Source organism: Mya arenaria, chromosome 4 (assembly GCF_026914265.1).
Source record: "Mya arenaria isolate MELC-2E11 chromosome 4, ASM2691426v1".
In the NCBI taxonomy this organism is placed as follows: domain Eukaryota; kingdom Metazoa; phylum Mollusca; class Bivalvia; order Myida; family Myidae; genus Mya; species Mya arenaria.
The window spans coordinates 1,198,601-1,270,689 of NC_069125.1; the positions used below are offsets into that span (position 1 = coordinate 1,198,601).

Genomic DNA, 72,089 nt, shown 5'->3' on the forward strand with positions numbered 1-72,089 from the left:
AAAAAATGGGGATAACAACTCGGTTTTTTATGAAAACCCATATATGACACCACGGTGAGATTGTTCACACACATGTTATAGGGGAAGTAGAGGAGTTAAAAAAGAGGTAACAGGGAGGAGTGGACAATGAGGGGAATAATGTGGAGGAGTGTAAAAGGAAGGGAGGGGTAGGAGTTGAGGAGAAGAAGGGATAGTAAAATGGGAGGAGAGGTGAATGGGATGTGGGATGGTTTGGTGAGAAGAGATTCAAGAAGGGAAACAGACATAAGCATTATTCGAAAGGGAGGTTGATTAGAGAAATGGGGATAACCTTTTAGATTGTGCAGTTTCGTTATGTATACGCACGAACGATGATACTCTGAAAGCCAAGGGTAGGGCAGAAGATAAGACAGGTGTCGTACCATGCAGGACCACACGGACGAACGTTGGATCTGAAAGTTTAACTCGAAAACCGGGCCAGTTTCTGTACAAGTTCATCCAAGGATTATGATTTTGATATAATACAAAGCTTGGGCTTTAAATGGTAGAGACGACATAAAACTAAAAAGAATACCCAGTGAGTCCACCCCCCCTGACACGCCACATTGGATATCTGCGTTGACATACAAATACATCTTGCTACACGCATGTATTCATAGAAAAACTGAAACTTATTTCCATGCATTCCGTTATCACATATATATATATATCACGAATTGTTTGTGCCAGTAATACACCATAATGTCACCTTGGCGTCAAAAGTTATGTAATCAGCATTTTAACAAAATGCACTCTTTCGCATATTTGAATTTGGTTCATCATTTTACATATTATTTTTTATCCTTAGAAGATATATATCTCTTTATATCTGATTTTCGAAATTATATTTTTTTCTTGTCTAAACATTTGATACAGTTATGTCTGTATGTCATACTCCAAACATCGTTCAAAATGCAAAATCCATACACACCTTGTATCGTGGAGCTTCAGACTACTTACCATCCAAAAACTCACTCTCTTGTGGAACAATTTTTGTTGGTTTGAGATCGAGATTTAAACTCCATAAGCCACTTCCAATTCATATTAATAACAACAGAACACTTTCCCACTTGGCAATACTGCTTCTCTCTATATCCTGTGATGTTGAGTTTAACCCAGGTCCAGACTTCCCATGTGGATCCTGTGGAAACGAGGTCTTGGACTGAGATCATGCTGTTGAATGTGACAAGTGCAACACTTGGTTCCACATTACATGTCAAAATCTAGATATAAACTGGTACAGCCAACTAGTTGAGAATGATATGTCATTTGTATGGACATGTACGTGCATGCGTATCGACAAATAATAGCTTCAACTCTCTTGTTGACGAAAACATTCCCACACAAAATTCCTTACCCACATCTCCACAACAAAATAATAAATTCATACCAAAACAACCCAGATTTGTATCAAAACTTGAAATACTCTGTATAAATTGCCAGTCAGTTGTTAACAAAAAACTGGAACTTCAGAATCTTATATATAATGAAAATCCAGACATAGTTGCAGGCACTGAGTCCTGGCCAAAAAAGGACCATTATACAAGTGAGTTTTTTTCCTCCGTCCTTAGGTTATACTGCTTTTAGAAACGATAGATTGAAAGGCAAAGGTGGGTGTGTGTATCTTCTTGTTAAAAACAACTTGGTAGTCTCTGAGCAACCAAAATTACAAACAGATTGCGAAATTGTGTGGGTTAAACTTGAAATAAAGGGTTGTAAACCCATGTATATTTCATCCTACTATAGGCCACATGAGTCTGACCTTCAGAGCCTTCTTGAACTTGAAAAGTCACTGAACCTTGTCAACAAATTAAAGGGTACAGAACTTATTCTTGTGAGATTTTAACTTTCCAAAGCTTACCTGGGATTCAGAACATACGCCACACTTAAAACCAGGTTTCAGTACCACAACTGTCTATGACAAATTCCTTGACATCATAAATGATCAAAACATGACACAGGTGGTCAGTGAAAACACTAGAAATGATAACATCATGGATCTTTTTCTAACAACCAACCTTACATTTGTAGACAAAGTAAATATCATACCTGGAATTAGTGACCATGACATCATTTCAACCATTGTTAATGCCCGTCCAAACATACTCAAACAAAAGCCAAGAATTGTACCCCTATATCGAAAACTGGGATGACTTCAAACAATTCATGAACACTACCAAGTCTGATATCCTACAAGGATCAAACAGTCTATCAGTTGAGGAGATCTGGCTTAGATTCACAGATGCTATCAAAAGAGGTATTACTCAATGTATACCTGTCAAGAAAATTGGTTGTAAAAGAGCACTGCCTTGGATTACAAAAGAAATTAAGAGACTTATTCATAAAAGAGATAAACTCTATACAAAATTGAAAAAGAATCGCACTGATTCAAACATTAGTAACAAATTCAAGTAATTTAAAGCAACCATCAAAAGTAAAATAAAAACGTCTCATTTAACCTACATGTACATTGAAAACATCCTTGGTATTGCTAATAATGAGCAATCGGTTGAAAAACCAAGCAAGTTCTGCGCCAAAAAGTTATACTCATTACTAAAAAAACTCTAAACAATACTCTCAGAGTGTTTCATCGCTCAAAGATCCTATTGCAGATAGCTTGAAATCTGATAACACGGAAAAAGCAAACATTCTGAATAACCAATTTAAATCGGTATTTTCAAAAACATCCCCACTATCTCTAAAACAAGCTTGTTTGCAGAAATTGAGAACCCTTGTACCACAAAATCATTGCAGTTACCCCCAGATGAGTGATATAACCATTCACAGAAATGGCATACTGAAACTTCTTGCCAATTTAAAACCCAACAAAGCTGCAGGGCCAGACCGTATAAGCCCTCTTGTCCTTAAAGAGTTAAAAAACGAGATTGCTGATATCATAACAGTCCTCTTTCAAAAGTCACTAACCACAAACTCTATCCCTGTTGCCTGGACGAAGGCTGTTGTATGCCCACTATTTAAAAAGGGTGATTCCAGCAACCCAGCAAACTATCGACCTATCTCACTTACATGTATTTTATGTAAATCATTAGAAAACATTATTGCCTCAAATCTCTCTGCACATCTGACCGAACACAATATTCTCTATGACCTACAACATGGCTTTCGAGAAAAGCGCTCATGCGAAACTCCACTTATTGAGCTGACCGACGATCTTGTAAGAATCCACAGTTAGAATATGCAAGCACAATTTGGCACCCACACACAAAATCAAACACCAATAAAATTACAACATATACCATCATTATGTTGCTATTACGCTGCCATCTTATATTCAAACACCAATAAGATTTACCAGACTAATGGTGCACTATGTTTCAGACAAATTCAAGTAAAAACTGACTATCACAAATTTTCATTCTTTCCTCACCGGTTGTACTTTGGAACAGTTTGCCAAATCATATTGTCACTATCCCCACCCCTGACACATTCAAGGTGGCTGTGGCAACCATTAAGCTTTAGATAAGCGAGCAGTGTTTTTATCCTTTTACCAGTTCACCAATCACTTTTTATCATGTTACCTAAATTGTGTTCTCTATTATACCCTAGTTCTCACTTTTCTGACATGATTTGCCTCATCAGTGTTTTATTTTTTTCACTAACAAGCCGGCGCGCACCGTTCATATCAGTAACACTTGGAAGAGGAGTTGACATTAAACAGAGATAGATAGATATAACAAATAATTTTAACCAAAACGTCTTAAAATATATGTTTCAATAATACATTTGAAATTATATGGACAAACCCAGTAGTCTAAAGTTAAAAATAAAAAGTAATAAACTCGGTTTAGATGCGGTCAGTGAAACAAGAGTTCACTGGAACTCGATCGAGCCTACTGGGGTGCTAAAGTAGGCAACTTGGCCATAACTGTACACTTCTCCGATCATTTATCAATAAATTATTAAACTTCACCGGAGCACGCATCAACTTTAAAACAATGAAGAATAACGCAAACAATAACACATAATTCGTTAAATTAATTTCAAGTACGTACTCAAAGACCGGATACCAACATCACCTGTAAACACGTAATACAAGAAATATTGGAAAAAATATGATAAAGAAATTTGTTATATGCCTCTCCTATTAAATTCTGAAAAAAGTTAAATATGTTTGAGCAATGCATTGAACATTTTGACCTAAATAAACATCAATAAATTCGGTGCAAACTGCAACGCAAAAGTGTTGTTTTTTCTTACTTTGAATACTCACTAATTTGATGAATATTTGAGTCCTTTAAATATTATTGCTATAATTAATTAAATTCTACATTGATCATCTGTTGTAAGGTATTAATATTTTCCTGCATCTATTATACAGTTATTTTTTCTGTAAACTATTCTGCTCGTGCATTCTATTAATTGATTTGATATAAAGTTAAAATTCCACATGTTAAACATTAATAATTGTGCATTTAAAAAACAACATTGCACATTGTTTCTTAGTACAATGAAAAATATAATTATATCTGACATATTGTGTTTATCTTTTTATAGAATAGAGAAGCAGTGTCTTATAATTTGAAAGGGAATTAACCCTTGGGTAGAGTTTTGACGACATTCTCGCTTATAAATTGATGTTATCTAGCCATTTTTAAAAACGGAAGTTACCGGCAAACATGGCTGACACAGCTAAGAAAGACGCAACTGAAGAGAAAAAGGACGTAAAGAAGGGGAAAGATGATGCGAAGGATCAAGAACTGGTAGGAATAAAGTGGCAAAATAAAATTGAATATAATTTTAAAACAATTTACTTCATAAGTATTGTCACATTTTTATTTGGACGCTCAATGCAAATAGCATTGTCATTTCCAGTTTTCTATGAGTGGGTGGGGTAATTAGATATAGATGCGGCGCCGAAAACGGCACTGAAAGCGTAACAGTTAAGACCGGATCTCCTTATGATTCAAGTGAATATTTAAAAAAATCATGAAAGGATGCAAAGGATTTTTAACATTTCTGATCAAACTCTTAGAATAAAATCTAAATGTTCTTCTCATCATTTGGCTAGTCCACCTAAATGGCCGTCAAACGAGTCCTTTGACGATTTTTTTAATATGGCAGACTCGTGATGTCCACCATCCCAGCAAAAAGTAGCGCAGAGAATCCTCGCGGCCACAATTTTGAAATTATCTCCGTTATAAATTCAAATTTCTACGAAAATATTATTGCCTACTATTAAACACTTATTAAGTTATGTCAGTATGCCCAAAAAACATGTTACGTTATCATAAAACACTTACAAGTGTCGATTGTTTATCAAGTATCCCGATATCAGTAAATCTGGGACAAATCTGACTGGTTGTGTACATATATAATGGTATTTGTGACCCATAATATATTAATGTGAAAATAACAACTCTAATGACAAATTTAATCCAGTTCAGATCACTGTCTGATAAAAATTGAACAACTTTGTTATTATTTTTCAACATCAATGCATATTATTTCAGTATATCATTTCGCCCGTTGTTAAATGGTAGAGAGTTGTAGCGTTACAGGGATACGTATAAGAAATGTCAAAATAATAAAAAAAGTATCCCTGATCGCTCATTATTGTAGCTAATCATTTGGCTTGTGAGTAAGGCTTCCACCTTTATTTTTGAACCTTTCACGGCGGAAAAACAACATGACGTCATTTACTCTTGTTAGTCATTTTCACATGTAATTGACTTACACTCGTTAATGACGTCACATTGTTTTTCAGCCGTGATGGTTTACAAATTTGCAGGCCGTTTAACCAAAACCGTTACCTGATTATAAAGTGTGTGGAATATTACCAGTATGCTCTGTGTCGTGTGAAGTTAGTGATAATGGATTTGTCAGGCAAACCTTTTAAAGTGTGGCAACAATTCACTAAATTTGAAAAAAGATGGTCGTACAAAGGTTAAGTGCAACTTCAGTGGAACGGAATTGTCCTATTCGAAGAGAAATACATGGACAATCACGAGCATTTTTCTGGGTATTTGGTCATGCATATCTGTCAAATTTGTAATTTTTCGTGATTGGGGAAGAAATTACAGGACTGCAGTGATTTTTTGGCGTGATTTACTGCCTTCTAAAGAGTGTTTCCCCTTGCGAAAAAATGTCCATTTTTCCCAAAAACTTTCAATATTTTCCCAATTTGATAAATGTACATTATGTTAGTGTATAAAAAAGAAATGAATTTTTTGAAATACAAACAAAATCTTGACAGGACTAACTATTTCACAGCATAAAGTATGCATAAAAAGGTGAAAACATGTATATTTGCCATTTTATTTGCTATTTTGATCTGATTTTGTATTTTTCCTTTTCTGGACTTTTTCCCAATTTGCAAGGCACAGGCGGTAAAAATATTTCCAAAAAAATCACTGGGACTAACCTTAAACTTAGTATAAAAACTAGAGATGAATGTTTATTGATCAATCAGTTAATATCATGTATTCAAGACTTTTGTGCAAATCAGGAAAAGCGACTTACTTTGGCCCAATTTTTCCTGAGATGCATAAGAAATTTGTTGATATTTGGAGAACCAGGGGTAAAAATATCTGGAAACAAAACCTGGTTTGTATGGAACACTTACTAAGTCCATATCAGGGGATTTCTACTTGGTTCCTTGCTCCTGAATGAATTGATAAAGAATTGAATTGAAAGACATTCTTGAGCTACTGTTTACACCTTACTTATGTATTTTTTCTTTTTACTCAAAAATGAATTTTCTAGCTACAAGTCACTTGACTATATCTGCTTTTATTCTGTTTCAGTCTGAGGAAGACAAACAGTTGCAAGATGAGCTCACTATGCTTGTGGAGAGACTAACTGTAAGTATTAATGTAAAAATAATTGAAGTCTTCAATCAAGCCTTAGACCACAATTAAAACATACCTTTTTTACCTGTTAAGATTAAAAATAAAAATTTGGTTCAGGTTACCCGACCCCACTGTTTTTTATGAAAGTCAGTTGTTAATGTGTGTTTTGATATGTAGTTTAAATCCATTAAAGCGTTATACACAGGGATATAACTTCAAACCCACAAGCCCAAGATTTTGTATACACATTTAATTTACATCCAATAAAAATCACTGATTCACCCAATGTTTATTACAAGGGAATGACAGGTTCAAAACATTACAAGAAAGTTGTCAAAGGCAGCTTTGTTATGATTCTCAAAATGTTTGCTGCCATACAATTTTAAATGTCTTTCTTTACCTTTTGGAATAGCAAGGTATACAATTCACAGTCATGACAAAAATATTTTGCAAAACCAGCAGACGTACTGTACTCAAAATGAACCAAACTATGATCGATATTGGACAGCCATGGGTGGTAGTTCGCCCATTTAAGGGAGCATTTAAGCACTGGCCGAAAGGCATTCTTCATATGTTAATCAGTCTTGCAAGCCTCAACGCCGTAAAGAAATTTCCTCATAAGCCATATTGGATTTTTCTGATGCGTGATTGGCTATCGCAATTATTGTATTTCCTGGCGCCTGGTACCCATTTGCAAGAGGTATTTCTCAGCGACCGGGAGCATATTATTTGGACCCCTACAAAAAATCAGACTTGTCTTTCGGGCAAACTTCTTTTGAATTTCAGTCGCCCAGATCAGAAACAGGTCGACATTGGCGAGTGGGCCAGTGCTAAGTTATATCCCTGATATATAGAAGATAACTTAAACACTATTCTCCAATGATGACAATTACATTCTTATATAAAGCCTAAAAAAAGCCTACCTACCCTACCTGTTTTTGAAAAGAAAGTTACCTTAACCAAACAATTTTTATTTTTCGGCCTTACTAGACCAACCACATAAATACCAATATTATAGCCTCTCCAGTAGCCATGTTTAAATTTTGGTTTATCATAAAAAAATAAAGGATTCCAAAGTAAAATAAAAACCTACCTACCTGTCTGCCTTCCCCTAATATATGTTGGGTAAGGCATAAAAACAAAACTTGTGTTTACGGCAACTGGACCGTACCTGGCAAAACCCCTCTACCATGAAATTTTGTTTTACCATTTTCCAATTTTCAGTTGTTGAAAGTTTACAATGGTGACTTTAACAACTTTGTTAACTTTATCAAAGTTCACAAATAAAAAATAATCCTGTATTTTCTCCTCAGGAGCCGAACCAGCAGCTGTACAAGCCTGCCCTCGAGAGTCTTCGCACCCAAATAAGGGCCTCAACCACTTCTATGACATCTGTGCCCAAGCCCCTGAAATTTCTACGCCCTCATTATGACACTCTCAAGGGTGTTTATGAAAAAATCAGAGACCAGGAAACAAAGGTTTGTTGAGAGATTTTCTTAACCACAGTGTACAATGATTGTTTTTTGTGCAATATATATTGCTTCTAAAGGCTGTTTCCCCTTGCGAAAAAATGTCCATTATGTTTTCCAAAATTTTATATATTTTTTCCCAATTTGATTAATGTAGATTACATTAATGCATAAAAAAGCAAGGCATTTCTTGAAATATAAACACAATCTTGACAATACTTACTCTTTCACAGCATAGTGTATGCATAATTATTAAAAAAGTGAACATGTATATTTACCATTATATTAGCTATTTTGGTCTGATTTTGTATTTTTCCCAAAGTTTTTTTTCCCCAATTTGCAAGGCACAGACGGTAATTTTTTTTCCAAAAAACCCCACTGGTGAAGGTCTTTTTTTACAAAATATAAATATAAAAATATGCTTCATTTTTGCTCATATATGTGTAAAGAAATATGTTTAATGAATGGCTGCTCCAATGTATCACTATGACTTAATGCACAGGATTATATGAATCCAATCATTTTTGTCTTATATATAAACACTTATCGAAATTGAAATTTTCTTGAACAAGCCTGCATGCTACATTTTTAAATAAATGTGAGATTTTCTTTAACAAGCCTGAATTTATAAACATATAATAAAACCTGCCAAATGTGACAGCCCTGTGTTAATTTGGGCTTGTTGTTATTTTAATCACTGTATATAATGCCTGACAAAAAAATGAAAAAACAACAACAAGTGTTAAATCATTCTCTACCTTTTTATATTGAAATACAAAATTAAAACCGAATGCATTTGTAAGTCTACAAAATTTGGAAAAAGTATTTTCATGATCTCAGTTATATGTGTTTGCATGAGGTAATTGAATTTTGCAGAAAAAACATTCTTGAGAAAACTTCTAACAGATTCAACTCAATAATTCAAGTAAGACAATTACAAAATACTAGGGAGAACCTACATCATTTTCTGCATTTTCTTACATTGTAGAGGTTTTGCGCGGACATTGTGTCGGTGTTGGGGATGACATTCAGCGATAACAAGGAGAGTCTGAAGTATCGGCTGCTGGGATCTAAGGAGGAGATCGGCTCCTGGGGCCACGAATATGTCAGGTATGTCACACATTAAAGTCTAAGATATGTTTTGCTTTAGTTTTAGAACGAGAAAGAGTCCCAAACCATCGTTTTTGCAAAGTAAATGAGCACATGTATGATGTATGAAATTTTGCCTGTTGGATAAAAATGATGAAGGTGACTTCAAAATTTGGGGTAAATGTATATGCCTTTATGGCATTTTTTAAAGAAGAGGTCTCTGAATGGCCCCTCCATAAAAATGTGTGATTGCTTTGAACATAAACTTGAAATTTGGTTGAATCATAAGGTCAGCAATGCACTTATGAAATAATGGGTAATTTTTTGTTGTCTAAATGATAAGATACGTTTAGTTCCATTGACTGTATGTGTATATCCTGTCAATAGAAGATTGAATTACAGTTGAACTCTGTTGGCTCAAACTCGCTTGGCTCGATTTCCTTGTTGGCCCAGCTAGATGTAATTGACCAGTTTGTGTCTTATGAATGAAACAATGCCCACTTGGCTTGAGTTTTCCGAGGCTTAAGGTATTTTCGCCAGTCCCTGGGAGTTCGAGCCAGCGGGGTTCTTCTGTATTGTTATTTTTATGAATATTCAGGATTTGAAAGTTTCAAAGCATAATAAATGAGTTGTTTACATTATTATAATATACAACTTTTATTTCAGGCACTTGGCAGGTCAGGTAGCTGCAGAATGGCAGGATCTTGAAGCCAAAGATGTGGAGATGAAAGGACGCCTCCTCACCATGGCGAAGGAGATTGTGCCATACCACATGGCCCACAATGCCGAGGCAGAGGGCTGTGACCTGCTGATGGAGGTTGAGAGGCTGGATCTGCTCCAGGATTATGTTGACGACTCTGCTTACCAGCGAGTGTGCCTCTATCTCACCAGGTAAGGATCCTTATCACAATAACAGTCATGAACTTTGAAGGCACCGTAGAATGCTACCAGTGTACCTTTTAAGTAATAGTTCTTCAACTTTGCTTGGGGTTGGGAGGAGTATTTTCCACTTTTAAATTGGCCTTTTAATAACTGTACACCAGATTGGCACCAAAAAAGTTTTTTGTGTAACGAATCTCAGGACAATTATTTTATGAAATGTTTTACTCTTTGATATAACATAATTGTAAAAAAAATACCAAAATGTAAAAAAAAAAAAATCGAGTCGGAGACCGGGTTCGAACTGATGTTGCCAAAATTGCAGTCCAGTGTTGTATCTACTGTGCTAAGAAGGCTGTACCTTAGACAGTTGGAATATTTAAGCTATATACCTAACTTGGTAATATCACGTGATAACATCGACTAGCCAATCATGCATAAGGAATGAATTCTACTAGGAAGACATACCTAGTAATCTGTTTTAATGGAAAAATACGAAGAAACTGCGAAAAATAAATTGATATTAAACTATGTGGTACTGCAGTAAGTTAGTTTCAATGCATTGTACACATCGATACCAAGTTGATGTCAGTTTTCGACAATTTTTTTAATTAAAATTCCAGTTTAGAAACTGTTGGGGTACTTACAAGTATGAAGTCAGAAAACCTCATCAAATGCCATTGAGTAGATGATTTTCATGTTTTAGACTTTATGGATGAAATAAATTGTCATTTCAAATTATCTATGCTTTTTATGAACCATAACAATTATTTATCATATTGATAATGTCACGAGTCTGTAAGCCCTGCACTGGGAAAATGTTAGCTGGTTTGAAGTCTGAATTTAATATAGCAGAGCTTGTTACAAATTCTCTTGCCCAAAACTGTGGAAACATTTATATTTGTGGGCTTGATATTTCCTGGTTTTTCGAAAAAAAGCCAATTTCGTTGGTACTTAAATTTGTGGATGTTTAAAAAAAAAAAATGATTTTTTTGTAACTGTGATATTAAATGGTCTGCATATTCACAGCGCTCCAATTTTGTGATGTCTGTCATCTACATTACGCAGTTTATGGCACTTGCAGTAGTGAGACAGTCAAAATGTATGATTGAGATGAATGGAACTTTAGAGCATTATATGTTTAACAATATATATAATAAACTCTTTTTATTTCACCTCCCCAGCTGTGTTGCTTATGTACCTGATCCGGAGAACATCACGCTACTGAAGACGGCCGTGGATCTGTACCGTAAATTCAATCAGTACCCCCAGGCCCTGCGATACGCCCTGCAACTCAATGACCAGAAACTCATTGAGGATATCTTCTACTCTTGCAAAGACAGGTAAGGCAAAAAGAAGGTTAGGGTTATATCCTTGCAAAACACAGGGAGGGTAGGTAGTTTTTAAAAAAATAAAAATATTTTGGCTTTATCTAAGAACTCAATAGTCATCATTGAAGAAAGCTGTTAGTGATCTTCGAAATAAAGCTTTAAAGGTTTAAAAATACATATTAAAACACACACTTAACTGACTATTGAAACAGTAGGGTATCTGTTATGGACAACTGTCACGAGACATTGATTAAGATGTATACAGCTGAGGCTTGAACCCTTATTGGTTGAAAGCGTTTTTTCGTCAGATCTATAGGTAAAATGCTTATTAAATTTGAATCTTGGAAGTGTTATTAAGTGTTATTCATCATCTTGAATTATGTCTCCCCCTCTCTGGGGGAGACATATTGTTTTTGCCCTGTCCGTCAGTCCGGTAGTCCGTCAGTCCGTACGTCACACTTCGTTTCCGATCGATAACTGGAAAACCGCATGACCTAGGATCACCAAACTTGGTAGGGAGGTTGGTCGTGAGGTGTAGAGGATCCCTATTGTTTTTGGGGTCACTAGGTCAAAGGTCAAGGTCGCGGCGACCCCCAATATAAAAAACATTTCTGCTCAAAATCTTGAGAACGGTTTGACCTAGGTTCACCAAACTTGGTAGGGAGGTTGGTCATGAGGTGTAGAAGATCCCTATTGTTTTTGGGGTCACTAGGTCAAAGGTCAAGGTCGCGGCGACCCCCAATGTAAAAAACATTTCCGCTCAATATCTTGAGAACGGTTTGACCTAGGTTCACCAAACTTGGTAGGGAGGTTGGTCATGAGGTGTAGAAGATCCCTATTGTTTTTGGGGTCACTAGGTCAAAGGTCAAGGTCGCGGCGACCCCCAATGTAAAAAACATTTCCGCTCAATATCTTGAGAATGGTTTGACCTAGGTTCACCAAACTTGGTAGGGAGGTTGATCATGAGGTTTAGAAAACTCCTATATTTTGGGGGGTCACAAGGTCAAAGGTCAACGTCGCTGTGACCTCTAATGTAAAAAAATATTTCCGTGCAATATCAGGAGAATGCTTTGTTCGTTTCCGATCGATAACTGGAAAACCGCATGACCTAGGATCACCAAACTTGGTAGGGAGGTTGGTCGTGAGGTGTAGAGGATCCCTATTGTTTTTGGGGTCACTAGGTCAAAGGTCAAGGTCGCGGCGACCCCCAATATAAAAAACATTTCTGCTCAAAATCTTGAGAACGGTTTGACCTAGGTTCACCAAACTTGGTAGGGAGGTTGGTCGTGAGGTGTAGAGGATCCCTATTGTTTTTGGGGTCAAAGGTCAAGGTCGCGGCGACCCCCAATATAAAAAGCATTTCTGCTCAAAATCTTGAGAACGGTTTGACCTAGGTTCACCAAACTTGGTAGGGAGGTTGGTCATGAGGTGTAGAAGATCCCTATTGTTTTTGGGGTCACTAGGTCAAAGGTCAAGGTCGCGGCGACCCCCAATGTAAAAAACATTTCCGCTCAATATCTTGAGAACGGTTTGACCTAGGTTCACCAAACTTGGTAGGGAGGAAGTACAAATTTCATGTCCATCATTGATTATTTCTCACCTACGACCACACAATGGGGGAGACATGCGCTTTTTCAAAAAAGCAATCTCTAGTTTTTCTTACAGTTTGACACAGAAGCAGCTGGCTTTCATGCTGGGACGTCAGCAGGTGTACCTTGAGTTGAAGGACGATATTGAAGAGTATGATGAACTCACAGAGATCATCTCCAACACCCATCTCAACAACAACTTCTTAGCGCTGGCCAGGGAAGTAAGTACTGATTTCCTTAACAATGAATATTAACCTAAATGTCACGGAAGCGATTTTAAAAGCCACCGCCTATGACCTGCTTTCTAAATGGTGTAGGCGCTTGGATTTAAATGTTTGATAAACAAAGTTTATTTGTTTCTTACTTTAATTACCAGCTGTCATTTTAGTTGATTTGTAGTTAAATGATCATTAAATTTTCTTTCGTCGGGAAATTTTTACATTTTTCTTCAGATAAACCACTAAATGTAATAATGTTATTGTAATGGTTCGTTATAATTTGTAAATTGATGAAAATATGTAAAATAAACTTTTGATTTTGATAGATTCTATTGTTCACAAACTTGATACTCAAGAAGGCCTTATTTTAAATAATCTGAATATATAGATAATGTGATGTCAATTGTAAACTTCAATGTTCGAATGATTTCCAGTTGGACATTATGGAGCCAAAAGTGCCTGAAGACATTTACAAGTCCCATCTGGAACCTACAAGTTAGTTGAATTTCTCATTTAACTGTAATTTCAGGCTGAAGAAATGAAACCAATTCACTTTGAGGCATACTTGGCATCTATATACACTATTATTGTGCTGTTGTTTTTTGATTTCCTTAAATGGGTAAATTTTTAAATAGGGTTTCAACTAAGTGGTATGGAAGGGTGCTGCACCCTGTCCTGTTTTGGTACCACCCTTCTGCCCTCATGGACACCGGCATGGGCACCCTTCTAACTTCATAGAATTTATACAGACTTTTATTACCTTCTTGGCATTTAAACCTAATATTTCTACATTTAAACACAACTTACATTTTCAATCAAATTTTTATGTCCAAAATCTCACAGCCCAATACAAAGTGCCCTTTTCACCCGTAGCGCCCTGTTCTTTTTCTGCAGCACCCTGTTTTTTTAAAAAACCTACTTACCATCAAAGTAAAATACAATTTAGGATTATAATAAAGCGTAATACAAATGTTAAAAAAAACTTGACTATTTAATAATGCAGCTTGTTCTTAAATGCAAATACCTCTCATCTCTAGGAGGATCATTGGGACCATCAAATGTGGACTCAGCTCGGCAAAATCTGGCCTCTTCATTTGTTAATGGATTTGTAAATGCAGCGTTCGGTCAGGACAAACTACTAATGGAGGACGGGAACAAGTGGCTGTATAAAAACAAGGAGCATGGTTTGTACTCTTTTTCAGTGTGGTATAATTTTGGCTAAAAAGATACAATTGAAAATATATTAGACAAAATAGCATATGATGAACAACTTTGAATATGGGTCTAAAACATCTGCACGTCTTCAATCTTTTATTTCCAAGTACAAATACTTTAGATCAGACTTGATGTTTGTGTCATCTGCAAAGCATTGCAGATATGACTAGCAGCATCGGCATCACACTTACAGTCAGCTGAAGTTAGAAATGTGGAAAAACCAGCTCATTGTTTTTATCTCTCTTTAATAGGAATGATGACAGCGACAGCCTCTCTGGGCCTGGTGTTGTTGTGGGATGTTGATGGAGGACTCACACAGATTGACAAATACCTGTACTCATCAGAGGACTATATCAAGGTACGATATGGTATTTCAGGAAATGTATTTGGTGAGCTAAAGTATGATTGGAAATTAGATATGTTAAAGTTTTAGTTTGGAAGAAAACTTAAGTTATGCCAAAGATATTGTCATCAATCGCTAAGTGTTTATGATATGCACCTGAATTTTGGTACTTTTGTTCACAATGGCTAAACACTTGATACAGATGTATTCCCATTATTCTGTCGAACAAAATTCTACTTAACTTATAACTTTCCAGGCTGGTGCTCTATTGGCGTGTGGTATAGTGAACTCTGGTGTTCGTAACGAATGTGACCCAGCTCTGGCTTTACTGTCAGACTACGTGATGCACACCAGTAGCACTATGAGGATAGGGGCGATTATAGGGTATGTATTGTAGATTGCTTTTTTCTGCAAGCATTTTATATATGATATTATTTTAAGTTTATCATATAATGAGCGCTTAACTTTGCATGAAACATTTGTACATGATGTATGTTGATGAGATACGTTGATACAGGCCCATAGTAAATATTGTGTACCTGTTTCAGATTGGGCCTGGCGTATGCGGGCTCTAACAGGGATGATGTTTTACAGCTGATTCTGCCAGTCCTCGGGGACTCTAAATCTAACATGGAGGTAACATAATATTTCTTTTAAGACTTAATCTAATTGCTATTGACTGTTTTCTATAAGAATAGAAAAATATGGCAGAACAACATTATAACATTATCTGTTATGTTTTCTCTTCGTAGGTTTTGGGTATCGCAGCCCTGTCATGTGGTATGATCGCGGCCTCCAAGTGTAATGGCGATGTCACCTCCACCATCCTACAGACCATGATGGAGAGGTCAGAGACGGAGCTTAAAGACACTTTCGCCCGATTCCTCGCTCTTGGGCTCGCCCTCAACTACCTGGGTAAGCAAGGGGAAGAGCTTACTTTAGTTTTCTCTGTCCTATGTTTTGCTGTATGTCAAAGCTAAAATTTTGGCTTATGGCAGGCAACCGTGAATTATTGCCACATTGTTTTAGCTTAATTATTATTGTATAAATGGAAACAATGATTTTTTGATAAATTGAGGCTTCTGACTGATGGTAAAAAAATCCTCTACCCAACACATGAAGTGTTGTTTAACATTTTACTGAATTATAACACATCTAACAAAACATCTGAAGAATTCAGTGGTAAAGCTATCATATTAAGGTTAAACTTGCAAATATAAAAACATAATTGATAAATAGCTCTTGCTGAAAACAGTATTATTCATAGGTCTTAATCTCAGCTTAAAAACCTTACCGGGTAATCTATATTTATGTATTTTCACAACAGGTCGTCAGGAGGCAGTTGATGCCACACTAGCTGCCCTGGAAGTGGTCCAAGAGCCCCTCAAATCCATGGCTTACATGCTGGTAGATGTCTGTGCGTATGCTGGTAAGATGACTTTGATTGGCTGATGTTAAATAGAATATTAGTCAGAAGTGTGTTTCTTGAATTTTTTTTGTTGCAGAATCTTTAACCTTGACGTAACAAAAAATCAGTTTAAGATATTCACATGCAACTTAGTACGCATGTTGCCTAAGACACTGCGCATATGTGTAGCAAGGCACACAACTCTGGCTTAAATAATTGCTGAGTTATGCCCCTTTTGATATAATTAATCAACAGACAAGCTTTAGCATCAGTGTTTTGTGCCCTTGTTTAATAAATTAGTCAACGCCGAATACAGTACATTCAAAATATGAAGATGAGGTATCATACCATATCAATAAAACATATGAATTAACACAGGACTTCAATTAAGGCGACATACTGAATATAGGATTTAATGACATGATCTATTCTCCTGTATTAATATGAATAGTAGTGTTTGAAAATCGGACTCTATTTGCTATCGATAATCGAATCAAATCGGACCAAGTATTTCGATTTACTATCGAACAATAATCGAAAGTTCATAATATCATAAACGAATACAATCTGTATACATAGTGTCATCATGATCATTTAAATGGTTAAACCTGGAATCAGTACGTGCGATGCTTTATTCATGCTTTTAGCAACAGTAAGTATATTTTCATATTTTTTTTCTGTCTTTAATAACTGAACGAAACAAACAACAACACATACTTAATAATTGCAAATCAATTGCAAAATGATGCAAACCACATCAAGTAAGTTATCTTAGCATTTTATCCATGTAAAAGTATATTATATATTTGTGAACCAGCATAACATTCAATAACCTGATATATTAAACATTTCTATTAGAATATCTTAATTTCATAAAAAAAAGTTAATTAGTTAATTACAAACAATACGAAAAAAGGTTTCGAAAACTGAAGGCATCAAGCCGGGATCCCCGGTATTTGCATGTAGGACTGGACCCACTACACCATAGAGACAGGTTATTGAAGAAGGTTTTATGAAATATATAAACAATTAAAAACAATTTGAAATTTGGGAAAGTTTATAAGGTTTTAAGCGAAAGTGTTTACATTCACGGCATGTGTGTAAGAGAGTGACATCCCTTGTTAAAATGAACTCAACGAGAATTTACCGCAAAGAAAATATTACATTTACTCGACATTTGCCACCCCAAAATAATAATATGTAGTTACCGGAAGTAGCATTAGCGACATCGATTTTGGACAAGTACTATCGATTGTCGCCGACATAGCATTGTCAGCGACTATTAATCGATTGTACTCGATAATCGTTTCATCACTAATGAATAGGCTTTCTGTTATTAAGAGAACTAATTTGGAGATTGTTATACTTATCATGTATTGCTGTCTGTTTGGTCTTTGACTTTAAGATGCACTCTTACTCCCAAATAAGATGTAACACAATTAATACAATTGTTTTAATTTACTGAAAAAGGATGAATCAATATCGTTAACAATGGTTCTTATGAAGGAAACAGTGTTTAATTTGATACAACACTTGATCACTCTAAATCTTTTAGGACCCACCAGTCATTTAATATTTGTGCATTTTCAGCTATGAAATACATGGTTACAATCTTGTTATCAGTAATTAATATTTTCCATAAATGCATTATATAGTAAGTAGTTAAAAGGTTTGTCACTCGAAATTTATGTTTGTTACGTACATGTGTGTGTATTGATTTTAAATGCCAGTATGACTTTAAAATGTGCATTTCTTCTATTTCAGGAACTGGAAATGTCTTGAAGATCCAGGAACTTCTACACCTGTGTTCAGAGCACGATGAGAAAAAAGATCAGGTTTGTGTGGACACCTTGAAATCAGAGGCATATTGTATATAACTAGATCAATTTTTTGGTTTGGTCAAAGCTAGCCAAAATGTTCATTGATCTATCGACCAATGAAATAATTTAAAAATGCAAACAAGCCAAGAGATAACTTGTGGACATCTTATCAAAGTTTTATACAATTTGCGGCCGTTGAACTTAATGCTTTAAAATGGATTTTCGGTGGAAAAAACAACAGAAAGTAGTGTGGAATGTTATTCCCTATTGAACATAATCGTCATTGTAAAACCTAACCAAAAGTCAAAACCACATCACTGTTAGACAGGTCTTTGTTGTGTTGAATCCAAATCAGAGCCTATTTTTGCCACTTGAATGGGACATTTATACTCATTCTATAGTAAAAAGTGGATTTTAGCGTGAATCACAGCAGAGTTCTGCCCCTTGAATAGGCAAAAACTGTATTTACAGTATCCTCTCTCTAAATTTGGCTTAGCTTACAACAACTTATCACCAAACTTGGTGTCATAAAATTAGGATGAGTGTGACAGATGGCGCTCTTCTTTTATTATTGAATCTGAAAGTCAGACTGGTTACGATAGTGAATTATGGACTCTGAGTGTATTGCAATGTGTGTTCTGTGGATTCTGGCTATTAGAAATATTGATAATCATTACAGGACAAGAACGAGAACAAAGAGGACAAAAAGAAGAAGGAAAAAGAGAAGAAGGAAGAAGAGAAGGCTGCAGGCCCAGATCTGACCGCCCAACAGGGGGTTGCAGTGCTTGGGCTTGCTCTTATATCCATGGGCGAGGACATTGGGGCAGAAATGTGCTTCCGATCCTTCAGTCATCTGGTATGTTCTCGAACTCATTTTGTAAGTATAAAAAGGCTGTGAGCCCTGACTTTACAGCTCAACAGGGTGGGGTCAGTCCTGAAATTCGCTCTTATTAACATTTGGGCAGAGATGTCCTACTGAGGATTTAGCCATCTATTAAATACTTGATTTAGGCGTCTTAGTTCATAAGTATAAGAACTTTCTCACTCTTGTTTGATTGGATTCCCAAAGTCTTTGGGAAAATTGATAAGTGTATTTTAGCTACAGCTGTTCCAGATCATGTTCTTACGCAATTCCACATTATCAACATAGTTTTTGGACTACTCTGTAATCAATTCAATTTAAACAAAGTCTCTTCTTTTATTGTTTAGTTGCGGTATGGTGAAGTTGGTATCCGGCGAGCTGTACCACTGGCTCTAGGCCTGCTGTCTGTTTCCAACCCCAAACTTCAGATCCTCGACACACTCAGTAAATTCTCCCACGACAATGATCCAGAGGTCACACAAAACTCCATCTTCGCCATGGGATTGGTTGGAGCCGGTAGGTTCATAATTTTGTATTTACTTTCATAAAGCAGGACGTATTATAGTTCATCTATGGCTATGGCATACATTTGGCATCCAGAATGTTGTCTGATCAAAAACATTAGAAGCATTTATCCAATCATCATCAAATTTAGTCAGAATGTATATTGGCATAGTATCTTGAATTAGGGCATAACCAGCCATATCGCTCTAGTCACTGGAGTGTTATTGCACGTTATAAAAAAATATACCTAAAATCGGTCTTGTCTGATCAATTACTTTAGAAGCCTTTGTCCAGTCATCGCCAAAGTGCTATGAATTCATTCCAGGTACGAACAATGCCCGTCTGGCAGCGATGCTCCGTCAGCTAGCTGTGTATCACAGTAAGGACCCTAACAACTTGTTCATGGTTCGTATGGCCCAGGGACTTACTCACCTGGGCAAGGGGACCCTCACGCTGTGTCCCTACCACAGTGACCGCACACTGATGAGCCCTGTGGCTGTTGCTGGGCTTATGGCAGCTCTGGTCGCCTGCCTCGATGTGAAGAATTGTAAGTCAACAATTACGGTTTTTGTCATAGTTTTCCATGTCTCAGTCTTAAATTAAATTCAAGCTATCTAATGTATAAATAAGGTTTTTGTTTTATCATGTCTTAGGCTGAATTACTGAATTCTGATTTCTAATGGTCCCATACAAGTAGTATCTGGTATAATGTGAAAGGGTTACATTTGCTGATTACTAATATGTAAAATAAATGACTGTAAAATCATTATACAGTAAAACTGCGATCACTCGAGGATGCTGGGGACCGAGCCAAAACCTCGAGTGAACCGATGTTTCGAGCGACCAGAATTTCCATTTTCCAGTCTGTTATGAACTATCTTTCAGTGTATTTCATATTTGAAGTCGTCAGACCGACTGTTTACTAAGACACCGATTAGGTGTTGCGTTGTGGAAATCGCTCATATGTTCAGAGGCTGTCGTATACTAAATGTAAAATACAAAAGAAGTATCAATAAATGAACAAATAGAAATGCTTATTTTTTCAAAACTGCCATATTTCAAAGCAAAGTGACAAGAAGGAATTCTTTTCAGAGATTCCAATGTTGGATCGATATGGTAGTGATTATTCATACTTTTATTTCTCGTTTACATTTTTCACAATTAACTTCTCGTCATTAACTTCTCAAATGCTTTTATCAACTACTGTCGGTCATGCGTAAACAGTGATAAACTGTTTTTCACACGTTATCAAATTGCCTTTCAACTGTCATTGCAATTTTTACAACTTGCGAAAATTTTAACACCTAGCAATAGTTTGTTAATTTTGGAACACACGTTCAGGAAAAAGTGTGAAATTATGACCTCGAGAGAGCCATAAGGTTTTGTGCATGATTTGTGTACTTGGGACCGACTATATTGCTCGAGTCTTCGACATATTTAGGTATGCAGCGTAGGTTTATTTTATATGAAAATAGAAGGAAAAATGTTCGGGAACAAGCTCCGACCTCGAGGGAACGCCGGTTCTCGAACGACCGCTTGTTCGAACGACCGCAGTTTTACTGTAGATTAAGATAATGCATTTTGTATTGTTGCCCTTTCAATTGATAACAAAATATTATAGGCATCAAAAATACATATACTTTTAGGAAATATTAAATTCCTAAAACATATACTGCTTTCTTGTTAGTACATAACATGTAAATTGGGATACTGCAAAAAGAAAAGTCTTACATTTCAACTTGTGATGAATAAGCCGATACCGGGACTCAGTTTTCAGATAAATGGTTAAATTCTGTTGTCATTGTAGAGTTATGACCCCTGATCAATGTTCATATTTTTATAGTTATGCATCTTGGATCAATTGTCATATCAGAAAGTTCTGTCATAACATCATAGAGCCACTCCCCTTGAATCAATTTTCATATCATTGAGTTTTGCCTCTTGGATAATTTAATATCCTAGAGCTATGTCCCTTGGACCAAACTTAATATCTCCAGAGTAATGACCCTTGGAACGAAGTTCATATCATTATAGAGTCTTTTGCATCATCTCATATCATCATTCATAGAGTTTTTCTTCTTTCTAAAAAATGCAGAATACTTTTGACCAAATAAGCAACATGTACTTTTCACCTACTACAATTAATATATTTCAGTGGTGCTTGGAAAATCTCACTACTTGCTATACCACCTGGTCGCTGCCATGCAGCCAAGAATGCTTGTTACATTTGATGAAGAGATGCGGCCCTTGCCTGTTGCTGTTCGAGTTGGACAGGTTAGTTAAAAACTGATAATTTTGAAACCTTTGTCAGAAGCAATATGGCAACATATATAATGGGCCAGATAGTGGCCTTGGGTTCCAGTTTCTTTTCATTAAAAGTCCTAGAAGAGGGTTCATACCTTGGAGTAATTTTAACTGTGCAGTTCTACTTTTGAATATCTCTTAAATCTCAAAGATGCAAAATTGGTCTTGCGGTTATTGAAGGAATGTGACCCCAGGGTTGTTGTTCTCATGATCTTTTAATCCTGATTCCATGAAATCCTGTAAATTTGATTGTATTTATGTTCGTTAGGCTAAGCACATTTACTTTGAGAAAAAACAGCCATTCATTGGTATCCAATTTCTAGGCTCTTTATTGACTTAGTTCTGTCAAGTAACTTAACTGATTGTGACCATTTATTTCACAGGCGGTAGATGTGGTGGGGCAGGCGGGAAAGCCAAAGACAATTACAGGCTTCCAGACCCATACAACTCCCGTGCTTCTGGCGTACGGAGAGAGGGCCGAACTCGCTACTGATGAATGTATCCTTTACTTTGTGTGTCAAATTGTTTTCTCTTTTAATGTTGAATCTGGAATATTGATATTTTTAGCTCATCTTTTGAACAAACAAAATCTGGAATTAAAGTGTGGCAAATCATTAGGAGTTATAAAACTAAGTTACCAAAAGCTGGAACCTTTAAGCAAATGTTGATATAATTTGCTCAAATATCTTCTTTGAAGACGAAAAGGTTTTCTTAGGGTTCATAATGCTAAGGCCTAAAAAAAAAATGTTTGGTTAGGGTTACATCCTTTCCAAAAATAGGTAGGGTAGGTAGGCTTTTTTTTTTTTTTTTTTTTTTTTTTTTTAATTAGGCTTTATATAAGAATATCATTTTCTTCATTGGAGAATGGTGTTAAAGTTATCTTCTGTATAAGCATTTAAGATTTAAACTACATATTAAAAAGCAATTAAAAAAAAAACGAAAAAAAAAAATATTTTTTTTTTAGTTTTTCAATTTTTTTTTTCAAACTGACTATAAAATCGGTAGGGTCGGCGCCTATTCCGTAGGTAGGGTCGGGTAACCCGGCCTAATGTATTTTTTCTGCAATTTTGATATCATACAGTAAAAAATGATTTAATAAGAGTTTTCAGATGCATTACCGGGAAAACTAATTTTTGTTCCAAAATCATGAGGGAGTACTGTACCTTTCATATCAAATGAATATAATATGGTTGTTTTAATCATAATTCATGTGGTTTTCAAGCCTTTTCAGGTATACACTTCATGCTTTTCCTTGACCAATCTCCAGATCTGCCACAGACCTCTGTGATGGAAGGGTTTGTCATACTCAAGAAGAACCCAGACTTTGAATCAACCTAGGCGTAACCAGTCAACCATGTTTTTCATTGAACTAAGAACCAGTCAGCTACATGTGAACCAAACCAAGCAGAAATGGTTCTTGTAGAAAAGTTATGAATTATCAATTTTGAGAATCACACAAGATATGGGTTACCAAATAAGATATGTTTAATATATCAGAGTAGCCATAATATTTAAAACACATCACACTAGGGTGACCTCATTTCTATTTTTAATACATCATATTTACTAGAAGATCTATTTCTGCTATTTGTTTGCACAATGAGTCGTGTACATTTCAATTGCCTCAGTATGAGCTTTTTGTATGCATCACATTTCATCAAACTGTGAAAATATCTAAATTATCGTGTTTCAGTGACCATAATTGACGCGCATGCCCTTATAGTTACACAGCATTTTTTCAAGGGCCTTTTTCACACTGGTTCTAGGACATTGATAAAGCTTATTCTGATTAAACATGAAAAAACAGAGCTTGGTATGCTGTAAATGATCTTGGTGGTCATTTTGTGACTGTTGACCTTCTGAATATGTTATTATGAACCAGTACCGTAGTATAAGCTTACACACCACTATTTTTGTAATCGTCAGTTGTGTTAGCCTGAAAATTGACATGGGCAGCGCATCATTTCTTTGGACACTTATGGCATTTTAAACGTTTCTGTTTTTGACTCATCATTAATATTTGTAAAGTAAAAATGATAGTGCTTTTGTTTTGTGATAAAATAAGGTTATTTGAGTATCATCCGACATTATGTCTATTTACTGTATTTTTTTCAACATTAAATGTATTTAAGGCAGTTGTTAATCTTGTGTTTGGAGTTGGCTTTCAACTAGTTGCCCTAGGTTTGAGCACACCCTGTCATCATGTGGGTATCAGTATCATGGTACCCATGCTATATTCAATACATTATGACCAACCTTTGAACTGTGGTTGGTCTTTCAGGGGCGTAGCTAGGTGTACAACATACGTACTTACGTATCATCAGTTGAGATGAAATGAAAACAATATATGATCACCTAAAATTACAAAACCAATAAATGTGACGTCGTAATTGGCCAGAATATTTCTCTGTCTGGCCGTGGCAAATTTAAGACAAAACAAGCAAATTCGTTGAATTGATATCCCCCGCCTGATTGGGCTAAGTCAAGGAATGGAAATCAATTGTTGATGAAATATATATATATATATATATATATATGAGTTTGAGTTTATTGCAACTGTTTGAAATAAAAAAAATATTGTATATAATGTAACATTCAGAATTGACCAAGAAACCTAGTTTATGACGACTCCATGTTACCCAGTTCCAAACTAATCTAAGATTTTATCAAGGCAAACATTCTTATCAAATTTCATGACGGTTGGTCCAGATATATTGCAAATAACATAGCCTCTAGAGTGTCCACAAGGTTTTTTTAAGATTTGACCCAGTGACCTCATTTTTGACCCCACATGACCTATTAGTTTCAAACTATTCCAAGATTTCATTGAGGCATTCTGATTAAGTTTCATGGAAATTAGAGCAGATGTATTGCCTCTAGATTTCTGTAAGATATGACCTAGTTTTTGACCCATATAACACACTTAAAAGGCAGTCGAAATTTAACCCAAAGAACATCCTGACCATGTTTGAACTTAATCAGACCAATCACCACCATAAAATAGTTTCGGACAAGATTTTTGAAAGAATTGACCTTGTGACCTAATTTTCGATCATATGTGACCCAGTTTCAAATAAGTCCCAAGATTTCATCAAGGAACATTCTGACTAAGTTTTATGAATATTTGACCATGTATAATGCCTCGAGTAGGTTCCAAAGATTTTTCTAAGATTCGACCTACTGACCCAGTTTTTGACCCCATGTGACCCACTTTTTAATGTGGTCTATATTTCATCAAGGGGTACATGACCAATTTTGAACTTAACTTGACCAATCATTACCATGATATGGTTCTGGACAAGATTTTTCTAAGTTTTGACCTAGTGACCTAATTTTTGATCATATTTGACCCAGTTTTATTTACGACCAAGAGTTCATCATGGAAAACATTCTGATTAAGTTTCATGAATATTTGACCATGTATAATGACTCTAGTATGTTCCAAAGATTTTTCTAAGATTTGACCAAGTGACCTAGTTTTTGACCCCATGTGACCCACTTTTTTAAGTGATCCATTTTTCTTCAAGGGGTACATCATGACTAATTTTTAACATAACTTGACCAATAATTACCATGATATGGTTCTGGACAAGATTTTTCTAAGATTTGACCTAGTGACCTAATTTTCGTTTATATGTGACCCAGTTTTATTTACGACCAAGAGTTCATCAAGGAAAACATTCTGATTAAGTTTAATGAATATATTACCATGTATAATGCCTCTCGTATGTTCCAAAGATTTTTCTAAGATTTGACCTAGTGACCTAGTTTTTGACCCCAAGTGACCCACTTTTAAAGTGACGCTCTTATACAAAAACAATACATAGACAGGTATAACAAACATAAATTTTGACTGATAAACCTTTAACAACTTACCAAATAATGCATTTATGGAAAATATACTGATAATAAGATTATAACCATGTTTTTGATAGCTGGATATGCAAAAAATATTAAATGATTAGTGAATGCTAAAAGATTTAGTCTGATCTGCTATCGTCTCATAAGGTAGAAATACCGTGTTTTATGTACATTTCTTTCAAAATAACCACGGTATCCTTCATAAGAATCATTGTTTATATATTATACAGTACAAAGTGCATATTTGAAAAAAAAAATATTTTTCAATATTTTTTTACATATTCGGTATTATAATTTTTAGTAAGCAATTATACGATTTTTTTATTTTTTAAGTTTTTGAGTTTGAAAATCCGGTGCCAGTGCTTCTGACGTAGCATATATGACGTAATGTACCCCGTGGTATATACACATTGATACTGAGCAGTCAGAAGGTTAGTTCTCATCTGGACAGTGGGCCAGTGTAAAACAGACGCATAAAAAGACCACAATGGTGAACACAATCATGATGTGGGGTATGAAGGCGTCCATGGACATACAGAAGGCGGCCACCCACCACACTTTGGCGTCTATATCGTCCGGAAACGGTAATGATATGGAAACGGTCGATGATATGAACTCGCAGCGTTTTACTCCAATGCCGGCCTCCAGACCGATGCCTGTAACGTGTAAACGAAGTATAAACCTATGGTGACATATTTCTGTAACCACTTAACCACTCGCATTTCATGAAAAAATATGGCGGATATGGCACGAAATAAATGGCTTGCAAGTGGGAACTGGAACATTTTCATTAAAACTAGACACATATTTTAACACGAAACCTTTCTTGTTAATGCCCTCAATTCATAAATGGATAACTATTTGTTCACGATTCAAGTTATTCAACTTGAAAGTTGTTCAAAATTATAGTTATCTATAAATGTATTTCTAGGAGCGAAAATATTTCCGAATGAGCCCTTCTTAATCATTTAGATTTTATTGCAGGTCATCTAACTGACTTAGAATACAACCTCATTGGTTGACACATTGTCAAAGGAAAATCTGACGCAGGTATTGTGTATTTGATGAGTGGAAGTGGGCGGATCTTTAAACACGTGCGATTGTTTAACTTTTTTAATGATTAAACCTAGTACTTAATGATTGCCTATCTGCACTTTCATTGGCTGTAAATGTAGGTTGTATTCTAAAACATTTTCCTTACCCGTAGCAATGAGAGCAACAGTTGTGAGGAAGTCTATCAGCAGGTACACATGGTATCTGTAGAAGCCCTTGTCTGACAGCTCCACGGGTTTGAGTTGTATATAGAGGACCACAATTCAGAATATCGTCTCCTTAACCGCCTTCACGATACAGTAAATCCCGCTTATGCAACAGATGGCTGGGAGGGTAAGGACGGCCCACAAACCTGACAAAAAAATCATTAAAGACCACGTGACTGCAGCTGAAAACAAGATCTCAAAGAATTGCCAATCGTAACTCCGTGGCCATTTTCCATCGAAAACAACCTCGGATGTATATGGACGGTTTGTAATGTCAGAAATCTATACATTTAAATACGCTGCAAGTAGATCGCGTAGTAATTTCAATATAGCAGTTGACTTTACCCGAGGGAATCTTAATTATCTAAGCAATAATGCACTTCACTGACAGTCAATTTAAACTTAGTAATACAAAATACACGTTTAAACTACAATTAACTAACAATATTATTTAAAATTTTACGAACTACATGTACTGATGTACCGGTTGTATTCGATGGAAAATGGCCGAGGTGTTCCGAATGAAAGAAATGAGTTAAAAATAACCTGATGGAGGGCGAACACAGATGCACTAGCCCTGGGGCCGTGATTCGAACAGTCTCAAATCCAAGTCTGAACTCAGACTTGAGACTGTTCGTAATCACTGCCCCTAGGTCCTTATTCTGTAAAGTCTTGAGTCTGAGTTCCATTTCAATGTTCTTTAATGCAACTATTTTTGACAGAAGATGTGGATCACAGCTGGTATTCAATACTGGGGTTAAATCGATCTAAGAACGATGTACCTAATCGGATTGCTAGATATAAATAACGAACTTGAATGGAATCAACGGTGTATGACCATAAAATTGACTACAATGTATTGCATATTGAATACCTGCCCTGATTTTAGAACCCGTTATTTTTTTACTCTGTAAGAGCCATTTTACAATGAAAATATGCATTTCTGAGTCCGAAACTCAGACCCAAGACGTTCAGTTAAATATGGGTCCTGTTATAAATAAAAATAGATAACAACGTGAAGCCAGTGAGTTAATATCATAGTACAAAATAATTTGAACAACAATTAACATACTAGTTATGACTCAGTCATAGCATTTCTTGTTAAACACAACAAATAAAGGGTAAGTTTAAAGCATTTGCACTTTGGCTTAAGTAATATTTACTTCAGTATAACACTTTCGATTTTCCAGATACAGTCGAGTCCCTTTGGCTCGAACTCCCATGGACCAACGAAAATACCTCGAGCCTCGGAAAGTTTAAACCAAACGGGAAAGCTTACCTTCAGTATAAAAAATTCGCCCTTATCATCCATATCGATCCAACGAGGAGTTCGAGCAAAGCGAGTTCGAGCCAACGGGGTTCGACTGTATACAGAGTTTGAGCATTGTCAAAGGATTTATTGTGTCAATACTGATGGAAAAGAAGACAAGTATTATAGGCACGACAGACTTGAGAAGGACACCTTGAAGCTTATACCATGACTGTCCTCATACTTACCAATTACCCAGTGGAAGATTGTCAGTAGAATGCCATAGCCGGTGATCAATAATGCACCTTTTAAAGAAAAAATGAAATCTCCAACAATTTGCAATTATTACGTTTAAATAGACTATGTCTTTGCTTCGTATAGGTCATTATTTGGAAAACGACATTGACAGTTCCAGAAAATGCTAAATTAATCTTATGTCATACAAGTTACAGTGGTTTGTATTAAAGGGACTCGCTCATGTTTTGGCACCAAAAATAATATTCCCAGTATTGCATCTAAAATACTTACATTACGATTATTTTACTCTTTGATATCGAAATTGTAGAAAATGAAATGCACTTAAAGTATAATAGGAAAAGCCTGGTTTAATTGGTGAGCGAACCCACACCGGTAATGCCAAGAAAAAAAAACGGAAAAAAACACGAAACTTTATCCACTCGCCCACAGGGACTCATACTGAGCTGACGGAAATTTAAACCTTAATTGAAAACATTGCAAGCAGCACGTGATAATGTCAATCAACCAATTACGCAACAGCTTCCAGTTGAATGTCGTTTGTAACGCATTTCAAAATTGTGGACTTCATAGAAATATTTTAGCAGATAACAAAATTTGTTGAAGGGTTTCAGCAGTCAGTTGTTGTTTTTAATTTTAAAATCCCTAATAATTTGCCACACCCTATTTCATAATAAAAAAATCCGTAAAATGTGTAGTTTACAAACCATGAACGAGTCTCTTTAAATGTTCATTTTTAATTTTATAAGTAATTAATGTAATAAGCCATATACCGTGCGTGAACGTGTCATCTGTGTCAATAAAGGGGTGGAACAAACTGTTGGTGCAGCAACCTGAATGAAAAGGAAATGGCGGTAGAAGTACGGCTGCAACAGCATGTCATAAAACAGTATGCTGCTGCAACACTATGCCAAACGCTGTATGCTGCAACAATACGCCAAAAGCCGTATACCGCAATAATACGCGAAAAAACCGTATGCCGCAACAATACGCCAAAAGCCGTATACCGCAACTATACGCCAAACTTAGCCGTATGCCGCAACAATACGTCAAAAGCAATATGCCGCAACAATACGCCAAAAACCGTATGCCGCAACTATACGCAATAAGCCGTATGCCGCAACAATACGCCAAAAACCGTATGCCGCAACTATACGCAATAAGCCGTATGCCGCAACTATACGCAATAAGCCATATTTTTCGCAAAAATACACCAAAAGCCGTATGCCGCAACTAAACGCAATAAGCCGTATGCTGCAACAATACGCAAAAAGCCGTATACTTTATGCTCAATACATTCATAGTTTTATACTCATTTATAGCTACCAGCACCATGTACGTATTTTTCTATTGCACAATTAATTAAATGTTTTTGGATGGAATTATGAACAATGACTTCGAGCATGGTCATAAAACATTTTTTTTTGTCATTAATAACATTTATTTTCCAAAAATCAAGCCACTGTGGATCACTAAAATTTAGTTACTATCAGACATACCATGTTATGCACCACTGAGCAGCCTATATGGAGAACTAGGAAGATTTCCTTAATAAAGCGTAAAAAATATAAGAATTGTAAAACACTGGTTTAAAAATTACTATTATATATTACTAATACAGGTTTTTCGGTGTTAAAAAGCTGTTAAATAATTATAAATATTAATATGCATATGTGTACGACAACCCCAAACACTATACACGTAAATGCTGTAATAAACCATTCGGAGCTCCTCGGCCATTTTTATCGAAAACAACCTCGGATGTATATGGACGGTTTACATACTCAGAAATCGGTATATTTAAGTCCGCTGCAAGTAGATCGCGTAGTTTAATTTAGCAGTTAAACTTAATGAGACTTAACTCTTGGGAATCTTAATTATGTTTGCAATACTCCACTTCACTGGCAATCAATATAAACTTCGATCAATAAATACAAGCTAAAACACAACATTTAATAACTGGTGTACCGGTATACATCCGAGGTTGTTTTTTGACAGAAATGACCGATGAGTTCCGAATGGCAATAAACGACTCTTAAGTGTTGAATAATAGATGCAATCACACAAGAATGGTATGGAAGTGTTAGTAACAGTTCAGTTATGGATATGTTAAGAGTTTTTTAAACCGCTTACGAATATGAACGTAATTTAGTTTCTAAAAGTTTACGATCGGAGGGCCACTGTTAGCCCATTAAGAATACAAGCAGGAAGGTAGTCGTTAGTAATAAAATCTCTCGTATCGATCCTTATTTTTATTATTTATGTTGAAATGATAAGGCCAGAGAGGATGAATGTATTCGTCGATGGTATTTTCAACTACGAAACACCGAAATCAAACTTTACTTTTATGTTGATCTACCCGTTTTAAAGTTTCTTAAATTACTCATCTGATAAGAATGCATGAATGACGCAACACCATTGGTTCAGGACTGGTCACGCGGTGACCCCATATTCCTTCATATTGGGTCATTAATCTTTATATCTTACCGAAATGGCGTCTTTTTTACGATTCCAATAAAAAAGGAAATATTTCCCTTAAATTTGTCAATGTTAACAGGTCGTTGACGTGATAGATACACATGTACGTAACGTTCACTTACCATCAAGAAACGTCTTTTTTCGGCTATAAATAAGAAAAGAAAGATATTGAAAACAAATCAGGGCATCAATAGCATACGATAAATATTTCTGAATGAAATTTTCAAAACGAAAAACATGTTGTATACATTGTGTGGGACCAATAAATTTAACTCCCAGATACGTTATATTGTTTATATCAATAATTGGTGAAACGAATACTTTAAAGGGACTAGACACCAGTCTCTGAAACGGTGCGGATCGGTAATTTTGGTAGTACTACCAAAATCATCTTACGATCGCCTTAACGATCGTCTCTGAAACGCACCCCTGATGGTCCAAAAACGGCAAAAACATTATTTCCACAAAACGAACGAAAATTGTCGATGTGAGCTAGAAAGTGGCCGATAAATCATCGCTTTATATGATAAGACTAATTAAAGCATTAATAATGTGTTCTGTTTCATCTTTGTTTCCCCGTTTAAAATAGCGCACAATGGTTTTCCAGTTTAAATTATATATGTTTATGAGTAAAGATAAATATACCGACGCTATTTTTAAACTACATTAACTGGGATTATCGTGGAAGCAACCCTAGTAAATTTCGAATTGGAAAAGTGCGCAAAATCTTTTAAATATGCATTTGTCGTAAGCGGTATGATACATCGGTAAGATCCAACTCGTTGTAGGAAATGATGACAATTATATGTAAGTCTATACTCGTTCGCCCATAGAGTCATAAACAATTGCCATGAAAGTCACGAAATTGGCTAAACATACGGGGGAAACATTGTCATTCTCTAAAATACATGCGCAACAATCCGGTTAATCTATATATCCTATCAATTAACTGTATCAAATACTCTTTTTTTCAAATAAAGTGAGTTGAAGTTTACTGCTAGTGGCTTCAAGGCAAGAATATACTACGTAATTATATAGGCGCCTCGGTTTGTGTACAAAAATACAGAATTAACTGATTAAGTATTTTGCCTAGGCTCGGGTCGTGCTTGAACGCGGGGCCGGTGCTGCTGTTGTTCGTTACGTATTCCATGTTCCATCTCCACGGCACTGACCTCCATCCGTCGCTCCACGCGTTGTTCCTCCCTCCCATCGCTCTGTTAATATTGATATATATATATATAACTATCAGTACCCAATAAGTTCCAGAAATTAATGAGTAGCACTGACACCTCTACTATAATTAGATTAGCTGAATTCATAACAGCATATTGTGTTCAAATTTAAGAGATAAATTCTATTTAAGTTCCAACTTCATCTTCCTTTTTTTCTTTTCTCTTTTTTCTTCACATGTAAACTATTTTGTCATTGTTCACTGTACATATATCTTGATGTAGTGTTGTAGAGAGTAATTTCCATGTCATTGTTCATTGTACATATATCTTGTTTTAGGGTTGTAGAGAGTAATTTCCATGTCATTGTTCATTGTACATATGTCTTGTTGTAGTGTTATAGAGAGTAATTTCCATGTCATTGTTCACTGTACATATGTCTTGTTGTAGTGTTATAGAGAGTAATTTCCATGTCATTGTTCACTGTACATATGTCTTGTTGTAGTGTTGTAGAGAGTAATTTCCATGTCATTGTTCACTGTACATATGTCTTGTTGTAGTGTTATAGAGAGTAATTTCCATGTCATTGTTCATTGTACATATGTCTTGTTGTAGTGTTATAGAGAGTAATTTCCATATCATTGTTCATTGTACATATGTCTTGTTGTAGTGTTATAGAGAGTAATTTCCATGTCATTGTTCATTGTACATATGTCTTGTTGTAGTGTTATAGAGAGTAATTTCCATGTCATTGTTCATTGTACATATGTCTTGTTGTAGTGTTATAGAGAGTAATTTCCATGTCATTCTTTGTATGTTATGTGTATCCATTGTTCGTCATTCCACTTTATTATTGCATTTTGTGTGTTAACTCTGTTTACCTGTAATAGGCCATGCGTACACTAATAAAAGTTCAAAGTTCAAAGCTTTGTGAACGTGTTTCCAATTATAAGTCACGTGTTTGTTAAGTAGACAAAAAATTCATTTTATGTTTAAGCTATTTTAGTGCTGATGTTGTTTTAGAATTTACAAGGGTCTGCCCTCACCCATTGACTTCATTCTGGCTTGACCCCACCGTGTGCATTTCACGATAGTGAATGTGTATTAGTTGGAGGCATACACATAAGAAGCCACCGTTTGCAGTCATATGATTTGAACAAACCGCGTGATACAAGGAGTTCCAAGTGCGAAACCGTAACTATTTTAGAATAAACCTCTTGATATTTTAAAGCTGCACTATCACAGTTTCCGTTTTGTCTTGGAATGAGCCCAATTTTGCGTTTATGTTTAGAAACCAGTGGTATAAGAATGCTGACAAAAGATCAGATAGTAGTGTTTAACATTAATGTTCAAAAATTGAATTTCTATGCCAAAAAACTATTTTTTTAAAGCGTTAGCAAGAGTAAAACGATGTAGATAAGTTAAACGTGGTGTAGCAACATACATGTACATACTTGAGATATTAAATAATGTGTATAAAATATTTTAGTAACTTAGTATTTCACTGTGAATTCAATTTATATTGACGCTTACTAGGTTTCTTATAATTCTATATATAATGCAGTATTCTAATTGTTTCGTTGAAATTTACTTTCATACCAAGATAAGCATTCGTCTCCAGTGCCTTTTTAAAAAAATAATCTTGTTTTATTTGTCTATCTTTAGTTTTTCTTTTAAATTTTTATCCAATATATATATGTACAATACTGTGTGTTGAACATATATCGATCCCGAATGTTTGTATATAGAGGATATTTGTTTATTTCAGTGTAAGATCGTATTTTATTTCACGAGTGGCATAAAAAAAACAACATAAATTATTTTGTAATGAAAATGTAGTTTTTTTTTATGATCACGAGTGAAATTTAATACGATCTTGCACTGAAATAAACAAATTTTCTGTTTCTTTTATGCTTATTTTTGGAGTTTTATTTGTTTTTTTATTTATTTCTGAATTACCCCCTTTTTGAAAAGGGTGGGTTTTACGCCGCTACCCGTGGGGCGCCCCTCATGCATAATTATAGCTGTCAACTTTTCTATTTTCGGTTTGCTGAGAAATAGTTCTCTGCTATTTATTCTTATAGCTTAATATTCGCTCGTTTTTTATTGCAATGCTTTATGAACAGTAAACAAAGTTTTATTAGTGCACATATGTTCCAAAAAATAATGAAAACACTTTTATTTTAAGATGGGCATGAATACATATAACCAAATTACTACGCCGCTATTTAAAGAATGAAAATTTGGAAGGTCAAATGTGTTAGCAAAACAAATGTGGATACTCATTGGATTTTAAACATTCTTCTTAGTTAAAGACTGCATGTGTTTCATAGTAAATTAATATTCAGTCATCTTTCTGTCAGAGACCAGTCTGTTTCGCTTTATAACAGGTTTGTTTTCCAGATAAAGAGTGATTGCCACGCTAGTTTGTTGACACATTTTGAGGTGTGGGTGGGGTAAAAAATATCGGATCTATCTGTAAATTGTTGTGTGAATTTTCCAGGAAGCTCATTTTACGTACTACAACGGCAAACAGCTCAAAATACATTTGAACGATGATATAATTTTTTATTTATGTTCGAACAGTTGTTTTTATCTGCAATCTGTTTGGTACGAAAGCAAATGTTCGAACATTCAGCTTCAAAGATCAGGCAAATGTTTGAAAAACGGAATAACCGGTAATAAACCGTAAGTTGTTAATTTCCAATTACATATTTGTTTAAATTTATAAAACATTTCTTTAATTCTTAAACATTTTTTGACATAATTTACTGAAGTCCAGTGTTCTGTTTTGATCAAGGCAAGTACATGTAACAACAGTGGAATTTAAAAGTAGTTCTGAAAGTTGATATTTTCACTCCTTATTTTGCAGTGAAAATATCAAATTTATATTTTCACTGTTGTTATTTCACTGTTAAAACCCCATATTTCATCGTAAAGCATGAAAGAAATATATATATATCGTATTTTTATTGGTATAATCTCCTTGAACTCATGCAATGAGTGGCAACACTTTTAAAAAGAAAGCTATATCTATTATGCTGTTATAAGGTGTAGTGATGAAACTCTAATATACTGTTGAAACTGTACACTGAAAGTAATTGACTTTTTTCTTGTGATCTACTTTGTAATCATATACCCTTTTAATAGTTTCAACTTAAGCGTTTTTACATCACTTTAACAACTCCAATTATAACCACACCCGGAAGTTTTATTCGTAATTCAAGTTACCAAGGCATACGCATGAAAGATTTTGAATATTTTGAAATATTCAATTTAACCTTATAGGTTCATGCATATACAGAGTGAGGAATCACGTGACTTCAACAGGGTTTTCACATAGGTCACCACGGATCATAACGGATGTAAACAAACAAGAAAGACAGACGTTATTCCCTAGAGCGTCAATTATACAAGCGAGAAACACACAGCAGCTTTCATTGGTAAAGAAATTATACTTTGTTTGGGGCCTTTTCATTTTCATTGTTTATATTAGTAATTAATAAACCTATTTTGAATTGCACATGTCCGCAGAAGAAAAGACTATTCTATTTCGTGTGTATTGTAAATACAAGCAAACATATACGTTGTAAAAGAAATTACAGGTTTTATTTGAATTGTATAAAACAAATAAAATAAAATGTTGTAAGTAAAATAAGATAGATTGCCCAAAATGGATAAGTTGTTGAGTGCTCTTGGTCTTGATGCGAGATCAAGCATTCGGAACTCCTCGGTCATTTTCTATCGCAAACAACCTCGGATGTAAATGGACGGTTATCAATGTTAGAAATAACAAAGACTTATAATAATTATTATGTGCTACCGGTCACGATTGAAAAATCCGTACCGAAGGCATGCGCGTAAGCCGGTAACGAGGCTTGCCGAAAAACCGTCCACGCAGCGTGCCATCGGATTTTTCTCATTCGGAACTCCTCGGCAATTTTTATGGAAAACAGGCTCGGATGTTTATGGACGGTGTACAATGTCAGAAATCGGGTCTTTTAAAGTCCGCTTCAAGTAGATCGCGTAGTAATTTAATTTAGCACCGAAACTTAATGACTTAACCATTGATAATCTTAATTATGTTTGCAATAATACACTGGCAATCAATTTAAACTTAGATCTACCAATACAAGCTAAAAGACCACATTTAATTAATGACATAATTCAAAATTTTACGAACTACTTCTACTGATGTATCAGCATACATCCGAGGTTGTTTTCGATAAAAATGGCCGAGGAGCTCCGAATGGGATATTTATATCCTGATCTCGCACTCGGGACTCCTCGCCTGCGGCATCGCTGCGCTCACTCCATTTTCTGTAGATCCCCAAAATTGAACCTAACATATACAAAAGTATGTAGAAGTGGCGCGCTCTGGCTCGTTATAACTCATCTCACATGTGGGTGGCCGATGGGATTTCAAGCATAAATTAACCAGAAATACCGATTGTGCAAGAAATTTGTTAAAGCATATCAAGCAAAAATAAAGAAGCCATTGTACGTTCAATAGCTTATTAATATATACACAAATACATTTCAAATAAACAGCGGAACAAAATACCATTGTACGTTCAATAGCTTATTAATATATACACAAATACATTTCAACTTAACAGCGGAACTAAATAGTTGTAGCCTACCGTTAGCCATGTCGAAATCCTTGCTGACGCCACGTATTTGTAAAATGTAGCCATTGTTGCAATTCAAAACGAAGAACTTGAAGATGGTGTTACCATGTGGTTCTGTCGACTGCGAGATAATAATAGGAAGTGAAAAACATGGAGATACCCCGGTTGTTATAAAAACCCACAAATATATTGTATATCGCATGCGTGGGTTTTCACGGTTTTGCGTCATTGATCTTTATAACAAGCCCAAAAGCTTCAGCTTGTGAAACTTAAGAAGTTCATTCGGAGCTCCTCGGCCATTTTTATCGAAAACAACATCGGATGTATTTGGACAGTTAACATGCTCAGAAATCGGTATGTTTAAGTCGGTCAAGTAGATCGCGTTGTAATTTAATTTAGAGGTTAAACTTAATTACTTAACCCTTTGGAATCTGTATTATGTTTGCAATAATTCACTTCACTGGTCATCAATTTAAACTTAGATCAGTAAATATAAGCTTAAACATTACATTTAATTAATGATATAATTAAAAAAAAATACGAACTACTTCAACTGATGTACCGGCATACATCCGAGGAGTTCCGAATGTGAAGAAGTTTTGTTGTGTTCTCATTATATGAGCAGCATCGCGCAATTTGGGAAATTCGGGCATCACTTTTATAAACAAAAACTATTAATATCATTGTTTTCAATTTCTTCCGAATAATCATTTTTAAAAGAATTAGCATTGTCGCATAATTTCCTTCATGATTTATGTCAATCACTTTACCCATGTTAACAGAGCAACTACGAAATTCATCCCGAATTGTTTCACTACATTCACAGTTTCTGTTAAAAAGCCCCATGTGTTTAGAAAATACATATGATAGTCCTTCGTTTTATGATTAATATCATCTAAGCTTATTTGAATTATTTTAATTTTGAATATTTTATTTCAACTGATATGACGCATTTACTGTTTATTTCAACATAACATGTGTATAGTGTCAGCGCTCCTGTCTCCACGAACGGGATCGCCAGAATGGATTCTGGTTTAATATTTTAAACCACCTCAAGTCCATCATAACTGTTTTCTCTTTCAATCTATGTCTTTCATCGTATGATTGCTATTATTTTGAGCACTGTACGTATGTATTTCTTTAGACCTTGCGGACAAGGATAACCCGTGAAAGAGCAAGCACATATTTCCAACAGGGTCCTTTGTTTTTGCTGAAGGGACAGCATGCTAAAGAGACGGTGGTGGGATACAAGGAAGCCCGGGTGCGATATCCTAGCTCTTTTTCGAAGAGACCCCTTTGTTCTTTTACGGTCTCGGTATAAAGCCCTTTAAATGCCGAGCGACAGACATGGGAGCTTCCTGTATCAACTTTTAACGTCTTTTGGTATGACGCGACCAGGGATCGAACCCACGACCTCCCGCTCCGTAGGCGGACGCTTAATCACTAGGTCACGGAGACGGTTTTAAACACTGCTAAGTTAGATGACATGAATTGCAATCTGAATAGAATGGGAGGAGTGAGTGTGGCGAACGAGCCCTTCTTAATCATTAAGATTTAATTAAGGTCGTCTAACTGACTTAGAATATAACCTCATAGACTGACACATTGTCAACGCAAACTCTGACGCAGGGATTGTGTAGTGTGGAAGTGGTCGGACGCTCGAAAGTTAACATTCTTATTGATTAAGCATAAAACTTAATGATTGCCTATCTGCAATTTCATTGGCTGTAAATGTAGGTTGTATTCTAATGGTATGCGTGTGTTTGTGGTATTATTTATCTTTTTAAAGACATTACTACCACATCATATTAGACAGCAAACTTAACAAATATGTTCCTATCAACTTTTTCATTGAGATTCAATCATGATATTTAGACAAAATGCAAATTGTGTTGTCTTATTACTTTTGAGCAGTTAATTCGTCAACATGGACCCTGTGGTCATAGGTGTTCAAGGCGTTTTAAAAACCCTGAATAACTATCCGATCAAGTCAAAGACCCGGGGAGCGGTCTCAGTCGGTAGTCTCTAAACGGTGGTCCATTGTGACAGTGCTATACACGGGTACACGTTAAGTAGCTGATATCAGGGTTACATCCTGTCTTGGTCTTACGCCGATGGATAATTTTGCGGTGGTTTCGTAACATAAACGAACGACCTTTGCCCTACCCCACACATTGAAAAGATAATAAAATTGCGGAAAAAACATTGTATTCCACGTTAAGCCTATCAACATTTCATTTAATTATACACACATACATGTTACTGTATATTAAGTATGATGTTTATATTATGTTGATGTCTGAACGGCTTGATTCGTCGAAATCTATCAGTCATGGGTTGTTCCATTCATCTTAAATCCATAAATCAAATCCGGCCAGGTCTGTACTCGCCGGTCAGTCAGAATAACCAGCTGTCTAAAGACCCCTGTATTACCACCCCCTTTTCGGTCAAAAGTCCCTTGAAGCACCAGCCACTTCTCGGTCAAATGGCCCCTGATCGCTTAGCCTGAATTAAAATATTGCCGTGTGTGTCGATTGTTATTTTAACCTGATGAAGAAATGTCAGTTGCGTAGCTTCCGCTAGGCTTAAAGACCCTGGTCTGCACACATTTTTTCCTGTAAAGAATGAACAAATAACTTCCCCTAAGTTTGAGATTATTTTCCCCTTTAGATTAACTTCAAAATGCGCCATTAGCCAGACAACGTTTTAAAAATTTCAGACGAACGGGGATGCCCCCAGACCCAGAAATCTGATGCATGCACATAAAAATTGGCCGAGCTACGCCCCTGAAAGTTGAAGTTATTTCAATTATTGAAAATATATTTAACATTATATGTTTAAAACAAAAACACATAAGTAACATACATTTGCTCATATTAATAAAAACCGAACAAATCCTACCTTGCACTGAAAAACCGTATACTGTTTCGAAGTTTTTTATATAATTATAAAAAGTAAAAATTCATATTTCAGAAAAAAAATCGTGGACAGTTTTCGAGATCAAGAACTGGTCCGGGGCCTGTTTCAATAACAATCTTAGTCCATTAAAATCATAAAAGGAAATCATCTTAAGTTGGTGTCATATTTTTCACTATATTTAAGTACCAGTGACGTTTATATAATTATACAAATTTAAAGATAATTGGAGTTACGGTCAGTACAATCATTTATTTATACGTCACTTAGGTTGATAAGACACGTCATGTTATATAAGCCTGATTCAATCACTATGTATTTGTTTGAAAGAAAATATATAAACGCTTGTTCATGACAGAACATTGCCCATTAAAGCGTTATTAACTTTTAATATACTCTAGTTTGATATTTATAAATATGCTACGAAGACGGCAGAGTGTAGCGTAATACTACTGTTCACTTAAACTCTTTAAGTTAACAACCAACAACTTTTCCAATGTTCATTCTTTATTTTACAACGTTCTTTCTAGGTATAATAATATAGTTCTAAATACAGCATATCATTCAAGCTCATCTGGCCCTCGCTCCTTTACATAGAAAATGATCCAACTTAAATACTGCGCGTATGAAGTGTGACATTTTATCAACCCAGAGCGCATTTGAACCAAGTCGGCTGTCAACCACTTCCGCATTCATTGACAATCAAATATGCCCTACAATAATAACTAAACATTCAGTATAAGGACAAATATCCATTTAATTAAAAGCTTATTATATATTAAATATAACGTGAATAATATCATTTTGTTACAAGAGTTGATTAAATTTCTTCAAATGGTTTGCAATGTAAACATTTCAAATCACTTACAACATTCAGTGGATCAACGATCACTTGCTAATTAGCAGTAGCGGATAGGCCTTTTTTCATTATATTTTTTACATGCAAATACATTCAGTTTGTCGTCTGCAACATAAATCAGTGTTATTTTACTGTTTCATTTAAATGGTATGATTCCTTATTATCGTTTGTCGTCTGCAACATAACTCAGTGTTATTCTACTGTTTCATTGAAATGGTATGATTCCTTATTATCGTTTGTCGCCTGCAACATAACTCAGTGTTATTCTACTGTTTCATTGAAATGGTATAATTCCTTATTATCGTTTGTCGTCTGCAGCATAACTCAGTGTTTATTCAACTGGTTCATTGAAATTGTATGAGTCCTTATTATCGTTTGTCGTCTGCAGCATAACTCAGTGTTTATTCTACACTGGTTCATTGAAATGGTATGATTCCTCAGTATCCACTTATTTTAAATGTACTGAACATGGATTAAAAAGACGCGCAAAAATTCAAGTATTATGAAATCTCAAAGAATCACAGTCTATTCGTGATGCTATTCTTTATATATATATATATATATATATATATATATATATATATATATATATATATATATATATTATGCTGTTAATCCTCTGTTACTTTAATGTTTACAAAAAGGCATATATATATATATATAATTATATATATATATATATATACCTTTTACGACAGGACTGTATTTTCTTTACCTTTTTGATGTTATACAAAGTTTATGCTGATTTGTTCACTTACCATGTACATACACTTGACATAAATATTACAAATTGCATTTGTTTAGAAAAAAGATACATATTTATAAAACGTCATAAGCATATATGTTCTTATCCATTCTATGAAAATAGCTTTTCAAAAACAAAGCTAGAAGTTAATCATCACAACCACCACATATATGGCAGAGTAATATCACAGCTAACCGGCTGACAAAAATGGCAATATGTGGTATGAAGGCATCCATGGACATAAAGAACACCGCAAATCCCCACAGTGTTGACTTGTCCTCACAGCCTTCAAATCCTACACCCGCCTCCAGGCCAATACATACAGAAGAAATATAAATCACTCCGAAAATAAACTATGCGAACTTGACAAAATACTTTTTCTATACATCGATATCAATTAACAGATAAGTACTAACAGGTGAACAAGCGGCCAAACCTACAGTGTAGTGTGGATAAGTGAGCGATTTAGGGCCTTAATGGTGCTCTTGGAAAATCTAAGCCTCTGACATAACATGCAATTTGATTAAGTCCAAAGAGTTTGGAGTTGGGACTTAATATAACCTGCATGTTTGGTCAATGCTTTTTTCTACAATAATATTTTCTAAATCGCTCACCTATCATCAAATCACTTTGGCCAAGCTTGCATATGTACATGTATATAACCATATCCACGATGTCTAAATTGTTTTCTTACCGGTAGCAATAAGAGCAACAGTTGCAAGGAAATCTATCAGGAGGTACACGTGGTATATTTTGAAGTCCTCGGCTGACTTAGGAGGACCGTCGTGGATATAGAGGACCACAATCCAGAACACCGTCTCCTTAACCGCCTTTATAATAATAATAATAATAATATTAATAATAATAATAACAATAATGATTATGATTTATATACGAATATATCATACAATATGAGTAGACAATACATATGGATTAAATAGTAAATATAATCACTGCATATTGAGTATCCTAATACAGATTGAAATGTGTTAAACATTTGAAACTAAACACTGGACACGGTTGCCATTCTTACCTTCACGACTTAGTAAACCCCGCTGATGCAACATATGGCTGGGAGTGTATGGATATACTACTTTTTGTGCTACGTCGTTCAGGCAAATGCGTAAATTGTACAAGACCTAGTGTATATTAACATGCACGATGAAAGTGTTTTATGATATAGCAGCAGTACAAGAACAAGATCAAAGAGAAACGACGTTTAAACTCAACTGCAATCTTTACCTGTACTTAAACCGACATGTACACGTCCTATTTTGCAACCTCTCTTGAATTGAACGGAATGCTTGTACGGGTAGAAACACATATACTTACAAGCACACTCGTAACGTTTTTAATGTAGAAAAAGTTTGTAAAGCCTACGACAGTGATAATAAGAAATAAAACACAACCTTCACAACTATAGATCTCAAGAGATTGCGTTAAAAATGAATTGCTTGATGGCAAACCCAGATGCACTAATTCTTGCTAAACCCAATTTGTAATGGAATAAAATAGCCGCTACCGGTGCGGAGGGTCCAAGGTTCATTTCCCGACCACGCCACACACAAGTACGTTAAAAATGGTACCGGTCTGGAGACAATGTAGATATCACCCTTCTTGTTGAAACATGCGAAAGCAACTTACCAATTATCCAGCGGATGAGCGCCAGTAGAATTCCATATCCGGTGATCAATTTTGCTCCTGTTAGAGTAAAAACACGTTTGAAGGGAACATATTTTCTCTCCAAAAAGCAATATATGTGTTAATCAAGTTTGGAATAAGAGCTGTAAAAATAGTTAATCATCAATTTACAGTAGATTCGTTATTTTTTATTAAAACTGGCTGAATATAAGAAGGTGTTTGTTGTACCGTTCGTGAACGATTGATCAATGTTAAGAAAAGGACGGCACAGCCTGTTATCGCAGCAATCTGAAAGGAAGAAAGAAAGAAATGGCAATATTAAATCAAACATTGACGAAAGGGGCATTCGAACTAAAATGCAACTACTAAATAAATTGTAAAAAAAACCTTACCATCAAGAAACGTGTCATTTCGGCTGAAAAAATAATGAATATTTACATATTAAAGTAAACATGAATATACAATGTTATTCAGAATTTAAAGAAACAAATATAAGTTCGAATAATATAATTATTCTTAACGTGTTTATCAAGGGAGATAAATTAAATAAGTAGGCATTACATTGATTCAAATGAACAAATGATGTTATTTTTGCGGTTACATGATCGACTCCTAAAAATACCAACTCAAATCATATTTGGTCGTCTGCAGTTCAATATTTTTCAGACCATTTTCTACATACTACCGAAACAAATAAAGTAAAACCAAATTAGTATCCACCTACCCTCTCACAAACCTGTGGTAGATTACCACAGGCACCCTTTTTAACTGTTGCCATTCTCTTGACTTTACTATATAAAAGCAGTTTATCGTGATTATCATTAAGATAATTTCCCTTTACAGTTCAAAAATTCTTAAGAATGTAACTATCAAGCAGATTATGCCTAAACACAAATAGAGTGCTTAGCTTTATCCTCTTATAAGGGACTTCAGATGTGTTGAGAAATTTTGGGCAGTAGTTTAAAATTTTGAGTTTTCATTTTATGATCATTTTTTTTATCATCAAGAAACAGGTCTACTTATACATGAGGTAGTTTTCGATGGAAAATCTCCGAGGAATTCCCATTGAAACCTTTTGAATGTCAACAAATTCGACTGCAATGTTGACAAATTCAAATTATAAATAAGAAATTGTGTTCTTATAGTTTGCCAATGAATTCGCTGCGTTGCGTTTGGATTTTGACAATTATTTCTCAAAAATGCACAGAAGCCTTGGAATGGAGGAAATAAGTTTTTTTTTGAGAAAAATAAATATTGGAAGTACGATGCTATAGATGTGACAAACGTGTTATTTTTATCACGTTAAAACGGCTTACGAATCTCGTTAAAACGACTTACTATATGTTCAAATCAAAACAAAATAGTTCAAACTGTAAATTTGGTATCGTTCATATGTTAAATAATGCTGGCCTGCGATATATTCTATTAAATTCAAAATATGAGCGATAAGAAATAATATGGTACATTCAAAACATGGTGCACTGGACATCCTGTTACTGACGAAATATTGCAAGGCCTGTTTAAACAATTAATTATACACCCGGACGTAAATACACGCTTGTAAAAATGTGCCCATTTATTACTAACCCACGATTTAATGGCGCTGATGGCGCTGATGGGCTCGTCTGTGCCAAAGTGGTGCGCCGTTGACCGACTTTCTCATGTTCCTCAATACATTGCACCGTTCTTCCATCGCTCTGTGAACGATTTTCAACATGAAAGAAAATGTAATTGAAGAGGTCACTAACTGGATTTTTATTTGTAATTGAAATACATGTATAAATACTTAAATAGGTAAATTAATTTAGAATTATTTTTACAAAATTATAGATGCTTCGTTAATACGATGCACGTAAAATTACTTTTCATTATATACGTCATCAGAAATCCTAGTGATTTGAAAACAAAATGATGCATTGGCAAATCAGAACGTTGATGCATATCTATAGAAGGTTAAAATAAACAATAAAAACGAAAGTCATGTCGATTTTATTATTTGGTCTTAAAACATCTAAACAAATTCAGGGGGGTTTAACGTGTTTTGCGTTTTCCGAATTTTAAGTGAAGGAATGTGTGATACGGAATGAAATGGCGGTGTTCGAAGGGATTTTGGTGTTTTGGGAGGATATTTTCATCTGGTAAGTAAGTTTTTATCACCTTAACCACAATATACGCCTACCCGGAGGCCACACGTGTAAGCTTCTCTCAATGTTTTAACCTTTATTTCGAGAGGCCCTAACAAAACATTTATTGAATGCTAAACGATTGCTTGTTTACAAAGTGAAAATAGTTAATTGCGTGACTTGAAACTGTGTTTTTAGTCAAAGTGCACCATTCTTGTACCTATTTTAGCTATTTTTCATCGATTTTTTGCATACTTTTCCTTTTCGACGGCTAGTGCACTTTCATTGGCACTAAACGTTCGAGTTTTTATGATGGGCGAGGAAGTTTTATGCTGTTTTTGTGCGATGAAGAATCAGAATAAGCGTGTGTTTTTAAAAGTGTAATTAAGACACGAGCTAAATTTAAATTTTATAACAAAAGGCAATTTGTTATCCAATAAAAACGTACCGCGTATTTTTGTGCTGCATAACCTACCTGAAACAAAGGAAAAGTGATAAAACCTACTTACCAGGTGAAAATCCTCCCAAACCATATTTCCCTCACTTAAAATTCGGAAAACACAAAACACGTTGGACCCCTTTAAAGTTGTTTTTGCAGAACGCGAAAGCATATTGTTTTGAATTTTATCATTACACTCGACAAAAGTTCTAACGCATGACTTTGGCTTTAAGAGCTGTCGCTAAAACCAGTTGGAAATCTTGTGTTACTAGATCACGATCATCGTTGCTCAAAGTTGTTTCCTGTTTCTGAGGAAAATACAATTATAACAATATATCAATGGACATTTTCAACATTTTACTGTACAAATTTCTTCTTAGTTTCGTATAAAACTATTTTTCCATAAACTGTCTAACCAAGAAACACACCAGATTTTGAAAAATAAATCACATAAAAGTTTAAAAGTTAAAGCATCCACTCAAGCAGCCCGAAGTTCGAATATTAAAGCTTCATTGCAGTACACTAATACTCAATTTAGAAATATGCAAATTTCACCACTCAAGCAGCCCGAAGTTCGAATATTAAAGCTTCATTGCAGTACACTAATACTCAATTTAGAAATATGCAAATTTCAAAGTACTAGTAATAAGATTTACCAATTTACATTTTACAACGGATAAATATGTTTACATTTTACACTGTACATTTGTTAAAGGTATTGGCCATTACTCACACTAATGAAAGGCCCATTTGGCGAGTACTCCGATAAAATTGTCAGGGCCATTGTGTTGGTACCAAACACGTTTCGTTTATGGTTTCAAGAGATTGGTTGGATTGAAAACCAGTGTCGGAGGTTTTCTCGAAGTAGCTAATGCATGGTTTTGTGTTTAGATTTAAAAACTTGATGGAGCTTCTAGATGAAGCCATCGTTTCTTCCAACAATGATAGCACAGGTCGTTTGCCTGTTTAAACTAAATGGTGTTAAACACACGTGTTGGATCACTGTTCAACCAGTTGTTTTCAAAGTGAGCTAGTTTTCTGATGGAACGTGTCCCTGAGCAAGGTCTTAAGTGTGGTTCGTATTGACCATTGTTCGAAATATCTCAAGTTAGGAAGTTCGTTAGCTTTGCCCATTTATCTTCATTGTTTCGATAAAATCGTCAAGCATTCAATTTTGATTATGCGTTGTAGATATGGCAGATGTACATTGTTGGTACTATAATGACAAATGTAAAATAAATTGGGTAAAACCGAGGCACAGCTATTACAAATGACACGTCAACATTGACAAATGTGAGAGATATTTAGTACGATTATTAAGCAGATTATGGAAAAAAACAAGTGTGGACTTTTGACAAAGAATAGCCTCTATACGCATGAACACAATCGTGCTGATTTCTTTTATAAAATAACGAAAGTGGTGTGCAAAACAAATCCGTTTTACGTAGAGTACAAGTGAGTTCACAAGTTTACAAGTGTTGTGTGCAGTACAAGCGAGTTTACAAGTGTGGTGTGCAGTACAAGCGAGTTCACAAGTTTACAAGTGTTGTGCAGTACAAGTGAGTTCACAAGTTTACAAGTGTTGTGTGCAGTACAAGCGAGTTTAAAAGTGTGGTGTGCAGTACAAGCGAGTTTACAAGTGCTGTTTGCAGTACAAGTGCGTTCACAAGTTTACAAGTGTTGTGTGCAGTACAAGTGAGTTCACAAGTTTACAAGTGTTGTGTGCAGTACAAGTACGTTTACAAGTGTTGTGTGCAGTACAAGTTCGGTCACAAGTTTACAAGTGCTGTGTGCATTACAAGTGAGTTTACAAGTGTTGTGTGCAGTACAAGTAGGTTCACAAGTGTTGTGTGCAGTACATGCGAGTTTACAAGTGTTGTGTGCAGTACAAGTGAGTTCACAAGTTTACAAGTGTTGTGTGCAGTACAAGTGCGTTCACAAGTTTACAAGTGTTGTGTGCAGTACAAGTGCGTTTACAAGTGTTGTGAGCAGTACAAGTGCGGTCACAAGTTTACAAGTGCTGTGTGCATTACAAGTGAGTTTACAAGTGTTGTGTGCAGTACAAGTGAGTTTACAAGAGTTGTGTGCAGTACAAGTAAGTGCACAAGTGTTGTGTGCAGTACAAGCGAGTTTACAAGTGTTGTGTGCAGTACAAGTGAGTTTACAAGTGTTTTGTGCAGTACAAGCGAGTTTACTAGTGTTGTGTGCAGTACAAGCCATTTCACAAGTTTACAAGTGGTGTGTGCAGTACAAACGAGTTTACAAGTTTACAAGTGTTGTGTGCAGTACAAGTGAGTTTACAAGTGTTTTGTGCAGTAAAAGCGAGTTTACAAGTGTTGTGTGCAGTACAAGTGAGTTTACAAGTGTGGTGTGCAGTACAAGCGAGTTCACAAGTTTACAAGTGTTGTGCAGTACAAGTGAGTTCACAAGTTTACAAGTCTTGTGTGCAGTACAAGCGAGTTTACAAGTGTGGTGTGCAGTACAAGCGAGTTTACAAGTGCTGTTTGCAGTACAAGTGAGTTTACAAGTTCACAAGTGTTGTGTGCAGTACAAGCCATTTCACAAGTTTACAAGTGTTGTGTGCAGTACAAGTGAGTTTACAAGTTTACAAGTGTTGTGTGCAGTACAAGTGCGTTTACAAGTGTTGTGTGCAGTACAAGTGCGGTCACAAGTTTACAAGTGCTGTGTGCATTACAAGTGAGTTCACAAGTGTTGTGTGCAGTACAAGTGAGTTAACAAGTGTTGAGTGCAGTACAAGTGAGTTTACAAGTGTTTTGTGCATTACAAGTGAGTTCACAAGTTTACAAGTGTTGTGTGCAGTACAAGTGCGTTCACAAGTTTACAAGTGTTGTGTGCAGTACAAGTGAGTTTACAAGTGTTGTGTGCAGTACAAGTGCGGTCACAAGTTTACAAGTGCTGTGTGCATTACAAGTGAGTTTACAAGTGTTGTGTGCAGTACAAGTGAGTTTACTAGAGTTGTGTGCAGTACAAGTAAGTGCACAAGTGTTGTGTGCAGTACAAGCGAGTTTACAAGTGTTGTGTGCAGTACAAGCGAGTTTTCAAGTGTTGTGTGCAATACAAGTGAGTTTACAAGTGTTGTGTGCAGTACAAGTGAGTTTACAAGTGTTGTGTGCATTTCAAGTGCGTTTACAAGTGTGGTGTGCAGTGCAAGTGCGTTTACAAGTTTTAATACGCATGCAGTACCAGTGAATTTACGTGTGTTGTAGGTTATACATTTGCATTAACATGTGTTGTGAGTAATTTCATAAGATATTACAATATTTATGATAATACATATTTAAATTGCAATATGAATGAATGAATATATGAATAAATGAATGAATGAATGAATGAATGAATGAATGAATGAATGAATGAATGAATGAATGAATGAATGAATGAATGAATAAATAAATAAATAAATAAATAAATAAATAAATAAATAAATAAATAAATAAATAAAATAAACACAAATACACATTAATTAATCAAATAATTAATAATAAAAATTAGTGTCTTACCGTCTTCTATTCCGTACTTCAAAAACAGCCTTCCGTACTAATTAGGGGTGATCTATCGTCTTCAAAGTAATAATGATATTGAATTGTTTCAGATTAACTTGTCAGTGTTTGAGGTTACTAGGAAGAATTATTTCATATGCTGTAAACTGTTGATTATCTAAGCGACAAGCATTTTGCTTCTAGCTTAGTGCTTGATGCAAATAGCAAATTAGGTAAATGAATTTTGCTATTTGTCTTGTTCGTGGCCATTCACTTCGGAGATTTTTCTAAGTTTTCTCCCGTGTAGCCCTTTTTTTCTGAATGCGACCCTCGGAATGAAAGTTCGAAACTCTTGCACCACAAAATGTAACCTGAATTACTGAAAGGATAAAGGTCGTGGAATAATAAAAACAATACCAGTTTACATGACATTTTAAACGTTTCACGTAGAAAGCATCTCTAAACGTGTAAGGTTAAACCAATTCTGATTCAGAAATTCCATCTGCAAAACAAAGAATGATAATTGTTTCATATTTATGAGACTTAAATTTCGTTTATGGTACGCGGTTTTCAAGGTGGTTTGAATGATTATGTATGATTAATCGGTACGCGGTTTTGAAGGTGGTTTGTAGGATAAATCGGTACGCGGTTTTCAAGTGGTTTGTATGATTAATCGGTACGCGGTACGTAGGAACCAAAAAAAACAAAACAAAGTAAAATTATGTGTTATCTGGATGTTATGTTTTCGTTTCGTATTATGAACTAAGTGTTAAACCCTCATCCATGCACACTTAGTTGGGTATCGGAGATGATTTCAGTGTTCATCTGTCTGTCCTTATGTTTCCGTGTCACTGAAGTAACTTGGTCTAACTTCATTAAGGACAAATTAATTGTCAGTTTTACTGATAATAAAAATTATCACATTCAGGACAGCTAAGCTTCTCCAAAAATACATATTTCATCGTTTTATTAATAAACATACAACCATGAAATTTATACTTAAACAAAATATTTCGACTTAACAGTAATGTGATTTTTCTGCTTAATTTGCAAATCTGAAGCATTTGTTGTATCCCTCTTCCAAAAACATCTATCCCACGACGTTCAAAGAACTGATATAATCCCACAATACCTGCCAAATAAGTTATTGTTAATAAAAACCTCGATTGAGAATCAATACTTCCTTGTCATTCATGTCAATTATCTCGATTTACAATTGGTATACGGTATAATTTTATGTCTAAAATTTAATTTGGCGAGGCTCGTGTATGACATTAGGCCACACCAAATTGATGTTTCGTTCCGCGGATTTACCGCTCCTATTTTTTTGAAAATGTTAAAAAAAAAAAAAAAAATAATTTTGTGCGCCCGCACCTACATTTTGATCGCCAACCAGATTTTTTCAGGTAATAATTTGTTAAAAAGGCTGAGCAATAATCAATTATATTTTTTTACGCTAGTTTACCTGTTTTTGTAAAGGGAAGTTACCGATGCGTGGTGTTTTCATACTGTATATCGATTGGTTTAGCATGGGTATCAATAAATTCAAACAAAATAGCGGCTTCCGGTATGAATAATGTGGGTGGAATTTTGGAAATGAAATCTTATGTTTGAAAATAAATATGTTTTAAGCATGCTTGTAGTCATTGTTCATCGTCGCATGCACTAAAGGATCATAAATTAAAGCAATAATTATGTTAAAAAGCATGTGTATCTGAGACTGGTAGCTATAATATTGCGTTGATAGTGACTCGTTTTGGATGGAAATGGAAATTATCAACTAAGTATTATTTGACTCAAGTCATAATACAAGTGACCAAAATTTTCCCTTATTACGACGATGCTGAAGATGACAACTCAACTTAACACACGGCCTCTAAACGCCAGCTCCACCACTTAACGGTGGTGCAAAGAAAAAGAGCTGACGACACTTCCGTGGTGGAGCTGTACCCTATGTTTACATGAACAAACGTGAGTATGATTTATATTTTATTTGATAATTTCATTTAACGGACTTATTTCGAAAATCGGAGAATGTGGTACCGTGTAAGAACACTTCTACTGTGGGTTGGTTACTATTTCGTTTCAATATTGTGTAAACTGTGGTGCCAGGAGCTTTTCTCCCGAATTGGACTTGTGCATATTTTGAGATCTGATTACCTGCAAGTGTATTTCGGTCCTTACACACCACGTACGAACATTCTCACGCATACAAACATAACTGCTATGTATAGTACCTATCCCGGAACACAACAAAACTGATAAAAACTTCTTAAAAAGGAAAAATGCACATATTTATAATAGTGGTGACGCTGTTGCCCTAGTGGTGGCGCTGTCGAGTAGTGGTGGCGCTATCGAGTATGTTTTGCGCTTGAAGTAATATAAAAAGTTAACGCTTTTGGAATGAATACAAAAGTTGCTATGTTTATCATTCATTGTTATGCTAGTTATGCATACTTCTTGCGGAAACAAAACTCTTCGCGAACTACCTTTACCTTACTGAAAACTTTTTCGAAAAGAAAAGGCTAGGTGCTGTTAATTTTTACTTGACCCTTAAATGTACTTGCTATGCAATCAGATCTCAAAATATGCACAAGTCCAATTCGGGAGAACAGCTCCTGGCACCACAGTTTACACAATATTGAAACGAAATAGTAACCAGCCCACAGTAGAAGTGTTCTTACACGGTACCACATTCTCCGATTTTCGAAATATGTCCGTTAAATGAAATTATCAAATAAAATATAAATCATACTCACGTTTGTTCATGTAAACATAGGGCACAGCTCCACCACGGAAGTGTCGACAGCTCTTTATTTGCACCACCGTAAAGTGGTGGAGCTGGCGTTTAGAGGCCGTGTAACAGGAACAGGAGTCATTGGTTGGTCCAAATTGATGCATCAAGCTCAGTTATTGTGTTTAGTTTTGAACAAATATTTTTTCACAAATAGCGATATAAACACTGGTCTGGATAGACCAAAACATAGGTAAGCCTAAGTTTATCACCTTAAATTTTGTTTTCTTTTGCAGCATCATCCGGGATTATAATGCACCAGTCAATTGTAACCACTGCCCCCACCCCTCGCTCCGGTCCGGGCGTATACCAGGGTCAGCGGGGGCAATAGGCCGTGTTTTTACCTTCAAGGTTGGCCCCGCAGTGCCTAGTGAATGCAGTTGTATTGTCTTCGTTCCAAAAATTGCGGGGAATGGGTCTTATCTAGGTTTCCCGGGGTGCGGGGGCATTTGGCAGGGATTTTACCAGCAGGTCGGGTATTTTACCCAAAATTGGATGGACCGGAAGTTAAAAAGCCCCGCTTTTCCAAACTAAGTTGGGCCATATACAATTGGCTGGTGCATAAAAGCATTCACCATAAAAGTTCTCTGCACATACCCTTGTTCTTTTTGTTTTGATAAGCACATGCCATTGCATTTCCTGTGATAATAAAAAACAAAACTTAGTACAGAAATTTAAATGTATATGGAGTCTGTTTGATGATGCCTGTGTAAAACATCATTTTGTATACGTCCAAAATCAATCTTAAGTATGTCTAAACACTTGCAAATGATGTAGTAGTGAATCGGGTAGATTTGTATTAGTCGTCTCAAACTTTTTCTTAAAAGCAGGGTTATTTTTTATTATGAATGATCGTCATATAAAAATACGTTTTAATTATATTAGAAATTTGATTTATCCATATAATATTTGTTCTAAACACGGAAAAATAAATAGTATCTATTCCGACATTTTCCCAATGACTATAAGAGGTTCAGTTCAAGATTGCATTGAAATGTGTTTAAGGGCAATTATATTTAACAATCTTTCCATTTCATACTGATTATAAGGAAAAAATATTTTTTCGCTCTTCGCTAGCTTCGGGATAAATTAAAAATGACAAAATTGTATTTAGTTTTTTTCGCTCGCTCGGTTCATTTTTTTTGCAAAAATCCGAGGGACGTAACATTAATATGGTGTGGCCATAGTGGTTTAAAGAAAAGATATTTCAGTCGGCAACAACGTTTCGAGCTGGGAACCTGTGACTTATCGTCTGTGCCATTCGGTTTTAAGTCATATAAACACATACTAATTTGGTCAAATTGTGTTTTCTTTAATCGATTTAAACATGTATTAGTACAAAGCTGTCATTGATGTCACCAGGGTTCGTTATCAGCTAGCTGGGTGTAAATATTGTTGTAATAAAAAACTCTTTTACATTTTCTTAAGAAAACGGAATTTTAAAAAAACCGAATTCTTAAATTGATAGCTAACACTCAAAATCCTATAATTTAAGCGCGTCCGCCGTCCTCCCTCCATCTGGCCGACCCCAACTCCAATTCAAAGTTTGTATCCACGTCCGCTGCTACCTCCACCCCTAACATTTGATTCATGTCAAGCGCCTCCAATATATCGTTCCGACCGGTACCTCCTCTCCCAACATTGCCTCCGCGTCCTCCGCCCCAGCCCCACGTCTTACCCTACAGCGCGCTTACTCAGTGCTATCCTCCTTCATATTGATATATAAATTCAATGTATTAGAAAGTTATGATTTTCTAATAACGAATGTTTTCCCTGTGATCTAGAAATGGATAGAAGTGATTAATCTTATAATGGACCAACTCTGATGTATTTTCATCGGCATTCGCCATGTAATTTTGTGGTTTCTCTGACACTATATTTATTTGTACAGCATTTCGCACTGATCTGTCATAAATCTGCCCAAAAGAGTCGGATTTGGCTCTTTTATAGTTCTACTTTTAAGTATACTTTTCAGATGTTTGGAAAGTTGTTCATCATATTTGCCCATCCAGTCCATTAAGTAGTTAAAATTGCCGTCCTCGCGGTTTTGGTTACTACACCATCTCACTCTATGAGGGATTTCTCATGACGAAAGATTTATCAATAAAACCAGCAGCGCCAACCTCTCTTAATGTGTCCAGGTCAGTCGAAATCCCAGACTCGGTCGAAAAACAACCGATTCTTGCCCTAAATGTACCACTTTTTAAAGGAGCTTAAAATTCATGCGGAATCATCTATCAACACGGTTACACTTCTATACATAGAGCGTGCCGTCTGTATGCGTGCAAAAAGCGCTGATGTAGGGCTTACTATATCTGTATATTGTACGAAGTCCCGGGAGTGTGAATGTTGATACGGCATTTTGAATAATTTAGTGTAGTCGTTTCTCAAAATCAGAAGTCGGTTTTAATATTTTTCATTGCATTTTATTCTTTTTATTTTATTTGTTTGCTCTGCGAATTTTAACCGAGGTACCTGCCTCGGTATTCTTGCGTGTTGCAACGGCGCTGGCGTGATGACCGTATCGCCTGATCCAAAAAACAACAACATGTAATGACACTCCGAAGACAATCAAATGGATAAAAACACATAAACATTGTATACCGCGTCAGGCCCAGCTTAATTAAACTGCACTGAATACATGTAACATAGACTACATTATATTTATTGTTTTGTGCCAAAGTCGCTTTTGTTTTAAATATATTGATATTGACGATAAAGGATTGATGATTATCTTCCAACGCAGTATTCATAATATATCTTAATTACGAAATTTAGTAACAAAAATAATGTTCTTAATTTAAGAATGTCACTGGTCGCATGTTTTGGTAACTTCTTTATACCCAATGAAGGTCAGTATGACCGAAATGTTGTCAGTATAAATGTTTAAAATTCTAATGTTGATGTTGGACTTCTATTATAAGTATTGATATAAATTTGACAATAACAACTTAAATTAAAAAATGACTTAAGTTGTTTTATGAATATCCGCAGGACTATTTGGTCCATTTGAATCAGATTTTAAACTGTTAAATCAAATTTCACAACATATCAGTTTCAGGTTAATGCATTTTATTTTATTTACTAATCATATGTTTAACACACATAAACATTAGTAACATACATTTGTTTATATAACAAGAAAGCGAACAAACCCCTTCTTTGCGTTTTAAAGATCCCCTGCGGTTTTGAAGTTATTATATAAAGACGACATAGTAAGATAGATCTATTTTGTTATGAAAATACATGCATTTTTTCACTTTGTCGTCTGCAACATTACTTAATGTTTATTCTACTGTTCATTAAAACCGACGATTCATCATTATAGTTTGTTAAGGAACATAACTAAGCATGTATTCTACTGTTTCATTGAAATGGTATGGTTTATCATTATCGTTTGCAACATTACGCATTGTTTATCCTACTGTTTCGTTAAAATGGTATGATTCCTCATTTTCGTATGTCGTCTTCAAAATAACATTGTGTGTATTCTACTATTTTTTGAAATGGTATGATTCCTTATTATCGTTTGTGGTCTGCAACTTAACTTAATTTTTATTCTACTGCTCTGTTGAAATGGCATGAATCCTCATTATCCTTTGTCGTCTTCAGCGTAACCCAGTGTTTATCCTACTGTTTCATTGAAATGGTATGATCCCTCATTATCGTTTGTCGTCTGCACATACCTCGGTGTTTATTCTACTGTTTCAATGAAATGGTATGATTCCTCATTATCGTTTGTCGTCTGCAACATAACTCAGTGTTTGTTTTACTGCTTCATTAAAATGGTATGGTTTATCATTATCGTTTGCAACATAACACATTGTTCATCCTACTGTTTCAATGAAATGGTTTATCATTATCGTCTGCATCATTACTCAGTGTTTATTCTACTGTTTCATTAAAATGGTATAATACCTCATTATCGTTTGTCGTCTGCAACACAACTCCGTGTTTATTCTACTGTTTCATTAAAATGGTATGCTTTATCATTATCGTCTGCAACATAACTCGTGTTTATTCTACTGTTTCATTGAAATGGCATGGTTTATCATTATCGTCTGCAAAATTACTCAGTGTTTATTCTACTGTTTCATTAAAATGGTATGGTTTATCTTTATTGTTGTTGTTGTTGTTTGTCGAATTATGGCGTCGTCGTCGCCTATGGTCTCGATGTACTTTATCGAATATTTTTGCCGATATCATCTTTGTGCTTTATTCTATGTACTTGTACTCTTGTTACTTTTTTTTTTTTGGACTCATCGAATTTTGGAAAGTTGTCTGTTTTTTAAAAAGGAATTATTTTTTGTTATTTTTTATAAAATTAAATATTTATAGCCTGTTTGTTTCTGACAGATATAAGCTTAATGAATCCATCAGTTCTTCTTTCGCACATGTATTCGTTATTTCTTCTATTTCACCCGCCAATAACCCCAACGTAATTGCTGCATTGGGTATGCAATATCTGTATAGTATTTGCAAAGTTCTTTCTTCCAGTCCTCTTCTAGCTTCATCATACTTTTTACAGTAGAATAAGAAGTGGTCTACGGTTTCAGGAACTTGGCAGACACTGCAACAGTTGTCTGTTTGGTCTGGTGTCAGTTTTGCCCATTGATCTTTTAGCCAGGTGTGACCACTTAGGAGTTGGTTGATTTGGCTGAAACTTTTTCTTTTCTTTTCACCAACGCAGTTTCTTACCCCGGGTGTGACAAAGATGTCATGTATGGCGGAAGACCTCTCAGAGTTACGGTATTGCGATGACCATTTTTAATTGCTTTTCTTTTCATCATTTGCATGACTTCACCTGCATCTTTCTTTTCATCATCGAATTCTGCTTCATCAAATTCTGCTGCCTTCTTAGCCCCTTTTTTTGCCTGCTCGTCAGCCAGCTCATTTCCCTCTATGTTTTTATGGCCAGGTATCCAGTGCACATGGAGTGTATTACCATTGTCCTCTAAACTTGTTACAGATGTTTTAATGTTAAAAACGGTTTCAATTTTGTTCTTGGGAATCTCTCTTGAAAATGCTGTTGATATTGCTCCCTGGCAGTCTGTGAATATGTGAATGTTTTTTCTTTGTGGTGTTGTAGCTGTTAGGAAGTCCAGTGAAAGTTCAATACCCGCCATTTCGCCAGAAAAGTTATTGCCAAGTTTTGACACGCCCTTATTTAACAAAACTGGATTTGTCTTGTATCCTTCAAGATAGATGGCAGCACCCGCACCGGTAGGGCCTGGGTTACCCAGTGAAGAGCCGTCTGTAAACACTAGGATGTCTCCTCCAGATGTAGCATCTAGTACGTGTGCTATATTTGCTGTCTGGGTTTCCTTATCCACAGTGAATTGTTCGAAGCTAACCTTTTCGCGTGTCCTAGAAAGACCAATGTACTTCACGTTGTACTCAAATTCCTTCTCTATATTTTCTAGCTTGATTTTGTCTTTGAGTTCTGTGTAGCGGCACATTAGAAGCGCAAATGTTGTAAGTTTCCCTCTAAAACTTGACCTATTTGACATCCACTTGTTAAAGTCTGCTTTCAGTGGATGTTCATCTCTTTTGGCTACAATTCTGACCAGTTCCTCTGCCTGTCTCAACTTAATGTGAATGTTCATTGGTAGGGTATATGTTAATAGTTCCAATGATTCTGTGCTTGTACTTGGTAAAATTCAACTAGCTTTTAACATGGCGCTGCGTTGGACCGGTTCAAATGCGCGTATGCATTGGTCAGTTTGAGTGACCAGTACAGGTAAGCCAAAGTCCAAAATTGGCAAGACCAAGGCTTTGTAGAGTTTCATATATGTAGTCTGTGTGCAACCTCTGTATTTACTTGTGAAACAGTCAAGTCCTTTTAGTGCCCTTTAGCCAGCCATTGATTTCTCATGAATGTGGGTGTTGAATGACAAGTTGTTGTCTATGGTTACCCCTAGCAATTTTTTTGTTTTGAACCAGCTCAATGGGAATATTATTGTAAACCAACTTCTTAAAGGGTTCAATGTCAGTTTTGAATAGGATTGCCTTAGTTTTTTCAGAGGCTATGCTCATGTTCCATTGATCACACCATATATTAATCTTATGAAGATCTTCATTTGTTTTTTCAATGGCGTTTTCAATTGACTTGTCACTGTTCCATATGCTGGCATCATCTGCAAATTCTGTATGATGTCCGGTCACTCCGTCCATGCTGTCCCTTGTGTAGAGGTTGCAGAGTGTTGGGCTCAGAACAGACCCCTGTGGAATGCCTACTTTAGAAATGATTAACGGAGACTTGTGGTCATTTACCTTTAGGTAGTATTTTCTGTCGGTTATGAACTCCTTCAAGTATATCCAAAGTCTTCCACGAATGTTGCTGTTGAATGCCTTTTGGAGTAGACCAGCCCTCCAAACTCTTTCAAAGCATGATTCATAGTCCATGATGACTAATGCTGATTTTTCACCCTTATTGTTGTTTTCCTGTATGCTTTGTACAATACGTAGTAGGGATTGCGTACAAAACTTATTTTTCCTATATGCATTCTGATATTTTGACACTGCTTGTTCTGTTTCAAGTCTCCATGTTAGTCTCTTTTTTATAATTTTTTCAAGTAATTTTCCAATGATGCTTTCTAATGTTATAGGTCTGTATGATTTAACTGTATTGTAGTTTTCTTTTCCAGGCTTTGGTAGCATAATTTTGGGGTCTGTTTTAAAACCGCCTGGCAGTTTACCTCTCTCCCAGCATCTTTGGAACAAGAAAAGCAGACTTTTGCTTAGCATTTCGCCACAATTTTTCAACATTACCCCAAAAATTCTCTCTTCTGGACATGGTGCACTGTTCTTGTCAAATTCTTTTAATACCGATTCTACTTCATCAAGTGTTATGTCTGAATTTTCCATTGTGTGTGGATCTCTCACCAGAGACATTCTTTCATCATTTTCAATGGTTTCAACTTGATTTTCAATTTGGTAGTAATGTGTGTGGCACTTTTCTTTCACTTCGAGTGTTTCTTTACCATATTTTTGTTTCATTTCTTGAAAAATCTCCACATCAGATACTGCTAAGGATAAGTCTTCTTTAACAATAGGCTGGACTGCACACTTGGATTCATCACTTCTATGTTTGTTTATTATTTTCCAAACCTTCTCTGGTTTCCTAGGATCCAGCTCATGTGTCAGTAGGTCAAGGTATGCAGTTTTTGCCTTTTCTATAGCTTCCTGGAATGCCTGTCTTGAAATACTAACTGCACGTTCATTAGCCGGATCTGACCTTACCTGGAATTTTCTTTTTGCCTGTTTGAACTTTTTGTTGAACTCATTTAATTTAGGTGACCAATAACCTTTGCTATGTGGACAAATCTTCTTCTTAGGTATCACATTTTCTGCACAGCTGAGAAGAGTCTCTACTAGAGATGCATACATTACATCCACACTTGAGTTTGTTTGTTGTTCAATCCATGACTGTAATCATCTGCAACATTACTCAGTGTTTATTCTACTGTTTCATTAAAATGGTACGATTCCTCGTTATCGTTTGTCCTCTGCGACATTACTCAGTGTTTATTCTACTGTTTCGTTGAAATGGTATAGTTTATCATTATCGTTTGTCGTCTGCAACATAACTATGTGTTTATTGTACTGTTTCAATGAAATGGTATGATTCCTTATTATCGTTTGTCGACTGCATCATAACCCAGTGTTTATTCTACTGTTTCATTACCCATTTATTTTATATGTACTCTACATGAAGTAACTAGGAGTTTTAAAATTTAATTATTGTAAAATTATGTTAAAGAATCACTGTCTGTTTGTAATTCTATTCTTTTTAATTCTTGTTATTATTGTTTATCCTTTACCAAACTGTTTTTTAATACGACAACATAGGGCCGATTGTTCAGAACATTGTTAAAGTTATCAAGTTGTTAAATGAATCGATGTTTATTTTTTAATCTTCAATACTCATAAAAAAATCATGGACACACATGTGGCTACGTTACTTTTGATATATATTGAGTCAGCGGATTCCGCTATGTATGTTTAATTGAATTACATCCGCACATAATGAAATGTATCACCTTTAAACGTTAAAAAGGATTCCGTTAACAACGTCGTTAACTTTGTCAAATTTCTTAACAATTGGCCCATTGTGATATAAATATACATAATAATTTATGTGTATACCTTAAACTTACTGCCCTTAATACATTGTTGATGTTATACAAAATGTATGTTTATTTTTGCACTTACCATGTAAATACACTTGACAAAAATACTATAACTGCATGTGTTAAAAGGTTTTTTCAGTTCTATTTTGTCCAATGAAGAATTCTATTGAAAGCCTGAAGTTAGTTTTGATAAGCGGTTTCAATTACATAACAGAAACACGCCATCGCCAGATAGGCGACAAGAAAGACAATATGTGGGATGAAGGCATCCATTGACATACAGAACGCGGCCAGTCGCCACATTGTTGAATCTTGATACTCGCAGCCTTTAAGTCCGTTATCCGCCTCCAGACCAATACCTGTGAAAGAAGTATAAATTACTTCAAAAATAACCTACGCTACTTGTACAAAATACTCTTTCCTTAAAATTCATGTAAATTCAAAGATTATAGTTATTTACTGCAAACCAAGCGGCCAAGCCTGCTTATCTATACATTGTATTTATGTTCATAATCTCCCAGCTAACACATCACGTTAGTACAACGTTGTGTAAAGGTTGTGGCATGGTTATGTTTTTGTACAACGTGGTGGCAACATTGTGAAAACGTTATGGAATGTTTTTTTTAATTTATTATATTATAGCTTACATTAGTTCACATTCCATAAAACGTTAATATTACATTAATGAAAGCATCTGACAGTATTTGCGATTAACATATATGTTTTTAATTTGGGTTGAAAAAAACATTGTTACCACATTGCATTAACGTTGTGAAGAACACGTGACGTTGTTTCAACGTTGTTTTATCATTATCTTTCGGAAAGCATTATTTCGAAATTATATTTATAGAAAAAAAGATGGTTTATCTACAATTTGATGATATTAAAATAAAATAACTGTTCTAAAATATTTGTTAAAATATAAAATATATAAAAATGTTAAGTGATGCTTTGCGATTTTCACAAAGGCAAAATAATTGTCAGACGTCAGCTGCGCGGTCTTAAAATTACTCTCCGAAAATGAGAATTGCCAGAATACATTTTACGTTTCAATTTATATTAATGATGTCAAAAAGATTTTCCTAACCAGACGCAATAAGGACAACAGTTGCGAGAAAGTCTGCCAGCAGGTACACGTGGTATCTGTAGAAACCCGTGTCAGACAGTTCCACGGGGTTGTTGTGGATCAGGAGGATCATGATCCAGAACACGGACTCCTTAACCGCCTAAATAATAATAATAATAATAATGATGATGATGATGATGTTGATGATAATGATGATGATGATGCTCCTCCTCCTTCTCCTCCTACTCCTACTACTACTACTACTACTACTGCTACTGCTACTGCTACTACTACTACTACTACTACTACTACTATTATTATTATTACTACTGCTACTGCTACTGCTACTGTTTCTGATGCTGTTTCTGCTGTTGCTACTTCTCCAGCTGCTGCTGCTGCTACAGCTGCTGCTGCTGCTACTGTTGCTACTACTGCTGCTGCTACTGCTACTGCTGCTGCTACTGCTGCTGCTGCTACTGCTACTACTACTACAACTATTACTACTACTGCTACTTCTACTGCTTCTGCTACTAGTACTACTACTATTACTACTATAACTACTACTACTACTACTACTACTTCTACTACTACTACTACTACTACTACTACTACTACTACTACTACTACTACTACTACTACTACTACTACTACTACTACTTCTACTACTACTACTACTACTACTACTACTACTTCTACTACTACTACTACTACTACTACTACTACTACTACTACTACTACTACTACTACTTATACTACAACTACTACAACTACTACTACTACTGCTACTTCTACTGCTACTGCTACTAGTACTACTTCTGCTACTGCTACTGCTACTTCTACTGCTACTATTACTACTACTACTACTACTGCTGCTACTACTACTACTACTACTTCTACTACTACTACTACTACTACTACTACTACTACTACTACTACTACTACTACTACTACTACTACTACTACTACTACTTTACTACTACTCCTACTCCTACTACTACTACTACTACTACTACTACTACTACTACTACTACTACTACTACTACTCATACTACTACTACTACTACTACTACTACTACTACTACTACTCATACTACTACTACTACTACTACTACTACTACTACTACTACTACTACTACTACTACTACTACTACTACTACTACTACTACTACTACTACTACTACTACTTCTACTTCTACTACTACTACTACTATTACTACTACTACTACTTCTACTACTTCTACTACTTCCACTTCTTTTTCTTCTTTTACTACTACGTCTACTTCCACTTCCACTATTATTATAATGATTATCACAATAAAAATGAGTATATTTAGGTACAGTGTATTTCATATAACATAAGTACATATAAGATAGGTCCATATGACAAAGAAGCACACAATCAATATAATATACTACTTTCTGATAAATCATAAAGGACAAAATATAAGAATGCATTTTAAGTTTTCTGAATATAAACCTTAGTTTGTTAAAATATTTGAAACGAAACACAGTTCAAACTACAGAATAACATACGGTTGCTTACCTTCACGATACAGTAGATCCCGCTGATGCAACATATGGCTGGGAGAGTGCTGACCGTCCACAAACCTGACAATATACTACAGCAGTTACGTGTTTCTTAAAGGTATACGGGTTAACTACTTTTTGAGTTCTACGTCATTCAGGTATATGCACGAGAACACCTGCACCATATGGTATGAGAAGGCTGGTGCAATGCGAGTTTATATGGTATCATATTTAGAAAAAAGTAAGGATCAGATCGCATGCTTATACAAAGAAAAATTCGAAAACGAAATTTAAGGTATCACCTCAATGAGATGAATTAGAAGTGTAGATCTTACAATGGTAAACGTCTAATAGTTAACTGAATATAACCATAAAATATAAAAAGTATCAATAGAGATGTAGCGAATTATTATACATGCGTGTAGCTTTTATGCGTACAAGTAAACCTTACTGTTGAAGCTAAATGTCACTTGAAAAAGCTCCCTCGCTACGTGTATCAATCGTAACAACTAGGTAATCTCCGTAAATGTTCGGGTTTGACCTCGCTAATCGGCTTCAAGATATACGAAAATGCGACGAGACCACCGGATTATAATTCAATAGTCATATCACTAAGTAGACCCATTCGATAACGTTAACAGAGTACTGAAATCAAACATTTCAATTCGTGTCTTGATTACGCTTGGGAGAAACTTGAAAATGAACTTTCAGGACCGGTATAATGTCACTACTTCACCTCCCTAAGACATAAAATATGTCCCTTGAAAACACATATACACAACGTATTCGATATGGTCGCCGCCATGATAGATTATTTTGAAAGACCCGTATTATTTTAGAGGTCATGCGCGACTGTAAATTATTCGATAGGCTTATCGACTCTCGATAAAACGCCTTCTTGCCATAACTGTTGATAACGTCTGAGTTCGGACTCAAAAATTCATGATACTCGATGACTGATACTGTATTATTTTTACCATATTTGCACTTTAAGTAACATTTTTACTACAAAATTTAGATTTTGTTTTTGTTTCTGATTCTGAGTCTTAACCGTAGACCCAAGACGTTGTGAAGATGGACCAACGCTATCAACTTCACGCTTCAAACTTCGATGACGTAGCAATCAAAAAGAAATTCACACATACAACCAGAATATTGTTTTAACTGTTTTTCTTCTGCAATTTCGGTATTAAAGAGTAAAATAATGATAAAATTAACATTTTCAAATGCATTATCGGGAACAATACTTCTTCCTTTAACATATGAGCGATTCCCTTTAAACGTGCTTTAGCAGTTTTAAACAACCTACCAATTATCCAGCGGAAGAGCGTCAGTAGAATTCCGTATCCGGTGATGATTATTGCTCCTGTCGGAGTAAAAAAACACGTTTGAATGCACCATGTCTTCCGTCCAAAAAACAATAAACGCGTTTATTTTTAATTTGGAATAGGAACTTGATATTTGAAGAATTATGCAATCATTAGATTAACAGTTTAAAATGTTATCTTAATGAAGAATGTTAATTGTATGACAAATTTCTGATGTGAGAAAATTGAACACCTAAGCTGTCCGATACATTCAATTTTCATTATATGCAGCTATACTTTAAAACACACATGTATAACGTCTGTATATGTCGGTAATAATATAAAGATAATTCGTCATTATTTACTGATAAAAAATTATTATATAAAGGTAAATCCTCATCGTATGAAATAATATTTATCAGATTACTTAGGCGTCCCATATAAGAAGGTGATTGGGTTACCGTGTGTGAAGGATTCATCAATGTTAATAAAGGGATGGAACAGACTGTTGTTACAGCAACCTGAAGGAAAGAAAAGAAAAGAAAATGGAAAACTTTTACAAAAGAGGCATTCGAACTGACAAGCAATTACTTAATGTACCGGTCAAAAACACGGCGCGGATACGGACAGAAACGAAATAATCCCTATCGATCCGTACCTGAGCCATAGCTCAACGTAGTATCCGGTATTAATCCGTGCAAACAAATAGTCAAAACCTATTCAATATTTATCCCACACTTGCAACTTTCTTCAACTTTTAGAGATGTACAGAAGTTATAGTCATCCTTGGCCATTTGGGCATGCCTTTGGTTACCCGAAACTTGGACGGTTCTAAATCGTTGAGCATCAGAGACACATCCCCGTGCTTTGCAAGTTGCCAACCGCAGTAAAACGTAGTTCAACATAGTACGCCGACATTATCCGCGTCCTGTAGTTTTTTCTTCCCCATTTCTCACCGTTTTCTGCCGCACTAAGACGTACTTGCTGCAGGCGTTCGTAAAAAGCAAAAGCAGAGTTGTGTTTACTATCATGAATTTTATATTGTTATTAAAGTATAAAACATTAAACTGTTTTTCGATACACTGACAACCAAATTTCATAACATGGTGTCAAAAGTGAAAATGGACAGAATGATAAAAAGGTTTATTCAGTGATACTGATGATTACGTTTTCTACACGAACGGATAAAATCACGGATTACAAAATGAACAAATTTCATCCGCCGAATACTTGTAACTTTTCATCCACTTAATAGGTGGAATGAAGAGATGTTAGTATGTTTAGTATGATTTAGGACAGCTGCAAAATTACAGAAAGACAAAGAAGAGGGGCGCATTTCGTGTTTTATATATTCGATCGGAAAATACGCTTAATATTTAACTTAAAATTTCGGCAAAAGATCAAAATAAATTTGTTACCGTGTTGGAAAAGTTTAACGGACCTTTCACACAAAAATGAACAAAAGGTGAATCGATCAAATCTTTAATCAGGAGTTGGCTGAGAGATGGGTGTTCAACGCTGCCGTAAATCAGAACAAATCCGTGATGGCAAAGTGGTCGGAATTCTCGCAAAACACCTGTCAGAGAAAATGCAGTTAGAAGGCGATCTAACCATGGAAAAAGCCGTCTCAATGGCGAGGCAAAGTCAACTTGGAAAGGGACAGTATCAAGCACAATCTATTCGACCTGCCGAATTGGCTTTAAAGAGCAAAACTTAATTCTGGTGGAGGGTGTGGCCAGCCTCAACAAGGCTATCAACGTCACAACAGTGTTCTTGGTAAAATTGCAGGCATGGCTAAACGGGAATATACCATCCCAGAAGTGCCGGAAGTGTTGGAATTGAATTATTTTGCAACAGGGGCTGACGTTAGAGTCATTTCTGAGTCTTCATTCAAATCTTTAAAAGAGAAACCAGCGCTAAGGCCGAATGGAAATGTTCGGATGTGTGTCGATCCGAAAAAAGAACGCGAACGCTGCATGATACCAAATATTAACAGCGTTTCACCGAACTCGAAACCATGACAGTCTTTTGAAATTTAGGTGCAGCGAATGGGTTGTATCAGTTACCGATTGATAACAACAGCTCGAGGTTAATGACACTTTTTACGCCATACCATCGATATGCGTTCAAACGCGTTCCGTTTGGGATTATGTCAGCTCCAGAAATATTTCAAAAAATGTCTGAGGTTTTTGACAAATACATACAGAAGAAAATTAACAGTTTGAGTAGAATCCTTCAAATGATCTAAAATTCGAGACTGAAAACAAAACATACTAAAATAGTATACAATTATATATATCGTTGCAATATAAATGGTGAAAAGGATTAATGAATAATTTCAAAAAATGTCCTAGCAGTAAAAGACCTTAGCAAGCTAAACAATGTCACGGAATTAAGACGAGTGAAAGGAATAACTTTTATCTAGGCAGTTACACACCAAATTTGCCTACACTCATAAGCTGAATGACTGCTTGTTGAGTTCAAAATTTGTGTGGTCGTTTCACAGGGTGATTTTTTTTTAAATAAAACGAATTATGACATATCGAAACCTTTAACTCTTAGAGCTGAGGACAGTAATTGCGGACTAGACTGGTACATTGTGCCTTAAAAGAATGTTCGAATCTCATGCCTTTAGGAAGTTGTTCGAGAACGTTGTCCTTTACGGAAAAAAAATACGCGCATATTGAGATTGAAGAGACCACCTGGTATGGGGATGAATAAAACTATGGCTAGACTCATTTGACAGACCACAATCCGCTGAAATCGCTTATTAGCAAGCAGGACAATGACCAACCACCTTAAATGTGTCAGAGCCTTCTCACGCGAATACATTTAATCCTATATGCAATTACATACCTGGCAAAGAAATGGTTGTGCCAGATACCCCTTTTAGGTCTCAATTGAATGTGTTTGATCACAGTGTTGAGAATGAGGAGGTACGAATAGTTAGAAATAACTTACCATCAAGGAAAGTCTGTTTTCGGCTGAAAACAAGAGGGAAAACTACATAATTTAACCGTTGGCAACGATAACATATGAGATAAAACATGCGATATCTGTGAGATTAAATGATGATTATAGCTGATACATGCATGTATGGCGATTGTTATATCTTTATCGTTGAAATTCTTTCTTGTCGACTTCAAAACATTTAAATGTCAACAAAGGTTGACAAATTAAGCCACAATTATTAATAGAGTCCATATGGCTAATAAAATATGCAAAGTATCAGTCTTCAATGGTGCAGTGGCCATTCTGCGAAATATTGCAAAACCTGTGTATATCAAGAAGTGTAAACGCGCCCCAATGTGTGCACAAAAAAAAGAACATACATGTGTAACAATTTACTGCTTAAATATTAACCTAGGCTGGTACTGCAGCTGTTCCATACGTTTTCCCTCTCCCATTTCCACGGTAGCGACCTCCACCCGTTGCTCAACGCGTTCCATCCTTCCTCCATCGCTCTGTGAACGTGTTCCAATGTGTAAGAGATATCATCGACGGCCCGTTCTGTTAAACTTTAAACGTATTCCATGGGGAATTGACAACGTCTCGTTCAAATGAATACGTTTGAATGCATGAAGCAGGGGAAACAACACTTCTTCTAATAAATATGCATGTTTCAATTTAAAAGGCAATAATCATGTACTATACGCTGTACGTTGTTAGTTTAAGCCCGCCCGCCCGTCCATCCGTCCGCCCGCCAAACGACATCCGAATCTAATAACCTGGTTTACGTTGAAAACATTGCTGCTCTCATTAACATACATACATACATGCATGCATGCATGCATGCATGCATACATACATACATACATACATACATACATACATACATACATACATACATACATACATACATACATACATACATACATACATACATACATACATACATACATACATACATACATACATACATACATACATACATACATACATCGCATGCATGCATGCATACATCCATCCATCCAGACATACATACATACATACATACAGACATACAGACATACAGACATACAGACATCCATACATGCATGTATACATACATACGCACGCACGCACGCACGCACACACACACACACATACATCTAACAAATTCCGAGGAAAAACGAATACAGTAAACATGAAAATATACACACGCATGCTCGCACTCATGCACGCACGCATACGCACGCACGCACGCATACACACACACATACATTTAACAAATTCCGAGAAAAAAACGAATACAGTATACATAAAAATATACACACGCATGCTCGCACTCATGCACGCATGCACGCACGCACGCACGCACGCACGCACGCACGCACTCACGCACGCACGCACGCACGCACTCATGCACGCACGCACGCACACGCACACACACACACACACACACAACATACATTACAAACATACATACATTAAACAAATTCCAAGCGAAACGCATACAGTATACCGTAAACATACATACACACATATAACAAAATCGCAGCGAAATAAAACAGCATACCGTAAGCCAAGTGGAAATCCTCGTAGATACCACATATTGGTAAAATGAAGACATCGTTGCGAGCTCCTTTACGTATTTTCAAACTGTGTTATCAGGTATATTTGTCGATTAACAGATGATATCTTAAAACCAAGAAAGGAAGTAAATTACTGACAGGATCTCGGTGGTACATAACGATCACGTGTTGTTATCTCAAGCGTGCTTTCACGGTCATGAAATCAGTACAAGTTGTTTTCCCTTTTTGAGTTTCAAAAAAATATTTTTTGCACACATGTTTATGTTGTGGCCACATTCCATATCCTCGTTATTGTGATATATTTAAGCTTATTTTAATTAACAATTAACAATTCATTTGCTTGTTGTGTGTTTTCTGCCTTTCTCAGATCATTTGGGTCGCCGGATGAATTCTACTTTAACAAGTTAGACAGCTCTAACGATAACGACCGCTTAAATATCAAATCATTATAGTGATTGGTCCTAATATGTGAATTAGTACATGCTCAATGCCAAGTGTATCTAAACCTATAGACGGTAACCAATGTCAATCAGACTTAATAGTAATTATATTACATAGGTGACCTTTTGGTATTGCTCAAATACATTACTGTTGTAAATGGCTATTTGTGGCTGCCATGACACCATGAACACAAAATACTTCAACAAAAGTCACTGCACCAAAGTAAGAACATGAATCGCAGAGCTGATATGTTATCTGCATTAAATTACGCGCCGATTGATGATAACGGGTAATAACAGGTTGATGATAACCTTTGAAGGCCATTTGGGCAAAATATATAAAACATCTTGTTCTTTCTTAACATATTAAAGTCATGACCAATTGGTCATTGATTGTATTTGGATGTATTTGCAATGACCTTGAAATTTAAGATGTTTTTTTTTTTGGTCTCTGGATAGGTAAGTCAAAAAATCAACCCGTCACTATGTTACATGGTGTACAATTTACTACAAAACGTGTTAAATCTCTTGGCGTCTACTTTGGAAATAATAAAAATGAATGTGTAAACCTAAGTTGGACCGACAAAATCGAAAAGTGTAAGCAGCTAATTAACACTTGGAGTAAACGAAAACTTTCATACTTTGGGAAAATAACGGTCATAAAAACCTTACTTTTTCCCAAGCTTGTTTACTTAGCTCAAAATATTGTAACTCTCGATAATATTTCTAAGATAATTAATTCAATGATCTTCGAGTTTTTCTGGAACGGAAAAAAAGATAAAATCAAACGTAAGACAGTTATTGGTAACAAGCTTGAAGGTGGTCTAGATATGCCAGATTTCAAGTTATTTTCTATAACCATGAAAATAAAATGGGTAACCCACCTTATCAGTACAACAAGCGCAAGCTGGAAAACAATACCATCTCTTATGTTTGACCAATTCGGCAAGAACTTCCTAATTTTCTACATGAACATTGACTCTATCAAGTCCTTACAACCACTTACAAACCAACTGAGCCTTTTTATAAAGACTTACTGTCAATATGGATCCACTTTTCACAAATGTCTGTTCATCAAGACAAAATGTCTAACACATTTTATAATATTAGGAAGGAAATAATCTGGGGTAATAAATTCATAAAATGTAATAACAAAAGTCTCTTCTTCAAAACCTGGATTGATTCAGATTTGATATTCATTAATGACATAATTTCAAATAGCGGTGACATAGAAACACATTTAATTTTGAATAATCTTAAAAACAAAACAAATTGGATGGCAGAAATTTATACGTTAAAAAAATCTATACCAGCTAGCTGGAAAAATATTGTTAAATCAAATGAATCATTAAATACTAGAGTTAACACAAAGCTAGAAATAAAGATTCAAAATAAACCTCTAACCGAAATGACAAATAAAGAAATTTATCAGCTTTTTATTGGGCAAGTTTTTGAAAAACCGTCCATTCATGGTTACTGGAATCGCAGGCTTCGAGAAAAAGTAGAATGGAAATCATGGTATTATATAAATCATAAATGTATTGTTGACAATAAAGTTAAACAGTTTAAAATTAAACTGTTACATAATCTTGTGGCAACTAACCTGAATTTATTCACGTGGAAATTGAGAGACTGTCCTTTATGCATATGTTGCCATGAAGTAAAAGATTATGAACATTTTTTTATACAGTGTTCTACTTTATCAACTTTTTGGAACACTATAAATTCCGTGTTTAAAAAATGTGGTATAAACAAACATCTCAACAACATAAAATACATCTTGGTAGGATATAAGATATACCAAAAAGAATATAATTGCGTCAATATTGTATTTAGCCAAATTTGCTACTATATTTATAAAACATTCTTCATCAGTGATAGGAGAGCAAAACACATTGTTATTTTGAATCATTTGTTTCATGATTTGCTTACTTTACAGACGTTCTTAAAGAAAAAAAATGTGAATGTTTGTTTTCTGAATGAGTTTATTAACAACATTAAACACATTATTTAACAATATATTGAAGATATGTATATTCATGACAGTTGTATGTATTATTTTATATGTATAGCGGTACGATTGTGAATTCTTCTAAAGAAATAAACGGACTGTTAGTAATTGCAGTTCCAAAGAGAAAAAAGATGTTTTTTTGAAAACTTGCAGAACGGGACAGTGTGTGTCCACATGTTTCTGATTTTTGCAATTGTTGAATTTTGTTTAATAATACATTCAGGTTAATGCATTGATTTACTGATTTTTGAAATTTTCTATCACAACTTATAATAAAAGGACAGGTCAACTTTATGACCCTCATAAATTCTGTATTTCTTAAGAGAAATCGATAGAGACCGTCGTTAGCCTGATAAGCTCCAAAGTTGACAATGATTTCAATTTACCGCCATCTGTCAAATGAATTCGAATGTGTTACGTAGTTTTGTGTAATGAAGTCAAGGGAGGCTACTACAGCGAAACTGAGTCAGAAGTTACAGAATTCACTTTATTGAGCAAAATAAGAACAAAATATGTTATGTCTTAGCAAAATTAAAAATATGCTAATACGAAAACAATTATTAAATGTCACAGCACAAAAAACAAAACAAAAAAGGTACTTATTTTACGAGTAAACACCAATCGTCATTTCCTGTAGACGTAACGCGGCCATTTTTAACAAAGTAAATATATGTGGAATTTTTTGACGATCATAAAATGCAGAATTGAGGGAAATTCGTGAGTCAATCTCTATTTCTATCGATGACACGAATTCGATTTTTTCTTTGTTTTGGCAAGCTGCTCATATTTATGATAATAAACATGGACAGTGCGTCAATTTATGACTTCGAAATGGCAATCAACTAGTTAACTGAAGTACATGTAACTGTCTAGACAGATTGAAAGTATTCTCTGCTTCGTGTATATCATATATGCATTGATACATCCATCTGTCGTGAAGCTCAACTATCCTAAACTATAATGTTATAAATGTTAGGTGATTTCATATTAGCTCATTTAATTGTTCGAGGGCACCTGTATTCGCCTGAGCCCGAAGGGCGAAGACCAATATTGCTTAGTGGGGACAACTCATTTGGCCATTATGACATAGCCTAATCAATAAGTATGTTATTTATTAACCATCACATTTTCTTCGATAGTTTGATTAAAACATTCTCATTCCTTACCTTAAGTTACCATTGAAGCTTCTATCCTTCTTCATTCATTTGTATTCTGCTTTTTCTAGTCGGGACTGGGCTGATTTTGACATACATCTCTTATAGTAACATTGCAGGCCGCGTGTGCTGTACAGCCTGAAGGAAAATTTGTTATTTAA

General features: G+C 35.4%; 3 protein-coding genes across 6 annotated transcripts; 1 reads left to right on the forward strand and 2 right to left on the reverse strand.

Annotated features, from left to right (window-relative positions):
• Positions 1–4,634: 4,634 nt before the first annotated feature.
• LOC128232435 (26S proteasome non-ATPase regulatory subunit 2-like) lies at positions 4,635–23,993 on the forward strand. Its single transcript, XM_052945979.1, has 21 exons — positions 4,635–4,739; positions 6,783–6,839; positions 8,141–8,305; positions 9,285–9,406; positions 10,052–10,276; positions 11,449–11,607; positions 13,261–13,405; positions 13,837–13,897; positions 14,440–14,586; positions 14,869–14,975; positions 15,217–15,344; positions 15,509–15,596; positions 15,713–15,875; positions 16,288–16,389; positions 18,133–18,203; positions 18,868–19,044; positions 19,398–19,566; positions 19,880–20,101; positions 21,710–21,828; positions 22,242–22,356; positions 23,126–23,993. The coding sequence occupies exons 1-21, from the start codon at positions 4,656–4,658 to the stop codon at positions 23,194–23,196; spliced, it is 2,697 nt and encodes an 898-aa protein (XP_052801939.1). The 5' UTR covers positions 4,635–4,655; the 3' UTR covers positions 23,197–23,993.
• Positions 23,994–24,409: 416 nt separating this feature from the next.
• LOC128229880 (uncharacterized) lies at positions 24,410–36,887 on the reverse strand. Of its 3 annotated transcripts, XM_052941769.1 has the most exons (8): positions 36,773–36,887; positions 32,050–32,174; positions 31,083–31,105; positions 29,256–29,315; positions 28,476–28,532; positions 26,921–27,124; positions 24,769–26,375; positions 24,636–24,654 (listed from the first exon to the last, which is right to left on the reverse strand). In XM_052941769.1, exons 1-6 carry the CDS (start codon positions 36,824–36,826, stop codon positions 27,036–27,038), a joined length of 408 nt encoding a protein of 135 aa, XP_052797729.1. In that variant the 5' UTR covers positions 36,827–36,887; the 3' UTR covers positions 24,636–24,654; positions 24,769–26,375; positions 26,921–27,035. The 3 variants fall into 3 exon arrangements, with proteins under 3 accessions (XP_052797728.1, XP_052797730.1, XP_052797729.1); XM_052941768.1 differs by having other exon boundaries at positions 24,410–26,375; XM_052941770.1 differs by lacking the exon at positions 28,476–28,532 and having other exon boundaries at positions 24,410–26,375.
• A 22,619-nt stretch (positions 36,888–59,506) lies between these two features.
• Positions 59,507–68,408, reverse strand: LOC128229879 (uncharacterized). Of its 2 annotated transcripts, none has more exons than XM_052941765.1 (8): positions 68,308–68,408; positions 67,173–67,273; positions 66,771–66,793; positions 64,271–64,330; positions 63,812–63,868; positions 62,519–62,583; positions 60,997–61,135; positions 59,507–60,268 (listed from the first exon to the last, which is right to left on the reverse strand). In XM_052941765.1, the coding sequence occupies exons 1-8, from the start codon at positions 68,359–68,361 to the stop codon at positions 60,090–60,092; spliced, it is 678 nt and encodes a 225-aa protein (XP_052797725.1). In that variant the 5' UTR covers positions 68,362–68,408; the 3' UTR covers positions 59,507–60,089. The 2 variants fall into 2 exon arrangements, with proteins under 2 accessions (XP_052797725.1, XP_052797727.1); XM_052941767.1 differs by having other exon boundaries at positions 67,173–67,327; positions 68,308–68,395.
• Between the last annotated feature and the right edge of the window lie 3,681 nt (positions 68,409–72,089).

Coding starts and splice junctions, on each gene's coding strand:
- LOC128232435 (XM_052945979.1), top strand. CDS start 4,656: ATGGCTGACACAGCTAAGAAAGACGCAACTGAAGAGAAAAAGGACGTA. Junction 13,406..13,836: donor TCTTAGCGCTGGCCAGGGAA/GTAAGTACTGAT, acceptor AATGATTTCCAG/TTGGACATTATGGAGCCAAA. Junction 14,976..15,216: donor CATCAGAGGACTATATCAAG/GTACGATATGGT, acceptor ATAACTTTCCAG/GCTGGTGCTCTATTGGCGTG.
- LOC128229880 (XM_052941768.1), bottom strand. CDS start 36,826: ATGGCTACATTTTACAAATACGTGGCGTCAGCAAGGATTTCGACATGG. Junction 32,175..36,772: donor GGATTTCGACATGGCTAACG/GTAGGCTACAAC, acceptor CAATATTAACAG/AGCGATGGGAGGGAGGAACA. Junction 27,125..28,475: donor AATCTTCCACTGGGTAATTG/GTAAGTATGAGG, acceptor TTTTTTTGTCAG/GTTTGTGGGCCGTCCTTACC.
- LOC128229879 (XM_052941765.1), bottom strand. CDS start 68,361: ATGTCTTCATTTTACCAATATGTGGTATCTACGAGGATTTCCACTTGG. Junction 62,584..63,811: donor GCTCTTCCGCTGGATAATTG/GTAGGTTGTTTA, acceptor GTATATTGTCAG/GTTTGTGGACGGTCAGCACT. Junction 61,136..62,518: donor GGATCTACTGTATCGTGAAG/GTAAGCAACCGT, acceptor ATTATTATTTAG/GCGGTTAAGGAGTCCGTGTT.